The 72,089-nt window shown below is 36.2% G+C and overlaps 1 pseudogene; it reads right to left on the reverse strand.

Annotated features, from left to right (window-relative positions):
* Nucleotides 1-25,504: 25,504 nt before the first annotated feature.
* On the reverse strand, nt 25,505-54,829 carry LOC117199356 (cerebral cavernous malformations 2 protein-like; annotated as a pseudogene).
* Between the last annotated feature and the right edge of the window lie 17,260 nt (nt 54,830-72,089).

Below are 72,089 nucleotides of genomic sequence, written 5' to 3' on the forward strand. Positions count from 1 at the left end.
AATACTTAATAGGATATATTAGAAATGTATTGAGAGACAGAGTAAATAGATTATTCAAGAAAGAATAAAATTAATAAATGTCAGTAAACTTTATCATTTTATTTGTCCCACTAATGCATAGAAAAGCATGAGTTTTTTGATGCACATAAAAAAATTTGATATTAAAGATTCATGTGTAGTGGGAGATATCTAATTGTAAAGACAATTTATGGAATAGCTTCTTTCTAAGTTATTGTTGAACTATACAGAATTAATGTCTCAGATGCTGAACTTCTTGAGAGGTATATCTATATCATGAAATATTCCATGTGGGATCACTGTGAGCCATCCATGTTAGCAAAACTAAGAATTTTAGTTATAATGGACAGCATTCCTGGCCTACCTACAGTAGTCCCCCTTATCCATAGGTTTGCTTTCTGTGGTTTCAGTTACCTGTGGTCAATCAGGTCTGAAAATATTATATGGAAAATTCCAGAAATAAACAATTTATAAGTTTTAAATCACAGGCCATTCTGAGCAACATGATGAATCTCGCACCATCCCACTCTGTCCCTCCCAGGATGTGAAGCATCACTTTGCCCAGAGTATCCATGCTGTATATGCTACCCACCCCTTAGTCACTTAGTGGTTGTCTCAGTTATCAGAGCAACTTCGAGGTATCACAGTGCTTATATTCAAGTAACCCTTATTTTACTTAAAATGCCCCAAAGCAAATGAGTGGTGATGTTGGGAATTCAGATATCCTCTTACTGTGCTTAATTCATAAAGTAAACTGTATCATAGGTATGTATGTATAGGAAAAAACATAGTATATATAGGATTCGGTACTATCCTCAGTTTCAGGCATCCACTGTGGGTATTGGAATGTATTCCCTGCAGATAAAGGGGGGCTACTGTATTTTATATGAGTGCAGATTGCTCTCTGCAGCTAAATGTTTGACCTCATAGAGAGATAATTAGATGATAAATAGGTAGGTAAATAATTAGAAGATGTTTGTAAGAGAGCAAATCATAAAAAGGAAATGAAATAATAACAATGCAATAGTTATAATACTAAAATTACTTTTGCATGCTTTTTGTGTTCAGATATGTATGTATCTGATTTATATCCACTATAGCTAAGACGCTATATAAAAAGCATGGAATTTGGATAGATGGTAATTTACTCCCTCTTTATCTTCTTAACACTTTTTTTTTTTTTTTTTTGGCCACACAGTGGGGCAATGCAGGATCTTAGTAGCAGGATCTTAGTTTTCTAACCAGGGATTGAACCCATGCCTCCTGCATTGGGAGTGCAGTCTTTTTTTTTTTTTTTTTTGGCTGCATTGGGTCCTTGTTGCTGCTTGTGGGCTTTCTCTAGCTGTGGCGAGTGGGTGTTACTCTTCGTTGCGGTGCACGGGTCTCTCGTTGCAATGGCTTCTCTTGTTGTGGAACACGGACTCTAGGCGCACGGGCTTCAGTAGTTGCAGCATGCAGGCTCAGTAGTTGCAGCATGCAGGCCCTAGAGCACACGGGCTTCAATAGGTGTGGCATGCAGGCTCAGTAGTTGTGGCTTGTGGGATCTAGAGCACAGGCTCAGTAGTTGTGGCGCACGGGTTTAGTTGTTCCGCAGTATGTGGGATCTTCCTGGACCAGGGATGGAACCTGTGTCCCCGGCATTGGCAGGCAGATTCTCAACCACTGTGCCACCAGGGAAGTCCCAAGAGTGCAGTCTTAACCACTGGACCACCAGGGAAGCCCCTCCTTAACATCTTTAATATCATTAATGTACACTGTAATCAACCTATCCCATGCCGGAGGTAGTCTTTCTTTGAGCAACTAATAGCCTCATGATTTTGCTCCTGAAGGTTCTCCTTTTGCTCCCATCCAATCATTTAGGAACACTATGATAGACAAAGCATAAAAAAAGTTTAAGAATACCTACTAATACAAAATTCTAAAATGAACCAATACCTAAATAGTGCTACTCATATTCCCAACCACCTCTTCCTAAATTAATGTGGAGTGAAATGTGTTGAAAGTCTCTACATATATTCCATGTAATTATAAATTTACTTATATGTTAAGAAAAATCTAGATTTTTTTAAAGCAGGAAAATGAGAAGGATCACACAATGTATTATAGAATCTGTCTAATTGCAATTAAATGAAGAATCAATAAGAAATAAAACCATGTTCTTAGTTTACTATTAATGCATTTTTTTCTATAGTGAATTCTTCTAATGGAATTATAAAGGTTTTTTTTTCCCCATGTTGTTTCAAATTAATAGGTCATTAACTCAGGGCCTTATAAAAGAAAATTCACCTGACTTTACCACATAGCTTATTAAAAGATAGGCAACTTAAAAAAAAATTAGCATGGAGTATATTCTGGGTAAAGTTAAGTGTATGGATTGAAAAATCTCAGCCGATGCTGTGGAAATGCACTGTGCTGCCATAATACGTTAGACATTATTACTTCTCATTTGATGTAGCCACACAAAAGGCATAAAGAAGACAAGTTCTCCTGGAGGCCTACGATCTTAGGAAGTAAGTTTAGCAAGTAAAGTAGTTGAAAAAGGAATTACTTCACATGAAACTTCTATTCCCATTCTCCCTTTATCTTAACCATCTGTTAAAACAGCAATTTGAATGTAGCTCTGCTTTAGAGGAATGACCAGTTAGCTAGAGACCTTGATACTATAGGTATTGGAAGTTTTGTATTTAGTGAAAAGGGTACCCTTGGGCTGCAGAAAAGCACTGGTGAGCTATTCTTCCGAAGGCAAGATTTTATGGTATTAAATTATTTTCTGTAACATTGAATGACTCAGAAATACACAATTGATCACTGTGGATATAACATTTCAGTTCCAGTGGAGACATTTGCTCCACATATGAAAACTGAATACAATTGCATACATTACACCTAGAGAAAAGAATATTGAAAATTGTTAGTGAGACCAGGAGTCAGTAAGAAATGAAAAACAAAGCAAAACAAAAAATTTCAAGGAGAAAGTAACACTTGAAGAAGAGAAACCGGGACAGAAATTACCATAGTGTGTTTGTGGAAAAGTGAACAGACTGACCTGAGTGTGATGAAAGGATAATTTTGAGAAGTGGGAAATAAATTTGGAATGCCAAACAGAGTAATAGTTTGGGGGATCTTAGAACCAGGACAATGAGATTATGGGCAACTCCTGTCACCCCTCTCATTGTCAGGAGAAAGGATAAGTAATATATTTAAGGTAGCAATTCTTAAAGTCAGTCTCATATTAAAATAAACAGGTATTCCTTGAGGGTAAGATTCCTTGGTTTAATACCATTGGATATTCTTTTAGGTGAACTTGATTGGAGTTAGATGAATCATATTTTAGCACAATTTTAACTGATAAGACAGGAAAATATTCTGTGGCTAAAACAGAACAGTAGAAGTTGTGCTCAAATAGAGATACAGATCAATCCACTCAGAAACACACAGAAGCATGTATACACACACAAAGGGACTTAGATATACAGGATGCTTTATATTAAAAGGGCTAACCAATTGCCAAATTGTATAATAAAAAATAGCTTTATATTATTTTCTTTCAGTATATATAATTGGTATAATGATATAAACTGAATTGAATCAATAAGTGAAAGTATAATATATATAAAAATATATTATTGAAATAGATTATTATTTGCACAGCCTGTTCCTATAATGAGTCTGCGTACTATATTAGTAAGACTTTTCTGAGACAAGTAATCCTAATTGCACAGCTCATTTACTACCTTTGTGTATTTATTTTTGTCATTACTTAATATGGGAATTGCACTAGATAATATTGTCTCATTCCAGTATCAATATATTCAGGTATATAAATTTACCTGATTAAATATCATCTTGCATTATTTCCTTGTTTTGTATTTGTGAATTTTGCCTTCCGGATCGATTGTTTAGGTTTTTAGTATTCATGAACTATAACTTCTGGTCACTTTTCTTTGCCTAGAATATAGATGTGCTTGAGTTTCACACTTTTCTCCCGAAGGTTAATTATAGGCATCAATATTCTATCATCAATTAATTCAAAACTACCTACTGAGTCTCTCCTAGTTGCCTGACACTGTATCAAGTTCTGGAGCTCTGAAGAAATTGGCAAAGCCTATACTCTTGTGGAACATATTTTGTAGAAGGAGAAACAGACAAAAAACAGATGTGTACATGTTTTTACATGAGTCTGATATAAAGCTAATTTAGAAACCTGCAAATTGTGATATATAGTTTACAGGGAACAACAGAAGAATCTGATAAAAATTAAGGTGGTGGAGGAGCATCAAGATGGCGGAAGAGTAAGACGGGAAGATCACCTTCCTCCCCACAAATACATCTACATGTGGAACAACTCCTACAGAACACCTACCGAACGCTGGCAGAAGGCCTCAGACCTCCCAAAAGGCAAGAAACTCCCCAGGTACCTGGGTAGGGTAAAAGAAAAAAGAATAAACAGAGACAAAAAATAGGGACGGGCCCTGCACCAGTGGGAGGGAGCCGTGAAGGAGGGAAATTTTCCACACACTAGGAAGCCCCTTCGCGGACGGAGACCGTGGGTGGCCGAGGGCGAAGTTTCGGCGCCGCGGAGGCTTCGGCGCCGCGGAAGCTTCGGCGCCGCGGAAGCTTCGGAGCCGCGGAGGAGAGCACAGCAACAGGGGTGTGGAAGGCAAAGCGGAGGGATTCCCGCACAGAGGGTTAGTGCCGGCCGGCACTCACCAGACCGAGAGGCTTGTCTGCTCACCCACCGGGGCGGGCGGGGTCTGGGAGCTGAGGCTCCGGCTTCGGTAGGAGCGCAGCAAGAGGATTGGGGTTGGCGGCATGAACACAGCCTGCAGGGGGTTACTGCGCCACAGCTAGCCGGGAGGGAGTCCGGGAAAAAGTCTGGAGCTGCCGAAGAGGTAAGACACTTTTTCTTGCCTCTTTGTTTCCTGGTGCGGTAGGAAAAGGGATTAAGAGCGCCGCTTTAACGAGCTCCAGAGACAGGCGCGAGCCGCGGCTAAAAGCACGGGCCCCAGAGATGGGCAATGAGACGCTAAGGCTGCTGCTGCTGCCACCAAGAAGCCTGTGTGCGAGCACAGGTCACTATCCACACCCCCCGTCCCGGGAGCCTGTGCAGCCCGCCACTGCTAGGGACAACTTCCCCGGGAGAACACACGGCGCGCCTCAGGCTGGTGCAATGTCATGCAGGCCTCTGCCGCCACAGGCTTGCCCCGCATCCGTACCCCTCCCTCCCCTCGGCCTGAGTGAGCCAGAGCCCCCGACTCAGCTGCTCCTTTAACCCCATCCTGTCTGAGGGAAGAACAGACGCCCTCAGGCGACCTACGTGCAGAGGCGGGTCCAAATCCAAAGCTGAACCTCAGGAGCTGTGGGAACAATGAAGAGAAAGGGAAATCCCTCCCTTGCAGCCTCAGGAGCAGCGGATTAAAGCTCCACAATCAACTTGATGTACCCTGCACCTGTGGAATACCTGAATAGGCAACGAATCATCCCAAATTGAGGAGGTGGACTTTGGGAGCAACGATATATATATTTTTTACCCTTTTTCTCTTTTTGTGAATGTGTATGTGTGTGCTTCTGTGTGTGATTTTGTCTGTATAGCTTTGCTTTTACCATTTGTCCTAGGGTTCTGTCTGTCCATTTTTTTTTTAAATTCCTTAAAAAACTTTTTTTTTCTTAATAATTATTTTTTATTTTAATAACTTTATTTTATTTTATTTAACTTTTATTTTATTTTATTTTATCTTCTTCTTTCTTTCTTTCTTTTTCCTCTCCCTTTTATTCTGAGCTGTGTGGAGGACAGGATCTTGGTGCTCCAGCCAGGCATCAGGGCTGTGCCACTGAGGTGGGAGAGCCAAGTTCAGGACACTGGTCCACAAGAGACTTCCCAGCTCCACGTAATATCAAACGCTGAAAATCTCCCAGATATCTCCATCTCAACGCCAAGACCCAGCTCCACTCAACGACCAGCAAGCTACAGTGCTGGACACCCTACGCCAAACAACTAGCAAGACAGGAACACAACCCCAAACATTAGCAGAGAGGCTGCCTAAAATCATAATAAGGCCACAGACACCCCAAAACACACCACCAGATGTGGACCTGCCCACCAGAAAGACAAGATCCAGCCTCATCCACCAGAACACAGGCACTAGTTCCCTCCACCACGAAGCCTACACAACCCACTGAACCAACCTTGCCCGCTGGAGACAGACACCAAAAACAATGGAAACTACGAACCTGCAGTCTGTGAAAAGGAGACGCCAAACACAGTAAGTTAAGCAAAATGAGAAGACAGAGAAACAACAGCAGATGAAGGAGCAAGGTAAAAACCCACCAGACCTAACAAATGAAGAGGAAATAGGCAGTCTACCTAAAAAAGAATTCAGAATAATGATAGTAAAGATGATCCAAAATCTTGGAAATAGTATGGAAGAAATACAAGAAACATTTAGCAAGGATCTAGAAGAACTGAAGAGCAAACAACAGAGATGAACAACACCATAAATGAAATTAAAAATTCTCTACAAGGGATCAATACAAGAATAACTGAGACAGAAGAATGGATAAGAGACCTGGAAGATAAAATAGTGGAAATAACAATTGCAGAGCAGAATAAAGAAAAAACAATGAAAAGAATTGAGGACAGTCTGAGAGACCTCTGGGACAACATTAAACACACCAACATTCGAATAATAGGGGTCCCAGAAGAAGAAGAGAAAAAGAAAGGGACTGAGAAAATATTTGAAGAGATTATAGGTGAAAACTTCCCTAATATGGGAAAGAAATAGTTAATCAAGTCCAGGAAGCACAGAGTCCCATACAGGATAAATCCAAGGAGAAGCATGCCAAGACACGTATTAATCAAACTATCAAAAATTAAATACAAAGAAAAAATATTACAAGCAGCAAGGGAAAAACAACAAGTAACACATAAGGGAATCCCTATAAGGTTAAGAGCTGATCTTTCAGCAGAAACTCTGCAAGCCAGAAGGGAGTGGCAGGACATATTTAAAGTGATGAAAGAGAAAAACCTACAACCAAGATTACTCTGCCCAGCAAGGATCTCATTCAGATTTGATGGAGAAATTAAAAGCTTTATAGACAAGCAAAAGCTAAGAGAATTCAGCACCACCAAACCAGCTTTACAACAAATGCTAAAGGAACTTCTCTAGGCAGGAAACACAAGAGAAGGAAAAGACCTACAATAATAAACCCAAAACAATTAAGAAAATGGGAATAGGAACATACATATCGATAATTACCTAAAGTGTAAATGGATTAAGTGCTCCAACCAAAAGACATAGACTGGCTGAATGGATACAAAAACAAGACCTGTATATATGCTGTCTACAAGAGACCCACTTCAGACCTAGGGACACTTACAGACTGAAAGTGAGGGCATGGAAAAAAGATATTCCATGCAAATTGAAATGAAAAGAAAGCTGGAGTAGCAAAGACAAATAGACTTTAAAACAAAGACTATTACAAGAGACAAAGAGGGACACTACATAATGATCAAGGGATCGATCCAAGAAGAAGATATAACAATTGTAAATATATATGCACCCAACATCGGAACACCTGAATACATAAGGCAAATTCTAACAGCCATAAAAGGGGAAATCAACAGTAACACAATCATAGTAGGGGACTTTAACACTCCACTTTCACCAATGGACAAATCATCCAAAATGAAAATAAATAAGGGAAAACAAGCTTTAAATGATACATTAAACAAGATGGACTTCATTGATATTTATAGGGCATTCCATCCAAAAACAACAGAATACAAATTCTTCTCAAGTGCTCATGGAACACTCTCCAGGATAGATCATATCTTAGGTCACAAATCAATCCTTCGTAAATTTCAGAAATTGAAATCATATCAAGTATCTTTTCCGACCACAACGCTATGAGCCTGGATATCAACTACAGGAAAAAATCTGTAAGAAATACAAACACATGGAGGCTAAACAACATACCACTTAATAACCAAGAGATCACTGAAGAAATCAAAAAGGAAATCAAAAAATACCTAGAAATAAATGACAATGAAAAAACAATAACCCAAAACCTATGGGATGCAGCAAAAGCAGTTCTAAGAGGGAAGTTTATAGCTGTACAAGCCTTCCTTAAGAAACAAGAAACATCTCAAATAACCAACCTAACCTTACACCTAAAGCAATTAGAGGAAGAAGAACAAAAAGTCCCCAAAGTTAGCAGAAGGAAAGAAATCATAAAGATCAGATCAGAAATAAATGAAAAAGAAATGAAGGAAACGTTAGCAAAGATCAGTAAAACTAAAAGCTGGTTCTTTGAGAAGATAAACAAAATTGATAAATCATTAGCCAGATTTATCAAGAAAAGGAGAAGACTCAAATCAAGAGAATTATAAATGAAAAAGGAGAAGTAACAACTGACACTACAGAAGTACAAAGGATCATGAGAGATTATTACAAGCAACTCTATGCCAATAAAATGGACAATCTGGAAGAAATGGACAAATTCTTAGAAATGCACAACGTTCCGAGACTGAACCAGGAAGAAATAGAAAATATGAACAGACCAATCACAAGCACTGAAATTGAAACTGTAATTAAAAATCTTCCAACAAACAAAAGCCCAGGACCAAATGGCTTCACAGGCGAATTCTATCAAACATTTAGAGAAGAGCTAACACCTATCCTTTTCAAACTCTTCCAAAATATAGCAGAGGGAGGAACACTCCCAAACTCATTCTACGAGGCCACCATCACCCTGATACCAAAACCAGACAAGGATGTCACAATGAAAGAAAACTACAGGCCAATATCACTGATGAACATAGATGCAAAAATCCTCAAAAATATACTAGCAAACAGAATCCAACAGCACATTAAAAGGATCATACACTATGATGAAGTAGGGTTTATCCCTGGAATGCAAGGATTCTTCAATATATGCAAATCAATCAATGTGATACACCATATTAACAAATAGAAGGAGAAAAACCATATGATCATCTCAATAGATGCAGAGAAAGCTTTTGACAAAATTCAACACCAATTTATGATAAAATCCTTCCAGAAAGTAGGCATAGAGGGAACTTTCCTCAACATAATAAAAGCCATATATGACAAACCCACAGCCAACATGGTCCTCAATGGTGAAAAACTGAAAGCATTTCCACTAAGATCAGGAACAAGACAAGGTTACCCACTCACACCACTCTTATTCAACATAGTTTTGGAAGTTTTAGCTGCATCAATCAGAGAAGAAAAAGAAATAAAAAGAATCCAAATCAGAAAAGAAGAAGTAAAGCTGTCACTGTTTGCAGATGACAGGATAATACACATAGAGATTCCTAAAGATGCTACCAGAAAACCACTAGAGCTGATCAATGAATTTGGGAAAGTAGCAGGATACAAAATGAATGCACAGAAATCTCCTGCATTCCTATACACTAATGATGAAAAATCTGAAAGTGAAATTAAGAAAACACTCCCATTTACAATTGCAAGAAAAAGAATAAAATACCTAGGAATAAACCTACCTAGGGAGACAAAAGACCTGTATGCAGAAAATTATAAGACACTGATGAAAGAAATTAAAGATGATACAAATAGATGGAGAGATATACCATGTTCTTGGATTAGAAAAATCAACATTGTGAAAATGACTCTACTACCCCAAGCAATCTACAGATTTAATGCAATCCCTATCAAACTACCACTGGCATTTTTCACAGAACTAGAACAAAAATTTCACATTTGTATGGAAACACAAGAGACCCCGAATAGCCAAAAGAATCTTGAGAAAGAAAAACGAAGCTGGAGGAATCAGGCTCCCTGACTTCAGACTACACTACAAAGCTACAGTAATAAGGACAGTATAGTACTGGCACAAAAAGAGAAATATAGATCAATGGAACAGGATAGAAACCCAGAGTAAAACCCACACACCTATGGTTACCTTATTTTTGATAAAGGAGGCAAGAATATACAATGGAGAAAAGACAGCCTCTTCAATAAGTGGTGCTGTGAAAACTGGACAGTGACATGTAAAAGAATGAAATTAGAACACTCCCTAACACCATACACAAAAATAAACTCAAAATGGATTAAAGACCTAAATGTAAGGCCACACACCATCAAACTCTTAGAGGAAAACATAGGCAGAACACTCTATGACATAAGTCACAGCAAGATCCTGTTTGATCCACCTCCTAGAGAAATGGAAATAAAAACAAAAATAAACAAATGGGACCTAATGAAACTTCAAAGCTTTTGCACAGCAAAGGAAACCATAAACAAGACGAAAAGACAACCCTCAGAATGCGAGAAAATATTTGCAAATGAAGCAACTGGCAAAGGATTAATCTCCAAATCATACAAGGAACTCATGCAGGTCAATATCAAAAAAACAAACAACCCAATCCAAAAATGGGCAGAAGACCTAAATAGACATTTCTCCAAAGAATATATTCAGATTGGCAACAAACACATGAAAGAATGCTCAACATCATTAATCATTAGAGAAATGCAAATCAAAACTACAATGAGATATCATCTCATACTGGTCAGAATGGCCATCATCAAAAAATCTAGAAACAATAAATGCTGGAGAGGGTGTGGAGAAAAGGGAACCCTCTTGCACTGTTGGTGGGAATGTAAATTGATAGAGCCACTATGGAGAACAGTATGGAGGTTCCTTAAAAAACTACAAATAGAACTACCATATGACCCAGCAATCCCACTACTGGCCATATACTCTGAGAAAACCATTATTTAAGAAAAGTCATGTACCAAAATGTTCATTTAGCTCTATTTACAATAGCCCGGAGATGGAAGCAACCTAAGTGTCCATCGACAGATGAATGGATAAAGAAGATGTGGCACATATATACAATGAAATATTACTCAGCCATAAAAAGGAACGAAACTGGGTTATTTGTAGTGAGGTGGATGGACCTAGAGACTGTCATACAGAGTGAAGTAAGTCATATAGAGAAAAACAAATACCATATGCTAACACATATATATGGAATCTAAAAAAAAAAAAAAGGTCAGAAGAACCTAGGGGCAATACTGGAATAAAGATGCAGAACTACTAGAGTATGGACTTGAGGATACGGGGAGGGGGAAGGGTAAGCTGGGACAAAGTGAGAGAGTAGCATGGACATATATATACTACCAAATGTAAAATAGATAGCTAGTGGGAAGCAGCCCCATAGCACAGGGAGATCAGCTCAGTGCTTTGTGACCATCTAGAGGGGTGAGATAGGGAGGGTGGGAGGGAGGGAGTTGCAAGAGGGAAGAGATATGGGGCCATATGTATATGTATAACTGATTCACTTTGTTATAAAGTGGAAACTGACACACCATTATAGAGCAATTATACTCTAATAAAGATGTTAAAAAAAATTAATTGTGTTGGTGTGTGAGGGAAGTCTACATACATAGGACAATTATGGAAGGTCTCTCTGAAGTGTGACAAGTAATAGGTGAGTAGCATCAATCATACTTGAAATGGAGAAAGAACATTGGTATTATAAGGAAACTGAGGAGTTACAGATTTGAGAGTCAAGGAGACTTGTATATGATGAGCTTGGAAAGAGTATGATGAAAGTGTCTCAGTGTCCTCCATAGCTTTCATTTCTGTATTTTTCCAAAGATATCTTCATTTTCCATTTTCAAATTCACCCCTCTTCAAACTCCCCATGAAGGTTGAAAAGGTTTACCCCACCTTGACCTCTGAGGTAGGCCAAGAGTATCTTCAACCAAACATTAAACTGAATTATGTTGTTCACAGTGATTGGGTCAGGAAGTTTATGACCCAGTTCTGGCCAATGAGAGAGAAAGCATCACACAGTATCATGGGAAAAGAGAAAGAGACTCCGTTTTCCTTGCATGATGTTTACTGTTTGTAGCAAATAATATAGTATCAGATGGAGAGGGAGTGGGAGGAAACCTATTTTGAAGAACCATACTACCTTTGAGGAAAAAAATAATTTTTAAAATAAATATAATATAGCTTGGTATATTTTAAAGCTCCCAATTAACACTGATTAACTTTAAATCTTCTTATTTATACTGACCATATGAGAATTAATAAGTAGCATAGTAGAATAATCATTCTGGTAAATATTCATATAGTTAGTCAATTGCTTAGTCTGTCTTTAATACTGAGTCTGATATTTTTCTGAGGATGATGTAATTTTTAACCTGGAATCATGTTTAAAATTTTCATAAAATATTTTTGTCCTAATATTTTTTCTTTTAAATTGTCTTGTCATTTAAAATTGTGTATATAATGTATTTCCAATACACAAAAAGCAGAGAAAATAATATGACACAAATGGAGGGCTGATTATAGGTCATATGCTGATTTTCAGCTGTGCTGAGGGTTGGTGCCCCTAACTCCAGCATCGTTCAAGGTCTAATGGTATTTTGGATATTAATCCCTTATCAGATAGATGGTTTGCAAATATTTCCTCCCATTTTTTAGACTGCCTTTTCATTATGTTTGTTTCCTTTGCTGTGCAGAAGGTTTTAGTTTGATGTAGTCTCACTTGTTATTTTTGCTTTGTAGACTGTGCTTTCAGTGTCATATCCAAAAACGTCACTGACAAGACCAATGTCATTTTTTTTTCTTCCTTTCTTGGAAGGGAGTTTTACAGTTTCAGGTCTTTATTACTGTAGCTTTGTAGTGTAGTCTGAAGTCAGGGAGCCTGATTCCTCCAGCTTCGTTTTTCTTTCTCAAGATTCTTTTGGCTATTCGGGGTCTCTTGTGTTTCCATACAAATGTGAAATTTTTGTTGAAATGAAATTTTGTGTTGAAGTTTTTAACTCACTTTGCATTTATTTTTGTGTATTGTGTAACAGTTCAATTTCATTCTTCTGCATGTAGCTGTCCAGTTTTCCCAACACGATTTATCGAAGAGATTTCCCTTTTCCGTTTGTATATTCTTGGCTTCTTCGTTATAAATTAATTGACCATACACATGTGGGTTTACTTCTGGGCTCTGCATTTTGCTCCGTTGGTCTATGAATCTATTTTTATGCCAGTGCCACATAGTTTTGATTGTTATACCTTTGCAGTATAGTTTGAAATCAAGAAGTATGATGCCTCCAGCTTTGTTCTTCCTCAAGAAAGGCTGTTCAACGTCTTTTGTGATTTTTTTTCTGTTTCTGTGAAAAATACCATCAGAATTTTGAAAGGGATTCCATTGACTCTGTAGATCACTTTGGTAGTATGGGCATTTTAACAACATTAATTCTTCCTATGAGCTCAGAATATCTTTTGATTTATTTCTTTTTATTTCAATTATTTTTAAAATAATAATTTCAATTATTTTTTAAAAGTGTCTTACGGGCTTCCCTGGTGGGGCAGTGGTTGGGAGTCCACCTGCCGATGCAGGGGACGCGGGTTCGTGCCCCGGTCCGGGAGGATCCCACATGACACGGAGCGGCTGGGCCCCTGGGCCATGGCCGCTGGGCCTGCGCGTCCGGAGCCTGTGCTCCGAAGTGGGAGGGGCCACAGCGGTGAGAGGCCTGCGTACCGCAAAAAAAAAAAAAAAGTGTCTTACAGTTTTCAGGGTACAGATCTTTCACCTCCTTAGTTAAATTTATTCCTAAGTATTTATTTTATCTTATTTTATTTTTGATGCTATTGTAAATGGGATTGTTTTCTTAATGTCTTTTTCAGACAGTTGTTGTTAGTGTATAGAAATGCAACTAATTTTTGTATGTTAATTTTGTATCCTATAACTTTAATAAATTTGTTTATTAGTTCTAATACCTTTTGGTGGAGTCTTTAGGATTTTCTCTACATAAGATTATGTCTTCTGAAATCAGAGACAATTTATATTCTTCCTTTACAATCTGGATGTCTTTCATTTATTTTTCATGCCTAATTGCTCTGTCTAGGACTCTAAGTACTATGTTGAATAGAAGTGGTAAGACTGGGTGCCCTTGTCTTGTTCCTAATCTTAGAGATAAAGCTTTCAGATTTTCATGTTTGAGTATGATATTAGTTGTGGGCTTGACATATATGGCCTTTATTATGAGTAGGTATACTCCTTCTATACCTCATTTGTTGAGAGTTTCTATCATGAAAAGATGTTGAATTTTGTCAAATATTTTTCTGTATCGAGATGATCATATAATTTTTATCCTTCATTCTGTTAATGTGGTATATCTCTTATGTGGTATATCACTTATATTGATTTGCATATGTTGAACCATGCTTGCACCCCAGGGATTAATCCCACTAGATTATTTTGTATGATCTTTTAAATGTACTATTGAATTTGGTTTGCTATATTTTGTTGAGAATTTTTCTAGGTATTTTTTTATTTCCTCTTTGATTTCTTCAGTGATCACTTCATTATTAAGTAGTGTATTGTTTAGCCTCCATGTGTTTGTGTTTTTTACAGAACTTTTCCTGTAATTGATATCTAGTCTCATGGCGTTGTGGTCAGAAAAGATACTTGATACAATTTCAATTTTCTTAAATTTACCAAGGCTTGATTTGTGACCCAAGATATGATCTATCCTTGAGAATGTTCCATGAGCACTTGAGAAAAATGTGTATTCTGTTGTTTTTGGATGGAATGTCCTATAAATATCAATTAAGTCCATCTTGTTTAATGTATCATTTAAAGCTTGTGTTTCCTTATTTATTTTCATTTTGGATGATCTGTCCATGGGTGAAAGTGGGGTGTTAAAGTCCCCTACTATGAATGTGTTACTGTCGATTTCCCCTTTTATGGCTGTTAGTATTTCCCTTATGTATTGAGGTGCTCCTATGTTGGGTGCATAAATATTTACATTTGTTATATCTTCTTCTTGGATCGATCCCTTGATCATTATGTAGTGTCCTTCTTTGTCTCTTCTAATAGTCATTATTTTAAAGTCTATTTTTTCTGATATGAGAATTGCTACTCCAGCTTTCTTTTGGTTTCCATTTGCATGAAATACCTTTTTCCATCCCCTTACTTTCAGTCTGTATGTGTCTCTAGGTCTGAAGTGGGTCTCTTGTAGACAGCAAATATATGCGTCTTGTTTTTGTATCCATTCAGCCAATCTGTGTCTTTTGGTGGGAGCATTTAGTTCATTTACATTTAAGGTAATTATTGATATGTATGTTCCCATTCCCATTTTCTTAATTGTTTTGGGTTCATTATTGTAGGTCTTTTCCTTCTTTTGCGTTTCTTGCCTAGAGAAGTTCCTTTAGCAGTTGTTGTAGAGCTGGTTTGGTGGTGCTGAACTCTCTCAGCTTTTGCTTGTCTGTAAAGGTTTTAATTTCTCCATCAAATCTGAATGAGATCCTTACTGGGTAGAGTAATCTTGGTTGCAGGTTTTTCTGCTTCAACACTTTCAATATGTCCTGCCACTCCCTTCTGGCTTGCAGAGTTTCTGCTGAAAGATCAGCTGTTAACCTTATGGGGATTCCCTTGTATGTTATTAGTTGTTTTTCCCTTGCTGCTTTTAATATTTTTTCTTTGTATTTAATTTTTGACAGTTCGATTAATATGTGTCTTGGCGTATTTCTCCTTGGATTTATCCTGTATGGGACTCTCTGTGCTTCCTGGACTTGATTAACTATTTCCTTTCCCATATTAGGGAAGTTTTCACCTATAATCTCTTCAAATATTTTCTCAGTCCCTTTCTTTTTCTCTTCTTCTTCTGGGACCCCTATAATTCAAATGTTGGTGCGTTTAGTGTTGTCCCAGAGGAATTTTTGAATATCAGTCCTTTAGATTATTTGCAATGACAATATAAAATAAACAGTTACAGAGGAAAGACTTCAATATTAAAGAAACAAGGTTCCCAACTCAAAACCATATAAAAATAGAAATTTATCTCACATGTGCATATATCTATGTATGTATGTGTGTGTGTATATATGTATATATGTGTGTGTGTGTGTGTTATTTATTTGTTTCAATCTGAAAGAAATGTGTCCAGAGCACTTGATATTATCTACTGAAAGTAATATCAGAAGAAGAAATAACAATTTTTTTTTTTTTAACATCTTTATTGGGGTATAATTGCTTTACAATGGTGTGTTAGTTTCTGCTTTATAACAAAGTGAATCAGTCATACATAAACATATGTTCCCATATGTCTTCCCTGTTGCGTCTCCCTCCCTCCCACCCTCCCCATCCCACCCCTCCAGGCTGTCACAAAGCACCGAGCCAATATCCCCTTGCCATGCGGCTGCTTCCCACTAGCTATCTACCTTACTGCGTTTGTTAGTGTGTATATGCCCATGACTCTCTCTCGCCCTGTCACAGCTCACCCTTCCCCCTCCCCATAACCTCAAGTCCGTTCTCTAAGAGGTCTGCGTCTTTATTCCTGCTTTACCCCTAGGTTCTTCATGACATTTTTTTCTTAAATTCCATATATATGTGTTAGCATACGGTATTTGTCTTTTTCTTTCTGACTTACTTCACTCTGTATGACAGACTCTAGGTCTATCCACCTCATTACAAATAGCTCAATTTCATTTCTTTTTATGGCTGAGTAATATTCCATTGTATATATGTGCCACATCTTCTTTATCCATTCATCCGATGACGGGCACTTAGGTTGTTTCCATCTCCGGGCTATTGTAAATAGAGCTTCAATGAACATTTTGGTACATGACTCTTTTTGAATTTTGGTTTTCTCAGGGTATATGCCCAGTAGTGGGATTGCTGGGTCATATGGTAGTTCTATTTGTAGTTTTTTAAGGAACCTCCATACTGTTCTCCATAGTGGCTGAACCAATTCACATTCCCACCAGCAGTGCAAGAGTGTTCCCTTTTCTCCACACCCTCTCCAGCATTTATTGTTTCTAGATTTTTTGATGATGGCCATTCTGACTGGTGTGAGATGATATCTCATTGTAGTTTTGATTTGCATTTCTCTAATGATTAATGATGTTGAGCATTCTTTCAGGTGTTTGTTGGCAGTCTGTATATCTTCTTTGGAGAAATGTCTATTTAGGTCTTCTGCCCATTTTTGGATTGGGTTGTTTGTTTTCTTGTTATTGAGCTGCATGAGCTGCTTGTAAATTTTGGAGATTAATCCTTTGTCGGTTGCTTCATTTGCAAATATTTTCTCCCATTCTGAGGGTTGTCTTTTGGTCTTGTTTATGGTTTCCTTTGCTGTGCAAAAGCTTTGAAGTTTCATTAGGTCCCATTTGTTTATTTTTCTTTTTATTTCCATTACTCTAGGAGGTGGGTCAGAAAGGATCTTGCTTTGATTTATGTCATAGAGTGTTCTGCCTATGTTTTCCTCTAAGAGTTTGATAGTTTCTGGCCTTACATTTAGGTCTTTAATCCATTTTGAGCTTATTTTTGTGTATGGTGTTAGGGAGTGATCTAATCTCATACTTTTACATGTACCTGTCCAGTTTTCCCAGCACCACTTATTGAAGAGGCTGTCCTTTCTCCATTGTACATTACTGCCACCTTTATCAAAGATAAGGTGTCCATATGTGCATGGGTTTATCTCTGGGCTTTCTATCCTGTTCCATTGATCTATCTTTCTGTTTTTGTGCCAGTATCATACCGTCTTGATGACTGTAGCTTTGTAGTATAGTCTGAAGTCAGGGAGCCTGATTCCTCCAGTTCCTTCTTTCGTTCTCAAGATTGCTTTGGCTATTCGGGGTCTTTTGTGTTTCCATACAAATTGTGAAATTTTTTGTTCTAGTTCTGTGAAAAATGCCAGTGGTAGTTTGATAGGGATTGCATTGAATCTATAGATTGCTTTGGGTAGTAGAGTCATTTTCACAATGTTGATTCTTCCAATCCAAGAACATGGTATATCTCTCCATCTATTTATATCATCTTTAATTTCTTTCATCAGTGTCTTATAATTTTCTGCATACAGGTCTTTTGTCTCCTTAGGTAGGTTTATTCCTAGATATTTTATTCTTTTTGTTGCAATGGTAAATGGGAGTGTTTTCTTGATTTCACTTTCAGATTTTTCATCATTAGTATATAGGAATGCCAGAGATTTCTGTGCATTAATTTTGTATCCTGCCACTTTACCAAATTCATTGATTAGCTCTAGTAGTTTTCTGGTAGCATCTTTAGGGTTCTCTATGTATAGGATCATGTCATCTGCAAACAGTGACAGCTTTACTTCTTCTTTTCCGATTTGGATTCCTTTTATTTCCTTTTCTTCTCTGATTGCTGTGGCTAAAACTTCCAAAACAATGTTGAATAATAGTGGTGAGAGTGGGCAACCTTGTCTTGTTCCTGATCTTAGTGGAAATGCTTTCAGTTTTTCACCATTGAGGATGATGTTTGCTGTGGGCTTGTCATATATGGCCTTTATTATGTTGAGGAAAGTTCCCTCTATGCCTACTTTCTGCAGGGTTTTTATCATAAATGGGTGTTGAATTTTGTCAAAAGCTTTCTCTGCATCTATTGAGATGATCATATGGTTTTTCTCCTTCAATTTATTAATATGGTTTATCACGTTGATAGATTTGCGTATATTGAAGAATCCTTGCATTCCTGGAATAAACCCCACTTGATCATGGTGTATGATCCTTTTAATGTGCTGTTGGATTCTGTTTGCTAGTATTTTGTTGAGGATTTTTGCATCTATGTTCATCAGTGATATTGGCCTGTAGTTTTCTTTCTTTGTGACATCCTTGTCTGGTTTTGGTATCAAGGTGATGGTGGCCTCGTAGAAGGAGTTAGGGAGTGGTCCTCCCTCTGCTATATTTTGCAAGAGTTTGAGAAGGATAGGTGTTAGCTCTTCTCTAAATGTTTGATAGAATTCGCCTGTGAAGCCATCTGGTCCTGGGCTTTTCTTTGTTGGAAGATTTTTAATCACAGTTTCAATTTCAGTGCTTGTGATTGGTCTGTTCATATTTTCTATTTCTTCCTGATTCAGTCTTGGCAGGTTGTGCATTTCTAAGAATTTGTCCCTTTCTTCCAGATTGTCCATTTTATTGGCATAGAGTTGCTTGTAGTAATCTCTCATGATCTCTTTTATCTCTGCAGTGTCAGTTGTTACCTCTCCTTTTGCATTTCTAATTCTATTGATTTGAGTCTTCTCCCTTTTTTTCTTGATGAGTCTGGCTAGTGGTTTATCTATTTTGTTTATCTTCTCAAAGAACCAGCTTTTAGTTTTATTGATCTTTGCTATTGTTTCCTTCATTTCTGTTTCATTTATTTCTGATCTGATTTTTATGATTTCTTTCCTTCTGCTAGCTTTGGGGTTTTTTTGTTCTTCTTTCTCTAATTGCTTGAGGTGCAAGGTTAGGTTGTTTATTCGAGATGTTTCCTGCTTCTTAAGGTGGGCTTGTATTGCTATAAACTTCCCCCTTAGAACTGCTTTTGCTGCATCCCACAGGTTTTGGGTCGTTGTGTCTCCATTGTCATTTGTTTCTAGGTATTTTTTGATTTCCTCTTTGATTTCTTCAGTGATCTCTTCATTATTAAGTAGTGTATTGTTTAGCCTCCATGTGTTTGTATTTTTTACAGATCTTTTCCTGTAATTGATGTCTAGTCTCATGGCGTTGTGGTCAGAAAAGATACTTGATACAATTTCAATTTTCTTAAATTTACCAAGGCTTGATTTGTGACCTAAGATATGATCTATCCTGGAGAATGTTCCATGAGCACTTGAGAAAAATGTGTATTCTGTTGTTTTTGGATGGAGTGTCCTATAAATATCAATTAAGTCCATCTTGTTTAATGTATCATTTAAAGCTTGTGTTTCCTTATTTATTTTCATTTTGGATGATCTGTCCATGGGTGAAAGTGGGGTGTTTAAGTCCCCTACTATGAATGTGTTACTGTCGATTTCCCCTTTTATGGCTGTTAGTATTTGCCTTATGTATTGAGGTGCTCCTATGTTGGGTGCATAAATATTTACGATTGTTATATCTTCTTCTTGGATCGATCCCTTGATCATTATGTAGTGTCCTTCTTTGTCTCTTTTAATACTCCTTATTTTAAAGTCTATTTTGTCTGATATGAGAATTGCTACTCCAGCTTTCTTTTGGCTTCCATTTGCATGGAATATCTTTTTCCATCCCCTTACTTTCAGTCTGTATGTGTCTCTAGGTCTGAAGTGGGTCTCTTGTAGACAGCATATATAAGGGTCTTGTTTTTGTATCCATTCAGCTAATCTGTGTCTTTTGGTGGGAGCATTTAGTCCATTTACATTTAAGGTAATTATCGATATGTATGTTCCTATTCCCATTTTCTAAATTGTTTTGGGTTCGTTATTATAGGTCTTTTCCTTCTCTTGTGTTTCTTGCCTAGAGAAGATCCTTTAGCATTTGTTGTAAAGCTGGTTTGGTGGTGCTGAACTCTCTCAGCTTTTGCTTGTCTGTAAAGGTTTTAATTTCTCCATCAAATCTGAATGAGATCCTTGCTGGGTAGAGTAGTCTTGGCTGCATGTTTTTCTCCTTCATCACTTTCAGTATGTCCTGCCACTCCCTTCTGGCTTGTAGGGTTTCTGCTGAGAGATCAGCTGTTAACCTTATGGGGATTCCCTTATGTGTTATTTGTTGTTTTTCCCTTGCTGCTTTTAATATGCTTTCTTTGTATTTAACTTTTGACAGTTTGATTAATATGTGTCTTGGTGTATTTCTCCTTGTATTTATCTTGTATGGGACTCTCTGTGCTTCCTGGACTTGATTAACTATTTCCTTTCCCATATTAGGGAAGTTTTCAACTATAATCTCTTCAAATATTTTCTCAGTCCCTTTCTTTTTCTCTTCTTCTTCTGGAACCCCTATAATTCGAATGTTGGTGCGTTTAATGTTGTCCCAGAGGTCTCTGAGACTGTCCTCAGTTCTTTTCATTCTTTTTTCTTTATTCTGCTCTGCAGTAGTTATTTCCACTATTTTATCTTCCAGGTCACTTATCCGTTCTTCTGCCTCAGTTATTCTGCTATTGATCCCATCTAGAGTACTTTTAATTTCATTTATTGTGTTGTTCATCGTTGCTTGTTTCATCTTTAGTTCTTCTAGGTCCTTGTTAACTGATTCTTGCATTTTGTCCAATCTATTGTCCATTCTATCTCCAAGATTTCGGATCAACCTTACTATCATTATTCTGAATTCTCTTTCAGGTAGACTGCCTATTTCCTCTTCATTTGTTAGGTCTGGTGCATTTTTATCTTGCTCCTTTATCTGCTGTGTGTTTTTCTGTCTTCTCATTTTGCTTATCTTACTGTGTTTGGGGTCTCCTTTTTGCAGGCTGCAGGTTTGTAGTTCCTCCTGTTTTTGATGTCTGTCTCCAGTGGCTAAGGTTGGTTCAGTGGGTTGTGTAGGCTTCCTGGTGGAGGGGGCTAGTGCCTGTGTTGTGGTGGATGAGGCTGGATCTTGTCTCTCTAGTGGGCAGGTTCACGTCTGGTGGTGTGTTTGGGGGTGCCTGTGGCCTTATTATGATTTTAGGCAGCCTCTCTGCTAATGGGTGGGGTTGTGTTCCTGCTTTGCTAGTTGTTTGGCATAGGTTTTCCAGCACTGTGGCTTGCTGGTCGTTGAGTGAAGCTGGGTGCTGGTGTTAAAATGGAGGTCTCTGGGAGATTTTCGCCGTTTGATATTATGTGGAGCTGGGAGGTCTCTTGTTGATCAGTGTCCTGAAGTTGGCTGTCCTACCTCAGAGGCAGAGACCTGCCTCCTGGCTGGAGCACCAAAAGCTTTTCATCCACAGGCTCAGGATAAAAGGGAGAAAAAGTAGAGGGAATTAGTAGAAGTATGAGGAAAGAAAGAAGGAAAGGAGGGTAGGAAGGAAGGAAGAAAGAAAGAAAGAAGCAAAGAAGGAAAGAAGGCAAGAAGGAAAGAAAGGAGGGAGGGAGGGAGGGAGGAAGGAAGGAAGGAGGGAAAGAAGGAAAAAAGACAGAAAGAAGATACAGTAAAAATAAAATAAAGTATAATAAAGTTATTGAATTAAAAACTTCTTATTTAGGAAAAAAAAAAAAAAGGGACGGAAAGAACCTTAGGACAAATGTTGGAAGCAAAGCTATACCGACAAAATCTTACACAGAAGCATACACATACACCCTCACTAAAAGAGGTAAATGGGGAAAAATCCTAAATCTTGCTGTCAGAGACCACCTCCTCAATTTGGGATGATTCGTTGTCTAAAGGAGGGAAGGAAGGACGGAAAGAAAGAAAGAAAGAACGAAGGTAAAGTATAATAAGGTTATTAAAATTAATTATTAAGAAAAAAATTTTAAAAAAAAACATGGACGGATAGAACCCTAGGACAAATGGTGGAAGCAAGACTATACAGACAAGATCTCACACAGAAGCATACACATACACATTCACAAAAAGAGGAAAGGGGAAAAAATCATAGATCTTGCTCCTAAAGTCCACTTCCTTAATTTGGGATGATTGGTTGTCTATTCAGGTATTCCACAGATGCAGGGTACATCAAGTTGATTGTGGAGCTTTAATCCGCTGCTTCTGAGGCTGCTGGGAGAGATTTCCCTTTCTCTTCTTTGTTCTCACAGCTCCCAGGGCTAAGCTTTGGATTTGGCCCTGCCACTGCGTGTAGATCGCTGGAGGGCGTCTGTTTTTTGCTCAGACAGGATGGGGTTAAAAGAGCCGCTGATTGGGGCTCTGGCGCACTAAGGCCGGCGGGGACGGAGGGGCACAGAGTGCGGGGCGGGCCTGCGGTGGCAAAGGCCGGCGTGACTTTGCACCAGCCTGAGGCGCGCTGTGCGCTCTCCCGGGGAAGTTGTCCCTGGATCCCGGGAACCCGGCAGTGGCGGGCTGCACAGGCTCCGCGGAAGAGGGGTGTGGAGAGTGACCTGTGCTCGCACACAGGCCCCTCGGTGGCGGCAGCAGCAGCCTTAACGTCTCCCGCCCGCCTCTGGGGTCCGCGCTTTTAGCCGCGGCTTGCGCCCGTCTCTGGATTCCGCGCTTTCATCCGCGGCTCGCGCCCGTCTCTGGATTCCGCGCTTTCAGCCGCGGCTCGCGCCCGTCTCTGGATTCCGCGCTTTCAGCCGCGGCTCGCGCCCGTCTCTGGATTCCGCGCTTTCAGCCGCGGCTCGCGCCCGTCTCTGGATTCCGCGCTTTCAGCCGCGGCTCGCGCCCGTCTCTGGGGTCCGCGCTTTCAGCCGCGGCTCGCGCCCGTCTCTGGGGTTCGCGCTTTTAGCCGCGGCTCGCGCCCGTCTCTGGAGTTCCTTTAAGCAGCGTTCTTAAACCCCTCTCCTCACGCCCCAGGAAACAAAGAGGGAAGGAAAAGTCTCCTGCCTCTTCTGCAGGTGCAGGCTTTTCCCCGGACTCCCTCCCGGCTAGCTGTGGTGCACTAACCCCTTCAGGCTATGTTCAAGCCGCCAACCCCAGTCCTCTCCCTGCGCTCCGGCCTCAGCTCGCAGCCCCGCCCGCCCCGGCAGGTGAGCAGACAAGCCTCTCGGGCTGGTGAGTGCCGGTCGGCACCGATCCTCTGTGCGGGAATCTCCCCGCTTTGCCCTCCGCACCCGTTGCTGTGCACTCCTCCGCAGCCTCGAAGCTCCCCCCTCCGCCTCCCGCAGTCTCCGCCCGCGAAGGGGCTTCCTAGAGTGTGGAAACTTTTCCTCCTTCACAGCTCCCTCCCACTGGTGCAGGTGCCGTCCCTATTCTTTTGTCTCTGTGTTTTCTTTTGCCCTACCCAGGTACGTGGGGAGTTTCTTGCCTTTTGGGAGGTCTGAGGTCTTCTGCCAGCCTTCAGTAGGTGTTCTGTAGGAGTTGTTCCACGTGTAGATGTATTTCTGGTGTATCTGTGGGGAGGAAGGTGATCTCCGCGTCTTACTCTTCCGCCATCTTCCGCCTTCTCCAACAATTGTTTATAAACTAAAAAACCTAGCAGTTTTACTCAGCTTTCTTTCTCTTTCAAACTTATAAATCTGGGGATCTGCTGGTACAAGTGAAGAGTACAGATAAAAACAAGAATGCCCTGTGTAAGAGAGGTTAATGAGTCACATAATTTTCTAGCAGTCTTGAGTAAAGGCATAGGAGTATGGAGCCTCGTTATGAATTTCATTTATCTATCATTTCTCCCAAGCCATGACCTTCCTTGCCTTCAGGGAAATTTGGAAAATTTGGAGAATGGCCTTTTGTGGAGAGGGACACACACAGTGCCCATTTGGAATAACAGTTTTGCCTCTCTTAAAGCCATTTGGCTTGATTTTAGAGAAAAAGAATCCTTAGTAGATTTTAATGAAAGTATCAATAAAGGGCCCATCATCTTCTGATGATAAATTATCACAAATTTTCTGATGTAGAAAGGAATCTCGGCAAAGAAGAGTAGATACACTTTATGTCTACTCCACTCTGTGGAATCTCTTCTGGTGTTAATCATAGATTGAGCCAATAATAAAATGTTTAGTTACATAGTGCAATGAACTATTTCTTGATGTAAAAGTCTGATTTAGAACTTTCTTTTGTTCGTGTATTAATTTATGCAAAGTCAGGACTAGTACAATAATTTTTATGAGCCTAGGAAGCTTTCACTATAACATCACCCCTCTACCTCTACCCAAAACCCTGCTCTTTAGGAATCTCATTGACTTTTTGTCAGTTAACTTGGAAATAAAGAATTTTTACTGCCAATATCTAAATTTTCAGGCAATGAACAAGTCAACAGAATATATATTTCTCCAAAATTGTGACATTACCTATGAGACTATCAGAAAATTTTCTTACATGAACCCTCCTCACACATAACTGGTATCCAAAGAATTCTTCTTGAACAAATAAAGTAATTAGAAATATGTAGCACTGTATCTTTACAAAATATTTTATGGAGGATGTGAGTAATAAAGAAGGATTTCTAAAACGAGGCAGCAGGAGAAAGAATATTTCAGTCAATGTAGCAGGAAATGAAAATATCTGCAAAGTTTAGTTTAATATGATCATAAATGAGTTATTTTATACTGCTTTATATATTGTTTCTCAATATAAAAGTGCTCCTTAACAGCAGAGGGACATCTGTGCCTGGAGTTTGTCGCCCAGCCCCCAGCCCAGCCCAGGGATAGGAAGTGTGGATGCACAGAGGTCACAGGAACCTCTTCCTGGGAAGGATGGGCCAAGACTAAGGGGGTGGGTGGGGATGGCAAAGCGCCCAGGCCTTGCTCCTATCGTGATGATGCATGCGGTCACTGTCCATCACCCTGATGGTCTCCAGGAAGTCCTCCAAGTACTAGCTGTCCTCTTGAGGGATGAGGGGCCTCGGCCCCAGCAGCAGGAACTTGTGGTTGTCTGCATTGAGCTGCCGCTTGTGGATGGCGAACTCTGGACTGAGGCCCTTTGCGGTACTGGGGCCCCAGGGCGGCCAACTGCTGGGTCTCCTGGGAGGAAAGCCGGGTGTACTGCGTCAGTGCAGAGGCCGTCAGCAGCTAGGGGTCCAGCGCTCTGAGCGCTCTCGTTGGTGGTCAGGGCACTTGGCGATGTCCATACGCAGGAGGCCAGGCAGGGTGCCACCTGTGCGTGCACTTACCTAGGAAGGTGCCTGCTTCAGCCTCGTGGGATCCTCTAATGTTCACTTTTGTGGGAGAATCAGTCATTTTTGTGATGGGACAGAAGTGGTGGTAGGTATTGAGACACCTTCCAATATTGCTCTGCCCTGAAGGTCCATGGTGGACTCCACATAAAGTATGTGGAAGACTTGGCAGAACAGGAGCCAGGATCACCAGGCAGCTGGCCTCCACAGGCCCCACTCCGCTCTCGGACACGAAGCCTTTCCTGAGGCCTCTGGAACTTTCCACAGACAGACTCGGGCTGAAGAAATGCCGGGGTCCTGGGCTCTTCAGTCCCACCAGGTGCAAGGCATCATACTGGAGGTGGGAGACAGAGACAGTGTCATGGATGGGACCTGAGATGGTGTTCTCCTTGTCCCTCCAGGCCAGCTGGACATTGTAGGTGGACAGGCTGGTCACAGCATCGTGCTTGGAGAGCTGGTGGGCTCTTTGCACCATCAGTGAAGTTCAGGATTTCCTTACTACTTGAGGCAGTCAGGTGTCCTGGTACATACTGTACGTTAACTGACCTCAGCGCTTCACTTCCTTCTCTGGGTACTGGCTCAGCAGTACGTGGGGCTTGGCGTGCTTGGCAGGGACAGCACCACTGTGTCCAGGTCTTTCTATCACATTCAGCTAGGCTTTCTTTTCTCCACTTTTTCACCTTTTAGGAATACTCATTTAAATGGCAACACAATTCCAGGTTTCTTGATTTTCTTGCCCCCTCTTCCATGTCCCCGCAAGCAGCCACAGGTCAAAATTGAGTGAGACGAGCATAAATTCTATTCATCAAATTAATACATTAACCATGTCTCAATTCAGTGTTTTATCTTAGTCATAGAGAGGAGGATTTGGGGCTTTATTATAAGGAGTGCCGTTTTTACAGATCTTATATACAAAAGGCAGTTGATAGCAGTTTGTATGTTTGGTAGTTTATAAAGTTAAAAACTCCACAGTTCAGGAGTTCTGTACCATTTTGTCTTTAATTTTATTTTAAGTATACAGATTTAATCTATTCATGGGCATAATAAAACTAACACACTGAGGCACACAAAAGATTTTTGGTAACAAATTTAAAAGACATTCTTAGATATCAATATTTACTATGATAGATTTTAAATTTTTTCCAGATGTTAAGGAATAATATGTAGAAAAGTTAAAAAAAACTGATGAATTAATATGTTGCTACTAAACCTGAACTACCAAGTGTCTAAAATCCATTGACAGAAATAGTATTATGTTATACATTTTTATTTTACTTAACAGAATAATATGCATAATTTCCTTTTCCATTGAAGTCCCCCAACAATCAAGTCTAGAAAACTGAGAAAGGATGAGGCACTATTTAAATAAAATAACTCAGATAATTCAAAATTATATCAACATATTATAGTTCCTACTTAAGTTTTTTCCAACATTAATAGAAATAATTTTATCTCATGAAAAAAATTAATTATATTTCCAATTTTTTTCTCTGCTATGTAATTTAGATTCAAATTTTTAATGAAAATTATAAAACTTAAAGATTTTTTCATCTTTAAATAAGACATTACCCAATATTGACAATGAGGTTTAAAATAAAATGGTAAAAATTTTAAATTAAAACTATAATAAATGATTAACAAGCAGTACATATTTAGTGTTTGAATAGTTCTAAGAGTAGTTCATTATTACACATTTGTGAGTCATTTCAAATCCTCCAGATTCCAAAACATTTTTGTGGTTTTATTGACATCATTCACCAGGAATTTATAATATAATTTACTGTTTTTGTGTATTTCTGTAGTTTTTTCATTATACTCTGATTTTATAATATCAATGAAATTTTCCATCATGTTATATATATCTATGTCTATGCAGTATTTTATTTAAATGAACAAAATAATTATCATTTTAATGTTGAAGAACTACTTCAATTACTTTAAATAATTTTATAGAAATATGTAATTTCAAAACATTTTTCCAAGTCTACATTTTTGCTTTAGTAACCTCACTATAATTTAAATAATAAATATGTACTTTGATACTATATACATTTATGTAATAAAACTTTTCCTGACAAAATTTTTTTACTCTTTGAATATGTTAATAAAAAGTAAAAATATATCTGAACAGATGCTTATAAAAATAATTCTTAAGGCAGTCTATGAATAAAATATAAATTCAGAGTAGTTTCAATCATACTGTTATACTTTACTTTCAAAATTGGAATGTGGTATATTCATTAATTTGTCTTAGTGATGTAGAGAAGAACATAAAAATACTTTTCAGAGCATGTTTACATATACCATACTGGAAATCAGGGATCATAAACAATATGGAAATTCTCATGGCATTCTGTTTTTGCATTTAAACTCTCCACATGTGTTATTACCTTACAAACAGTCCTATTTCATCTAAATGTTTCACCCTATTTGTTTACTAACCATTTTAAATTGGTTATGGTTAATTTCTTTATTTTCATTTTACCTACTAAAAAAGCAAATAAATACGTACAAGAGTTCAAAGGTAATACATGATTTTGGAAACATTTTCCAAAGAAACCTCTTCTAAGGATCAAACCACTGAATGCTCAACATTGAACATAATGCAGATGGCTAAGCATAATGCAGCTTTTCAAATTTGGAATTCTTCAGTAGGACATGTAAAAGGTGTGTGTATGAGGAAGGGACCAAAAGTAATGAAAAGGCAAAATTTGATAACTGTCCAGAGAATTCAAATTCCTGTAGTCAGTTATTATTACTTTAATTTATTCCTGATATAAGCCTTGGGCCACATCTAGGACTATCAAGATCTCACATGCATGCTTAAGATTGGTTTAAAACCAATTTGCAATCCTGCTGGCATCTGTTAAAATGTTTCTGCCTAGTAGCCCTAAGGTCGGGGGAGTCATACTGGAGTATGTGTAGGATAGAGCTGATTTTCAGCTGGTCTGGGAAAATTCTATCCTTATCTCTGGGGATACTGGAGGTTGGCTTTGACCAAGATAAGCTCTGTGGGATTTATCATGTGTAGTTTAAAGTCTAAAGAGCTCCTAGACACTCCTAGGGCTTGGTTTACTGATGGTTTTTACCTGGTGTAGCCTATGAGATATGGCAATGTTTAACTACATTGCCAGACATGTGTAATCCCCCTTCCTTACTTCTGCCTTGAGTGCTCATGAGACCCAGATTCCTTGCACAGATCTTGATGCCTCAACTGATGTTGAAGCCTGGCCCATGTGCATTAAGGATTCTGGGGAGATTGTACCTGAATATATTTCAGACCTCCAAAACTTGCCTGTACTCTCTTTCTATTGCTGTGTCTTATTGATACTTTCACTTTAAATAAAGAGCATTATGTGAGTATGCTTTGGGAAGCCTCGTGAGTCCTTTGAAATATCGAAACTTGGGAAATCTGTGTAGTATTTAATTCAACTTTTCTTGCTCAGGACTAGGGTGAGGAAAGGCAAGAGCCTAGGACCCAAAATTTAAGGAGGCACTCACTTTCAAGAATCTGAGAATACCTCCTTTAATTCTGTACCTCATTTCTTATCCTCGTCCAGGACCTTCTATCTTTATAGTCTCAAGTATCTTTCCAATTAAATACTTAGGATAACTCAGATTTAGACTTCTAGCAACGTGTCTTTATTGTCTTTCCTGCCTTTGTGTTATTACCAAGGTAATCTTTATGAATTTTCAACCACTTCTTCATTTAAATCTGTTGATATCATATCTATTGATCCTCTCAACACCACTGCCATTAAAACAATTTTAAACACTGTTGAAATAAATAATGCTAAAATTTTAATGAGAAAAAAATTGTTTAGAACCTGCCTCGATGATTTTGTTAATTCTAGAATCCTTTATTTAATGGCTGAATAGTACCTAGATTCAGTACCTAGATTCAGAAATCCTGCCATTTGCAACAACATAGATGAACAACATAGGGCATTGTGGTTTTCGTTTCTGATCCAGAAGTTTGATGCTAATGATGGCAATATCTTGCAAAGTCAAAGCCTTCGGAACACTTGGGCAAACTATTCAGTGTAGAATTCTACATATTAGAGAGTAGTTTAAAGCCTTGAACTACAAATAATCCTCTTCAAGGTAAGAGCATTAGCATTAGGTCTATAGCACTTGTTAAAATATGCACGTAATATTTAGTTGATGATTACTGCATATTAAAATAGAAAATATAATAAACTGTAAGAGTTTATAAAAAATGTCACATATGCAGAGTATTACAGACACTTTCAAGTGAAATATTCTTTGTAACCTCTGTTGATATCCTTCTTGAGTTAGTCTCTACAAGGATTTATAAACCTAAGAGATTCATTTTAATTGTGATGGCATTTTCCCACCATGAGCTAGTCCATTAAAATCACATTGAATGAGATTGCAGGTAAAGTGTTCAGCTGTTGGTTAATTCTCAAGCCAAGATAAAATCATTTAACTCCACGTGTCCTGCTATGATTTAAAGTAACTATCTCAAACACTAGTCAGTGAAATGTGAAACTGTTAAGTGCTTTCCTTGGAGGCTTGATATCTAGCATAGTAATATATTTTCAATTTAGAAGAACATTCAGAATAAAATTCTAGGAAAGTATTTCCATTTTTTATTTTTAGTAATCTATTTAATTAATTCTTAAAATAATTTAATATTACAGTTACTTCAACCTTTTTTCCCCTAGTAAGAAAGCAAGGATTTTTAAAATTATATCTTTATTTCCTAAATACTAATTTCCTATATAGCCCATCATTTGTCAATGACAAAGTATTTCACATTGATAGAGATTCATTTAAATATATCATGCTTGATACCAATATTCATGATACATAGAATGGTTTTCTGATATCGAGATTAGATTCTTATCCATGAAGAGTTTTATATCCCCAAAGCACTCATAACACAGATATAAAGTCTAATTGCTAATTAATTGTATATTAATTTTATAAACATGTTGTTATACATTCAATCTTCATTTTTATTATAATGTTTACAGTGCACTGTTACATAAAACACAGAATAAGTATGGAACAATGACATGGGTTTTGGAAGCACTAGCTCATTTTCAAACTTCAATGTATATTTTCTTGGTAAACTTTGTCAAAAATTTTTCCTCCCTGAGCATCAGTTTCTTTATCTAAAATGAGAATACTCCTACCATACAGGAATATTTTAAGATTAGGCTTCCTATTTTGCAAACCATAAGATATTACAGCAACATAAGTGAAACTCATGGAATAAATTACATATTAAAGTAAACAAAAGGAAAAATTATCCTAATAGACAAAATTTATTGAATCCAGTTATATGTGGCTGATGAGCTACATTAATGTTTCAATCTTGATTCATAAACTAAATAAAATGTATATATGAATTTCCATCCTCCACCATGATTTTAGAGATCTGGAAGAAGTGTTGCTAGCACTCTTTCATAAAAAAAGAATAGAACAAACAATTTCATCAACAGATGAATATATATAGAGATCTAGATACTATTCAGCCATTAAATAAAGGAAATCCTGCCATTTGCAACAACATAGATGAACCTTGAGGATATTATGCTGAATGGAATAAGTCAGAGAAAGACAAACACTGCATAATCTCACTTATATATGGAATCTGAAAAAACAAATTCATAAAAACAGAGATCAAGATGGTGGCTGCCAGAGGTATGGCTTAGGGCAGGATAATGTATGAAAGTGGTCAAAAGGTACAATGTCCAGGTATAAGATAAATAAGTTTGGGGGATGTAGTGTACAACATGATGACTGTAGGTAACAATACTGTACTGTATCTTTGAAAATTGCTAAGAGACTAGACTTTAAAAGTTCTCATCACAGGAATGAACAATTTTAAGTATGTGAAGTGATTGATGGTAACTAAACTTATTGTGGTAATCATTTCACTACATACGCATATATCAAACCATCTTGTTGTACACCTTAAACTTATGCAATGTTATAAGTCGACTGTACTTCAGTAAAATAGGATAAAGAAAATTCCAAATACTGATGAAAGAAAAAAAAATTCCTAGTTAAATGGAGGAAAAAAACCCTTATTTATGGACTTAAAGATTCAATATCACTAATATACTAGTCTTCCCCATTTGATGTATAGAGCCAATGGAATTCCAGTCAAATTCCCACTATATTTTTGGACCTTGAATAGCCTTAACAACTTTTCAAAAAGAAAAATAGGACTTCCCTGGTGGCCCAGTGGTTAAGAATCCACCTGCCAACGCTGGGGACACGGGTTTGAGCCCTGGTCCGAGAAGATCCCACATGCCACAGAGCAACTAAGCCCACATGCCACAACTACTGAGCTTGCACTCTAAAGCCTGTGAGCCACAACTACTGAGCCTGCCTGCTGTGACTACCGAAGCCCTTGTGCCTAGAGCCCGTGCTCTGCAACAAGAGAAGCCACTGCAATGAGAAGCCCGCACACCGCAACAAAGAATAGGCCCTGCTCGCCACAACTAGAGAAAGCCCGTGCACACCAACAAAGACCCAATGCAGCCAAAACTGAATAAGTAAATTTATAAAAAGAAAAAGGAAAGAAAAATAAATATGAAAGACTCAGAGTACCCACTTTCAAATCTTATTATAAAGTTATGGTAATAAAGACTATACACAGGAAGAACTAAGGGATTTTTTTTCCTTTCTTTTTTTTCACAGTGAGAAGCTGGTGGGGATCCTGAAGGTAAAACTCATGGAATTTTGGTGGCCTGCCTAACACTGGGATCCCCAGAGGTCATAACTTTCAAGATACTCCACACTGAGCTGCCAGCAGTTCTTCAATTACAGTTTAAGTCTGCCTACTTGTACTGGTGCCAGCAGTGGCTTCTGCTCCAAGTAAGTTGTGATTTTCTGTGATCCTCCATATCTTAGTCTATTCAGGTTTGTGGGCAGCAACTTGCCCTTTGACCTCAATTCTCTGAGTTGTTTTTCAGCTTGTTTAGCATTTTTTATCATGAGGATGGAAGTGCTAACATCCACACTATTTACATGTCAGAGCAGAAATATAGGCATTTATTTTTTAGAAACAAAATAGTCAAAGAGACTTAAAATTTTCAAATGTTATTCTATGGAAAATATTTTTCAGTGTACCACAAAAGCTAATAATTGAATGAACGCTTCTAACTGATTTGGTGTTATATGTATTAATCACATGTATACCTAAGAAAGCTACACAATGTGGAAAGTGCTGCTTTAGTTTGTTGACTATCTAGAAAATTGAATCTAATTTGGGGATTCATTAAAAAATTTTTTTAAATTATCTATTCTATGCAAGTTCAAAGGGACTATTGCCATTGCACCAGATTTTTCTTATACATATATACATAATCCCGAATTTTAGAATCATCTTCAAATGCTTTACATTTTATCTCTGCCCAGACATCTTTTATTTACCCTCAAGGGATTTTATTTTAGTTTTTAATGTGCAAAGATGGTGTTAAAATGAAATTCTTAGTTAGGAATGAAGTAGAATGTTCCATTCTTCATTGGTAACATATTTCCACCTACCCCAATTTAAAGAAAATCATAATCACATCAGGAGAATAGAAAACAGTTCTGAGATCTTCACAGATACTGAGGGAATTGGCAGTTTTCTGCTAAAGCAGGGCCACCCATACTATTCTGGATATCAGAACTATCAATAGCCATAGCAAGACTGATTGTAGTCTTTGAGCCATAGAATATATTTGGAGAGCTGGCCATTATGAGCTTTAGAGAAAAAGCCATATAGTCAATAATGGTTACATTTAAAATTTTATACACACACACACGCGCGCGCACACACACACACACACACACACACATATAGGTTTAGGAAAATTGAAACAGAGTATTTTGCCTTCTTAAAATAATATTTCTATTATCAGCTTCTCTTATTAGTATTGATAGAATCTCTTATTAGTATCTATACCAATAATAATTATGTAATTGTCACATAGAACTTGTTTTACCTACTGTAGCTTCTTGATATTCCAAATTAGACTATGTAATTCCAAACCTTTCTAAAATTCAGAAATGATCAAACCCATTCCCAAGACGCCAAACTAAAATCCAAAATTCTTGGCCGGTCATTCAAGTCTTAATAATCAGATTTCTGGTAACCTTAAGTTTTATTATATAGTGAAACTACAATTCACATACACCATGTACACCCATTCTGAAATATAGGTTCTTCCTTATACCTAACTCAAATTTATTAGACTTTTTTTGTAATAATAAAATTGTGCTGTTTTCTTTATACAGATCTTAAACAATGTTCTTTACTGTTATTTCTAGGTATTTTATAGTTGGTGTTGCTGTTGAAATGGGGAATCATTTTCCATTAAATTTTCTGTTTAATGCATAAAGATATTTGCATATATTTATCTAATCTCTGGACACTTTAATAACATTATTTTGGAAGGTTAGGTTGATTTCCTTTTGTTTCATAGGTCAAAAATTATATCTCTATCCCTCTGTAGATAGAGTTTCAGTTTCAAGTCAAGGGAATTTAATCTAATCCAATCTAATAAAAAATTTCAAGAAAAGGAGTTCAACTCTATCAGTTTTCTAGGTAGACTATGCTCCCTATAGCAATTATAGCTATCGAAGAATTTTTTAGAGAGACATTTTCACTTGATGGGTTTCTAAGCCTATTAGTCCAAAATGACATGTATAGAGTAAATAATTTATTTAGAAATCATCTCAGGAGCACAGTGAGGGACTAGGGGAGCGATATAGTCATTCAAGGTTATGATAGTAATTAAGTTAACACATTGGAAAAATAGGGTTTTATCTCCCCCTTGGAGAGACTTATAAAATTCACCTCAGAATTATCCCACCTAAAGTCAAAAAAGTTGTGGTATTTACCCATCACCTCCTTCCTTCATTATTTGAGGGCTTCTCCTGGGATTGTCAGCTCTCAGGCACTTATAGACCATAAATTTTCACTGTCAGATATGCTTTTAGTTGGATACATACCAGTACTTGGAATAGGAAACCATCAGTAATTATGTTTTGCTACATTTCACTTCTTGCAAAATTCAGATCCACTTTCTTTACTTACTGATTCACTGATACTTGTAGCCAGTTGCAGTTTAAAAAAGAGGATAATTGAAGAAACCGTTGAGAAGTTAGTTTCCTGTATGCAGTTCATCCTGTGGCCATAGTTTATATATATCATTTCTCTCTTCTACCTCTCATTCTAGATTTCCTACAACCTCAGTCAGTACTTCTGCTAATAAGTAGTTTGCCCAGTAAGATGACCCTGACTTCTTTCTCCAAGGTAACTGTGCTGTTGCCAGTTCCTGGTGCTTATAATTTTCTCTTTATGGTTATATCCATAAATGGAAGCATGCACAAGCACACCAGTAAATCTCCAGAGATGCAGCCTTATTCTTCCTTCTCCTGATTTAATAGCAACAGCTCTATTTCATCATGAAAATCAGAGTCAATTACCTCTATCAAAGTAGGAATAACTTGTCTGCCTTCAGATTTTTGGTGCAAACTGTCCAAAGTAACCAGGTTGAACCCTTACTGTATTCCCAAGTAGAAAAGCCTGTCTCCAACAAATCAAAGCCCCAAGAAATTAAAACCTAGGAACTAAGTCAAAAATAAAATTTTAACACAGTCTAAAATAGTGGGGATAAGTTCCCCAATGTGTCACTGAGAGGAGCTGTTACAATTTCCATTCCTAGGTTCCAGACCAATAATGTTGAAAAAGTATATTTAGTTCACACCAATATATTGAACTAACTTAGCCATTAAATGGACCTAGAATTTTTCCTTCTTTGATATCTGGTCTTAGGGAACTACCTGTAAAGTGTGAGGGATAAATATCAATGCAACAGAGATGACATGTGAGTTTAGGACACCTATTTATGTAATATACTTTGTCCTTTCTAATTGCCTGAGCTATACCTCAAACACTCTCTTTCCATTGTATGATGAATTGGTATTAAGTCTACTCAAACTTATTATTTGGTATTTCAGAAAATAGGCATTTCATTGTGGGCATCTTTATGTCCTCTAGTCACCGAAAGACTCAAGGCTAATGTCAAGGGCTTATGAGTCTATGATAGATCCAAGAACTGAATTGAAGAATAATTCTCCGTTGCACAAATCATGACACTGCTTGAGAATCCCAGAAGTCTGTGCTATAAATATCCACATGGTACCCTGATTCTGTAGATGTTTTTCTAGCATCATGGCATCTACAAAGCCATATGGTTTAAGTGACAGTACTACTTAGTACCATAATTTGGAATGGATACAGTTTCCTCTCTTGCTATTGGCCTACTCAAAGCCCCAAAATTGATTCAGTTTTTGTCAGTATGGATGACATACATGATGTTCTGTACATTGACTACAGGATCTAGCCTTCTTCATACTTTACTGTGACAGAGAAGGAACATTAATATAGCTCTAAGGCTAGTAAATGTGTGCTGCTGTCTGTCCTAAAGGATTGTAAATGGCTTCTGATTCCCATTCTGGGTTGGGGTTGATAACAACACACCAATAGCCATTTGCCAAGGTTCAGGGTTGTGTGATATGTTTCAGTAAGATACTACATTCGTTAGAGCAGCTATGATTGTGGCTATCACATGGTTAAAGTTAGAATAGACCACTGTCATCTGCTTTGATCTATTTGCTTTTTCAGGGGACAAAGTATTGAATTAAGTGGGGATATGTCAGGGACTATCGTCCTTGCATCCTTTAGGTTTGTGAAGTTTTCACTGTACTGTGCCATTTCACTGAGTGTTGCTGTTGGTACTCTATTTTGACAGGGGTAAGAGGTATCGTGGATTTCTACTGAGCCTTTTCTACAATAATGGCTCTGAAATCTGTAAGTCAAGAAAACAAAGTGAGATTCTGAGAGCACTTAACTATATTCATCTTGATCATGCATTCAGAGACCATAGAAATAGCCTAGGTCAACAGACCTACTGGAAAAATTATGAGATGGAGTTGGACTGGAATTTGAATTATCACTCTAAACGGGGTGAAGTGATGAGGAGGGCTCATGACTTTTGGATTTCCTGGTATCAGTTCAGTGTCGGCTTAAAATCTGCATCCAATAGCCCTGTGAAGATCTGAGTATTCAATTTTCCTAGTATTTAGTTACTATAAGAAACAGCTGTCAGCTCCTTTGGAGAAAAATTATTGACCAGTATGGTATATGCTTCCTGTGGGATTATAGGGCCTTTCTTCAAGGTGACCAAGCCTCCCATTAAACCAATGAGCTCTAGGTCTCAGAAGTTGTTTACATCTGAAAACTGGCACAGCCAGAGATCTTTCTGGTATTATATGTCAGGAAATATTTGTATGGGGTCCACATCTGTCTTGCATCCTGAAGCATCATGTTTTCTTCAAATTACCACAGATCCCTCTAGGTCAGGTTGCTGTGGATTATATTCTGTCCTTTTTATCCATCACATTCATTGTACGTACCTCTTACAGTTAAGTGTTGCCAGTTAGTCTGAGCTATTCTGAAGTGCTCTCATTCTCACTGATAACAGGGAGCTTAATTAAGAGCAGCATAAGATACATCAACCCTGGTCTACAGTGATTCTGAGGAAAAAGAGATAAAGACAAAGAGAGACACAGAGAGAGACCCAGAGAGAGAGAGAAGGAAGGGAGAGATTGAGATTTTAAGGAATTGTCCCACACATTTACAGAGGCTTGGAAAGTTCAAAATCTGCATGGTGGGTTGGTGAGTTGTAGACCCAGAGAAGAGCTGCAGTTCGAGTCCAAAGGCAGTCTTCCAGCAAAATTCCCTCTTTTTCCAGAAACGGCATCTTTTTCTATTAAGGCCTTTGACTGAGTGGACAAGGCCATCTTGATTTGAGTGTTCATTTCATCTAAAAATTACCTTCACAGAAACATCTAGAATAATGTTTGACCACATATCTGGGTGTCATAACATAGCCAAGTTAACACATGGAATGAGATGAACAATCACAGGTGATAAAAGCATGAATTCTGAAGCCATATTTTTTCTGGGTTCATAATCCATTTAGTTTTTGCACTATATGACTATAGACAACCTACTTCATTTTCCTGTAATTCAAATGCTGTCATATAGCTGTCACACTGTGATCTCACTACAAAGAGAGGGAGAAGTGTTTGTTATTATTGACAGTTAATTAATGGCCTTAGGAATGAAGTGGTTTGGAAATATTTAAAAACACAAGGAAAACAAGCATGAGGAAAATTGTTTTTAAAGGAAATCACAGAAAAGTCTTCACTATAATTCAAATATTTCTACAGATAATCTTTTATATGATTGTGAAGTCACACAGTGGTCCTATTTGCTGTACTATCACTGTTCATGATGTAATGTTGTTTATTCTAACTTCTGAAAACTGCAAACTGCGTAGTCATGATACCTGATAAGACATGATCGATATATGATAAGATATGATCTAATCTTGCTTTTGTGTATATGAAAGTCAGTAGTAGAGTTGATTTCTTTTCAAAACATATTCCAAGTTGTTTCATAAAAAATTATGATAATGATGAAGGAAAAAGATAATTCATAAAATGATTCTGAATTAGTGACTATTTAAATAAGATAGTTTTAAAAAGTCTATCAAAACTTTAGATCTTCTTTGGAAGATTCTCAACAACCTCAAAGTCTGAGATATCTATCATTTATGCAATCAAAGCTTATAAGAACTGAATATTATTTTCCTAATAATAAATTAGGGAAAAAAATATCAGTTGGACCCTATCAATTGAATTTCATTCACAATTGGTTGTGACTACATTCCCTATTTTTAATTGATCAAATTTCATTTTCATATTGAATGCTTTATTGACATTTAGAATAAATTTTAATTTTTTAACTGTTAGAGATATATATGAAATTATTTTAAATCTACCTTTCATTTATGGAAATCTAGCCTACTATGTGTTTGTAACCCTACAAACTTATGAGCTTGATTCAATGTGAACAAAAAAGCAGACAAAAACCAAAGCTGGCTACAATAGGTATTCATCTTTTTACTGTGGGTTCTACTAAAAACTGTTCATTAATCTATCTTTCCACAGTTTGGTTCTTGTCAACTTGGTGTATGATTGGTTTTATATGGAAAAAACTATACTACAATGATAACAGGATCAGCCTCTCTCTTTTTGCTCTTATGTTCACCATCTTTCTCACCATGGGTGAAAAACTTTCTTTCATACTATGTCATCCTGTGCCATCTTTCATACTTGGTGCAACTTATATTTCAGTTGGTTTATCTTCTCTTTCACTCTTAAAATTCAGACAAAAATTACAAAGAGGTCATATTAACAAGATGACAGACTGTTTTTTACACATGTCTATTCTTAAAGGCCTATTCTAAAATTCTCCCATGATTTGGTCACCACTTCTATTATAGTACCATTGTTGCAGTCTTCAAATTTAAACTGTGTCCCCTCTCTGAAACATAACTCTAATTTCTCCTATTGGAGAACACCATCACAGATTGCTCAAGATTGTTCACCCCATGTCTTAACCTGGACGTTTAAAACATCAAATGTGTACTGGCATGGATGCAGCATCTATTTGATAAATTCCATCCTCATAATGAATTTCATCCCATGCTATTTTTGTTAGGCTCCATCTCAGAACTGCTGGTGTCTCCTTTAGAGAGGTTGGATGGTCCATGTTATCAGGGAATGTGAGGAGGTCACTCACTCCCTGTTTATGAGTCTAATTGTAAACATATTCGTGTTGCATTCTCCAGGCTCTGCCTCCAAGCTATGTTGACATGATACAAAGCTGATAGAGCAATAGAGCTGGAAATAGTTTGCTAATTATCTACACTATGAAAAAATAATTTAATAATGTAAGTTTTATCTTAATTAAGATGCCATTTAAAATAACACTTCTGAACAATGGTATCAATCTTACTCTGTTAATAAATGGATAATATAATAAAAGATTTCTTGCTATAAGGAAATCAAATCATCAAGTACATCTTAAATCTGGATATATTTGTTTTTAATTTTTTCCTTGATTACCATTTTATTAAATGTAAATTTTCCCTTCAGTGTGATCATATTTTCTATTATATGACCTCATACAATTTGTACATAAAGACTTTTGTTTGTGAAGATTTTTCTACCTACCAGTGCTTACATATTGGACCAATACTGAAACTGAGAGCTAAGACAAATATTTCAGCTACTGGTAATGAATATTTAGATGTTTTATTTCTAAGACATTTAAAAAAATAATTAAACTTTATGTCTTTACTTGAAACATCTAAAAAAAGAAATATATAAGATGTTGTTAGAGTTTTATTTCATAGTTATTCTTATTAAGAAGACAAATATTATTTCCTTTAGAAAAAGATGGCCATATATTTTAAATTGTTACACTCTAACAATTTTAGTTTGAAGTTTACACATACTTGCACACACACATACACACATATATACTCATAAAAAGAATACAAAAATATGTGTGTGTGTATATATATATATATATATATACACATATATACATGAGCTAATCAATGACAACCCAAGTCAATAACAGCATAAGTCAATGGCAGCCAGTATATAAAGTAAGACTAATTATTTACTTCCAGAGCCACAAATCTGTTCATATTTAAGAAAATAAAGCATACTTTTCATGTTGTTAACCTTTAAATATTCACTATAATGAATTCATTTTATTACTCATATTTTCTTACTTTCATGAAAGTTTATCATAGTTGTTATTCACATAGAAACAAGGATGACTTCTAATGAGACTTATAAGTAATTCTGGAATGGTACAATGAGATTTCACTGCAGGTTGTATTAGGGTTGTAAATCTTTTTCTATTCTAAGAAAGATCATACCCAAAAAGGAGATTTCTCAGAAATGGCAGAAAAGCCTCCCATGACACATTAGATATCACATGATGTTCAGCAGAATCTCTTTGTCTTGATACCTAGTTTTAGAAAAGCCAAATGTGTCTAAAATGTTAAAAGAAAAACCTCTAAGAGGGTGCTTTAAAGAAACTTCAAGGCTTTTAAAGCTCTAACACTTAAAATGTTTATCACAAAAATTTGTCAGACACCCTATGATTTTTTCATTTTTCTGTACTCACAAAATTATAAGAAAGTATTGATGGACCAGATAAAGTTATGGATATAAATGTAGGTAGACATATTTAAAAGCCATAGTAAAATTAAAAAGAAAATAAGTGCAAACACAGCAAAGCTTACTTTTCAAATGAACATTTTCCAAACACAATAATATTCTCAGGTTCTGAAAACCAGTTCCAATCTAAAAGAAACCTTAATATCAGTCATAAATGTTATGAATTTGTCTTAATTCAGACCCAGAGTAAAGGAAGATTCCCTAAAACTTTCATGACAATCTCTTTTAATTTTTAATAAAATGCTTTCTAACCCTGGATTTTATGATAACAGACTCTCTTCCCTTTCTACCTACATATCTGACCATTTTTTCCCCAGTGTTCATCACTTTTGCCCAGCCCTTAAACACCTGGCCATTTCTTCTGCCATTTCTTCTTGGGTCTCCTAATCTGCTTTATCTCTCTAATTTCCTAGAGTGTTCACCTCCACTGCCAGATCTTCAATTGCTGTTTATAGAATGTGTAGATGAATAACTGTAAAGCCTAACTCCAAAGGAGATCCCAATTTCTGGTCTTCAGATCCAAATCCAGCGATTGTGTATCTCTACTAGGTAGTCTGACAGTTATCCAGATAGAATTCATTTTCTTTTCCAAACCACTTTCCCTTTCAAAATTTCAATATCTAGAAAACTGGCAAGTACCCTCATGTTCTATCACTCCCCTTTTCCAGTTGATTCTCAAGAAATAAAATAGTAACAATAATGGGTATGGTGAATTAAAAATGGCCAAAAAAAATTCCTTGGCATGCTTCCCATAAAGAGTCAGAGACAGTGATCCTTCCTCTTCCATATGGGTAGGTTTGGTATCTGCTTTGATCAACCTATATGGAAAAAGTGATAATATGCCCGTTTCCAGGCCCTGGAATTAAGGGCAGTGTCCACTTCTTATCTGTCAGAATAGTATCTCTGAGGGAATCCAACTTCCAGGGAAGAAGTCTAGCTACCATGTTATGAGGAAGCTAAGATAGCATGTGGAGAGGACTTACAGGGAGAGAGAGAGAAAGAGGGATGCCTTAAAAGTTCCTAGTTAGTTCAGTCATCACAGCCCTTGTGTCAGATATAAGCATAAACAACCAGATGATTTCAGCCATAGCTGCCATTTGTCTGTCACCAAGATCTTAAGTGTGAACTGCTCAGCTGAGCCCAGTCTAGCTCAAGAACCCTGAGAAATAATCATAAATTTTTGTTTTATGCCACTGTATTTTGAAATAATGTGTTCTCTAGCAAAAAGAACCTGAAATATGATTTTTAACACAGGTCATACCAGATATAATGTGATTTCTCCTCCACATTCCTTCAGTCACCAATTCTAGATTGTCCCTCAATAGATGTTTAATTCTTCAATCCATCTCTCCATTGTCAGTACCTCAGAATTAGAGTACTGTTATTCTAATTATGTAGAATAAGTTCTGGATTGTTCTCATTCGAAACCATTCTCTATCTTAGACCTGGAGTGACCTCTTAAAAATATGTACAAACTATGCTTAAAACATGCCAATGACTCTCGTTAAGAAGTTGAAAAAATTTTAAGTGACATAGAAAAGGCACTTTGTAACTGCCTCTATCTCTATTTTAGCTTCATCTTTCACTATTCTTTTCCTGTTTGTTTCAGTTTCTATTTCCCCAGAATTTTAATTTCATTTTTAATGTACTTTTCTCACATACTGTTTATTTTTTGAAATACAGTTTTCCTTTTTTTTGAGATTGGTGTTACTAAGAGACACTTCCTCTAATAGGACTTTAAAGTCTGCACAAGGCTGAGGTGCTAATATAGGTCGCAGAACATCTTGTGAATAGAGCTGTCAAAGACTTCACCATCTGCATTGGATGTGTGTTAATCTGTTTATCTTCCCTACTATACTGTGAGCTTCTTGATCTCCCTTAGGGTAAGGTCTGTGAGCTTCTTACTGTGACATGTTCAACATTCAGCAAGTACTTATCACACATTTTATATATGCTGCAAAAATAGGTGGGGAAGAAATAAGTAAATAAATGAATGGTGAGACTGAAAAATTCACAATGTAAACAGACATTAAAGTGTAATTTTATAAACAAAAACATTAAGAGAATTGAATTTTTTAAGAAAATCATTTGCATTAATTTTTCTAAAGTGCTTTCTAATATATATATTGTTCAGTATTAATACCTAACATGTACTGAGCGTTTACTACTGCTTAACCTGGGACCTGTGCTAATTAATTGAATCCTCACAACTCTATATAACAGGACTTTTCTGCCTCCATATTGTAGATGAGGAAACTGAAGTTCAGACAAGTTAAATAGGGTGCCTGAGGTCACATAGCTTCTCACTGGCAAATCTAGGAATTAACCTAGGTTATCTTTCTCAAGACGACACCCTCTAAACTTGACTACCTTTGTTTTAAATACAAAAATATATAGATTTATTTTACATAAGGTGAGAAATATCCATCATAAAGAATTTTATTCTTTTGGCTTTTAGGAGTATAGTTCTCTCAAGCCCTGCTCTTTATTATACAGAGGTTTGATTTTAAGGATATGAAAACACAAAATGTTCTATCCGTTATAATGAAGTGGTACTGTAACTCTGAATAACAGATATTCAGAGTTCTCTGCACATACCATCAATAATTTTTATTTTATTTGTAATAGGTGATAGGCTTCAGACATATACAGATATCTGGCATGATCTAAGTAGTAGTGAATAGTTTCCCTGGATTCCTAAGAGATACTTTGATTTTGAAATAATTGGGAAAATTTATGTGCAAACTACTGGATCAGGTTTGAAGTCAACTACCCTGTTCCTGCCTGTATTCATCCTGTGCTGCTAGTCCTTCTTAACTTATTTCAGTCAGTTTTTCTCAATTATGGGTCTAAATGAATAGAAAATGTTCAAGATCACCTTTTCCAAGCTTTTATCAAACCATGTGTAGACCAGCTCTGTGCAGCATGGCAGTCTATTTAGAGGCATGCTGTTTTCCTGGTCCTTGTTTTTGCATTATACCTGAGACACTTTGACAGGTTCTACAAGAGGTATCTGATACTCTTCCTGGGATCAACTAATTGAGATTTATAGTGTCATATCTCCACTGAAGGAAAAGTAAAAGAGATTCTGCTTAATGGCTACCTGATACCAAGTCCTAGAGTCATTTCTCCCACAACTCTACAACTTGAAATTTTACAAATAATTATATATTTTCTTAGGAGTTTCCACATGCATAATCACATTTGATTTTCATATAAATCTTGAAAAATTCTTAAAGTCATAGGAATTCAGGTTTATATTAGAAATCTGAGCCTGAAAGTAGGATGACTTATCCAATATCATATTACAGCCAAGAGTGGAACCCAGAACATCTGCCTGTTAATGTAGAATCCCAAAAGATAAAATAGAAGCTCAGACACATATCTGGTGCTCTGATTACCACAGTGACTCAAATCTTGGTATTCTTATAACCATCCATGGGTAGTACTGAGACTGAATGCACACCTGGCAGTTTTTTAAAGGTCATCAAGGAAATAACAGATATCCTCAAAAACAACAGTGAAAAAATACTAAATTTTCCATGTATTTGATAACTTTGCATTTTCTAGGCCAGTCTATTTTGAGTTAAAGACCTGTGTTTTATTTTGTTATTATTTATAATCCAGGAAGCTAGAACCCCTTGTTCACACACTTAAACAACAATCATGAAAAATGAAATTTCATTCTTAAGTTGACAGCGTCACATAAATACACAAGTGGAATAAACTCCTATTATAATAAACGTGGTTACTTAGATGTTAATATATACACTGTATTTTACTGATTACATTTCAAAGTCAATCAATGTCATCTGGTACAGAAAACTATTGAATCACTAAGTATATCACAGAATTAATAATTTCCTGTCAGATAGCTGAAGTTACTTTTGTAAAATTTGGGGGGAAAGTGCATTAGTCTGACATACAAATTTGACTCCTTTAAACAATGTGAAAACCGCTTGCACTCAGACATTAGCAATAATTTTCCCTCCGTAGGCGAGATTACCTATATGAAAGGCAAATTACCTATTGTCATTGGAATAAAATTTTTCTCTCCATGTAAAGTTATTTCACAAATCTGAAAATATGTGAATACTGTCATTTGCATTCAATGAGAATTTTACACATGACAAGAATCATTTAATGAGGAATAAAAACTCAGCAAATGGCTCATAATTTGCAAAATTTTTCCAAAATTAAAGATGATTTTTCACTGTACTCTTGTCAGTCCAGTAAGAAGATGTAAATTATTCATTATATGGAGATGACTCATTTTACTTAGAATTTCACAAAAACTGTTAAGTGATTGACAAAGGGGGAGGAATATACGTCATACAGAGCTAAGCGTTGTATAATACTATTGCCTGCATCAAAATACTTGCCACTTCTGCCTTATTAGACTGATATAATTAACTCCAAATTTAAAATGGTTAGATAAAATATATACTAATATAATTATCATTGGACTTATAGTAGTTTGAAATCAACTACTAAGCAATTTTAAATGGACTAATGATTTTAATCACTGTACAGCTTATTTGAAAAATGCTGTATCATATCACTCTGTATCAAAGATACCAGCAAAAGAATTATTTGTGTATCACTCAAATACCTGCCCAGAGAAATTATACCAGCTCTTTTAACAGAATAATATTAAATAAAAATTGTTTACCAAGTGTGGAAGCACCAAATAATAAAAACAGAAGACACTAACAAAATAACACAAATGTAGGGATTGTAGGATATGGCTACCAAAGCAAAGGGAAGAGTCTGGAGTGACTAACCCTGAGAAGCCTGCAGGAAGGCTCTGCAGAGCTTAAACTTAGGCTCAGGAAGGGGGTGGTGCTGCTATGCTGTTGCTGGCATCTCTGAAATCAAAGAGGGTCCCCATGGAGCTGAGTTCCAGATTTCTAAGAAGTGAACACTGGCCCACTGGTATTGAGATCTACAAGTAACAAAATAAGACTGGTTCTAAGGGTATAGAAAAATTGCAAAATGGATTCAGCTGCTGCTATGCGGTTATGGGAACAGACTGCCACCTCCAGGATGAAGAATCATTGCCAAGGTGATGCCTATACAAACAAAAAGCAAAACAGGAACAGGAAGAAAACTAGAAGGAGCAAATCCATTCTCCTTTCTCAAGTTTACCAATCTCCTTCTATTAGTGGAAATTAACCAAGAATAGCTGGCAAAACAGAAACTGATTTGGAGAGTCCCAATCCCAACATCATGAAGTTGCATATAGAAGGGTAGATTTGAAGCTGAGAGAGGCAATAGCTTATAATATATAAACACACAAATACGTACTTAGGAAAGTATATGTATATATTACTAAAACTATAGATAGATATATAATTATGTATATCTATTCGTATGTATATAAAACTCTTATAGATATGACACATAAATGTCAAGTTCAGGAAATTTATACCACCTAAAGAATATGCTTGGTCTATAAATAGTCTCTTGAGATATTAGGATGACAGCTGAAGACTCTCCAAAAGGAAAAATGATAATGATAAACAGTCTATCAATTTTAGAAAATACAGGAAAAAACCCTAAAATTTTATTCAAGAAATGTTACTTTTAAATATGCTTGCTTTAATCAATTAGATCCAAGCAGAAAACTCATGTCATATAGGGTTTTGCTAACATATTCAATGTCAAAACCTTTAAAAAATGGTTGAGCATCTTTTCATGTGCCCGTTGACCATCTACATGTTCTTCCTGGAGAAATGTCTATTTAGGTCTTCTGCCCAGTTTTGAATTAGATTTTTTGTTGTTGTTGTTATTGAGTTGTATGAGCTGTTGATATATTTTGGAAATTAAGCCCTTGTCAGTTGCATCACTTGCAAATATTTTCTCCCAGTCTGTATTTTAAAAATCACTCTTAAATAATTTTTAAAAAAGATAAAAAGTCAGTTAAGTAATACAAAATTAGAACACTATCCACCAAACCTGACCTAATTCACAAGTTAATACTGAATGAATGAGGAGAACATTTTTTCAAGGTGCACAGGAAACATTTACTGACTGTATTAACCCTATGCAGAAACATTAAAAAGTCTCAGTATATTTAAAGTATTTAAGTAATATAAATTATACCCTCGTACATACTGAAGGTAATTAGACATCAATAAAAATAAAAAATCTAAAGCATCAACCTACACTTGGTAGATGTTCTATATTTGTGGCTCCAAAAAGTAGTCACAAATATTTCAAACTAAATAATAATAAACCCCCAAATGTCAAAATTTGTATGATACAAAGTTAAGGCACATTTTAAAGAGCAAATAAAACATAGGTTAATAATTGAAGAGAAATAGTAAATACAAAATGTGAAATGAATGACATTTCAAAAATAGATAAAAATAAAGAAAATAAAACAGTTAAAATCCTAGCCATGCTAATCAAGAAAAAATAAACAAAATTAACTATATCACACATGACAAAGAGGGCATCCCTAAAGATATCCACAGGCAGCGACGTTATCTTATGTAAAAGTTCCCAAAGAAGGACTAGCTACATTCCTGCAGTTTATATAACCCACAGATACTACAATGGAAAAGCACAAACATTCACTTATTTTTCATATTAAAATAAAATGGAAAACTGGTCAATAACAGCAAGAGAATGATAAGTAAAATGTATTTTGAAAGACTTAAAGAATCAAAATAGAGAAATGCTTACTTAGTTTGGCTATGTTACTTTCCAGATGTATGCACAGACAGAAGTGAGAAAAATTCTACTCGGAAAGACAGAGTTTGTATAATTTATACCAGTGGGGCTGCATTAGACATATCTATTTTCACTCTAAGCACAAATCTTAAGGGTATAGAGTCCTGCTTTGCATAATAAGTGTAAACTGGTAGTAGCAAACCAAAAACTATAGAACTGAGAACTTCTGGATTCTACCCCAAGATGCAGAGCTAAATAGTGGGACACTTCCTCTCTTGCAACAGAAAAAGAGGTGGACTAACTTCAAAATCATAACTGGTAGCAGATCAAATAACTGGCCCAAAATCTAAGAAAATACAATGCTTGAAGAGAGAAAACAGATGCAAATTCACACTTACTGGAATAGCTGCTACTGAACACATTAGAGTTTAGCTAGAATTGCTGACAAAATATTAAAGGTCAAGTGCAGATTGGCAGGATAGTGTGAAATCCCTGGAAGGAGTGGTCAGTATATACAAGCTCTTTTTCCTGAATCTTTACAGAAACAACTCTGAGAGGTGTCTTTTGTGCTACAGACATAGGAGAGAGGAATGGCAGCCTTTCAAGAGGGGCAAGAAACTCAACTCAGATTCTGCTCCTTGTTATCTCTTCTATGGAACAAAAGCTACATTCTTGTGTATGGAGAGGAGGAGAGGGGTGCAGGCATATGTGTATATGCTCATATCCAATGTAATACTCACATCCAGTAGGTCAAACTATATGGATATAAAACAGATAAGTGTTTGCCAGGGGTTGGAGGAGGAAAGGGGCTGACTGCAAAGGAGCTTCATATGAGAAATTTAGAGTGATGGAAATTTACTCTTTGTTATCGGGGTGTGGGATACATGGCTCTATGCATTTGTCAAAACCCATTGAACTGTAACATCGCAAGGAGTGACTTGGTTGAATACTGTGATAGGGTGCAAGACACACTACCCCAAAATACGGCACCTTAGTACATTGAATATTTTAAGCTAAAAGAGTGTGAGAAAACCACAGAAGCAGGAATACCACTGTGACTCCCTCCCCCCCACCTCACCCTTCTTCCCTGAAATGGGTCATAAAAGCCTCATGTGAGAGATGCCCTTCCTATATCTGGAGAAAAGGAGCACCCTTATCTCGGAAGACAAAGGGATGCCAAGAAGAATCTTAACAAACAGGCCTTGATAAGTTTTTCCCAGGTCGCTACACTTAGCTTATACCCTTTTGTCCTATCACATTTTCCCATGACTTTCTACTCTTCATCAAACCTAGTATAAACATGCTTTTGATCTTCATTTTCTTATGAAAGCTTCTGTGCCATGTAAAACTGATATTAAATAAATTTAGGCTTTTCTCTTGCTAATCTGTTTTGTTTTGTTACAGAGCCCCACCCAAAAACCAAGAAGGGTAGAAGGAAAAGCTATTTTTCCCCTCCCCTACAATGTAGACAAATGAGGAAATAGAAAAATCACCATAAGAACACCATAGTAATAACTGTTGCAGGCAAGATTCATTGATGAATGACAAAATTAGTGGACAAACTTTAAAAAGAAACTAGCTATTTGCATACTCCAATATACCTTCCCCCCAACTTTTTAACTACTTTGATAGTTTCAAAAAAATATTATGAATTCTCAGTTACCTCTCTATCAAGGAGATGGGAGTTCAATTGCCTTCCTTTTCATTGTAAGCTGGGCTTAGTAACTAGATTCTAATGATAGATTATGAAAACGAAAAACTAGCTCTTTGGAGGAGACTTGAGTAGACATGACAACAAAATGCAGTTTGGGATCCAGAATTGGATCCTGGAATTGAAGAAGTACTTTAGTAAATAAAGTCTGTGACTTTACTGGTATTGATTATTCAAGGAATTAACATTAGGAGAAGATGAGTGAAAGTTATATGAGAACTTTCCATACCATTTCTTAAACAACTTTGAGATATAATTTGTAAATCATAAATTCACCCATGCACAATTCAATAACTTTTAGTGTATTTACAGAATTATGCAGCTATCATGAAAATCTAATTTTAGAACCTTGCATCACCCCCCCAAAAGAAACCCCATATCTGTTAGCTATCAGTCCTCATTTCTTTCCACCATCATCCCTTCCCAATCTAGACCACTAATATACTTTCTGTCTCCAAGTTTGCCTTTTGTAGACATTTCAAATAAATGGAATCATTCAATCTATCTTTTATGATTGGCTTCTTTCACTTAGCCTAATGTCTTCAAAATCCTTTCATGTTGTAGCATATATTAGCACTTCATTAATTTTTATTCCATTGCATGACTATTCTGTTGTGCAAATGGATAACAAAACCACAATTTTTAATCCCTTCATCAGCTGGAAATTTGTATCATTTCTACTTTTTGGCTATCATGAATAATGCTACTGTGAAGGTAGCATACAAGCTTGTGTGTGGATATATATTTTGGGTTCTCTTGGGATTATATCTAGGGCTAGGATTGCTAAATCCTATGGTAATTCTACATTTAACATTTTGATAACCTGCCAAACCGTTTGCGGGCAGCAGTCCTACAAGGAAGGAGCCTCTGCATTTAAATAGAAAGGGAGTGTTAGCTTTCAATAGGGAGGGCTGGGCAACTTCTGCAGGCTCAGGGATTGCAGTTATATCTAAGGATTCAGCATTTGGGGACACCTGTCAAATTAGGGTCCTATATTTCCCCAACACCGGCCCTGAATTTGGCGTAGCGAACCTGATTTAGTTGGGTTTTTAACCTTTTCTGGACCTCAGCCATTCATACTATTAAGTCCTTGGCCTGGCCTCAGCTTTACCTGTCCTCCAGCTGCAGGATAAGAGTCACTTTACACACTGCCAAAGGGACACTTTGGCTTTCACGCTAGCTTTAATTACCTATTAATCCCCTGCAGCTTTTCATTACTTTTTTCAAGGTATCAATGATACTTAGCAATAAATAGGTATCCTGTCCCATTGTCTTTATATTTACTATTTCCCTTATGCCTCTCAAATGTCTGATAAATGGCTACAGCTTAAGCATTCCCTTTCACTGTTAAACCATGCCAGTTCACTACTTGTGAGACTTTTAACAAGTGGATCACCACCTTGAGTCAGGGGTTCTCTGTGCCCCACTTATCATCTCATGATGGCAGAGAGGCTGGCAAGACATCCAGTTACAAATATTGTTGCATTCTTTCTTGCACCACTCCTGAGAATTACTGTCACTAGTTTGTTTCTGAGGAAGCAGAAACTGAGAAAGAGTTTATCATATGAAGTATTAATTAAGGATCAACACTGTGAGGATGAGGGCGGCAGCAGCACTAAGAGGAAGAGGTGAAACCGATTCACACCTGACAAATTTGACCATCCTCATGAGGAGGTTTGGAGTCAATGTAACCTGTCAGCATTTTCCAACATTGCGATTGACCTTGTGGATTCATTGTTGGATATGCGCCACATAGGAAAAGCATGGCCTTGGGTGAGGTCGTTCTCTGCCGCTGTGTCAAACCCTAATTCAGATTCCAAGAGGGGTGACAAGTCCTTCTTTAAAGAGTAATCTGGGTGGTGCACCACACCTATACCTGTATATATAATATGAGATAGAATTAAAAATAGGGTACTCATTTCTAACTTTCAGTCTAATATTCTGCTTCACCATGGTGTTCCAGGTAGAGAAATAGAGCAGTATTTTTGCCTACAATTGGGAATTAGTTAAAAGATGGTTATAATTTTTTTGTGTGACTTTTTTTCTTAAACCAATACTGCTCTCAGTGATACCTTTCCTGTGTAACTGTTTTTTGGTAAAAAGGGTTCCTATCGCTCAATTTGCAAGGTGCATAAGTGTGTTTTTCTTTTCCGATTGTGTGTGTTTCCTATTCCTAATGTTTAACTGTTTAATACAGATTGCCTATTATAGTGTCTATACAAATCATCCATGCTAAACTATATTATTTTATTTTATAAAGTAACCCAGGCAGAAGAAAAATTTTAAAGCAGACATATGTTTGTTTCTCTGTGATGTGTTGAAAATAAGATATGTTGATTCTGAATAATTTGAGAAATAACTTTAAAATATATTTTTTAAAATAGGAAGTCTGCTCCTTAGAAATAATAATTGGCTTTTCTGTTTATGTGCTTGTTTGTTTCCTTAGCTTCATTTCTATTTTTTCTTATGTGTCACACTGTATTTTGGATTTGAACAAGTTGACACAGCAATTTTACAGTTAACAAATAAGACATTTTACAGAGCATCTGGTTGCAGACAGTTAGATATTTAGAGTTAGAGACTGAGGAGTTAAGAAATAAAAGATTCTTATCAAGAATGCAGAATACAGTGTTGTAAAAAACAACACACAAGTCTGATTTTCTTGCAATTTCTAATTTTTATATCATGGAATACCAAAATGAAAGTAAAATATATGGGATGTATGCAAGTTTAGATAAAAACATATGAGTGAAATGTTTTTTACGTGGACACATTTATCATTGTAAACATCCTTAAACAAATACAATTCATACGATAATAATTCATTAGTTGTTGTTTTACAACCTCTATAGTGTCAATTTAATGCATGTGGTAAATTTTTCTTCAAGTTGAATAATATTCCTATGTATGTGTAGCAAATGCTTTTCTGTAGCAAATGATTTTTAGTCTTTCCACATCAAACACATAGTCATTTTGAAACTGCATGCATACAAATGAGAATTACATGCATGTAAATTTGCATTTGAAATGACTAAATTTTCTTTCCATTTCCGTTCTTTATTCTCAACAATAAACTGTTTCTCTTATCTTAAAAGAATATATTGATTCTAAGCTCAGGATTTTTTGACATTAAAGCCAAAGCAGATGTTTACATCCAAGTAATAGGACCAGAACATTTTTTGTTACAATGACCTACTTGGCATTTAAACTTAAAATCTTTTAGAATAAAGGGCTTAGATTTCCATAGGCCAAAATTTTATTTGCAGTTTTTCTTCTAGAGCAAAATGATGACAACTATCATATCTAAACCACAGGTATTTTATAAATTCAACATATTTTTAACAAAAAGATGTTTCCTTACAATATCATGAAAGGCAGAAGGCTCAAGAACTCATGAAAATTGCCAAGAGGTATATACCTAATGTTAGAAATTAATTAAAATTATGTTCTTATTTTCAGTTATAGAAATTCCCAATTAAATGCTTAATCTAGATTAAAAAGTAACTCACATGAAATTACTTAGTGTCCTATGATGTCCTAAGAGTTTTATTTTTTGTGATTTTTAAAAATAATGAGCATTATCACAAGGAGATGATCCGAAGTTACGGAATTCTTCAATATTTTGTCACTATTTTTGCTCTAAATATGTTGAAATTCAATATGACAAAACAAATATATAGCTGTGGATACAGATTCAGTTATAAAGTATTAATATAGTGATTGCTAGAGTTAGACTTTCAGAAACAGTAAAAAGACCTCTGAGGCAAAAGTAGAGTAGGAACACTGAGGGCATAAGAATTAGAATCGATCAAAACCAGAACATGAACCCCAAACACAGAGCTGTTAATTTAATTCAAGGGTCAAACTAAAGAGGTTCATAAAAGTAAAACATGAAAGAGTTTGCAGATACCTTCCTCAGGTCCCTAGCATGATCCCTGAATCTAATTTAATGTTTCATATTTTTTGAATGTGTTTTTCTAATTGTTCCAATATTATTTGTTGAAAAGATTATTTTTCCACTAAATTGTGTTTGCACCATTCTCAAAAATGAGCTGTCCATATAAGTGTGGGTTTACCTCTGGACTCAATATTCTGTTCCACTGATGTATGTGTTTATCTTAATTTCAATACTGCACTTCTTTTATTGCTATATAGCTTTATAAAAAGTTTTGAAATCAGGTAGTGTTAACCCAACTTGCCTTTCCTAATTTGTTTCATCTGTTCTAGATATTTTTTCATTTCTATGTGAATTTTCAATACCACAAGAACTTAAAATCTTACTAACAACCTCATGAGGGAGCTTGGAAGTAAAACCTTCCACAATCTTGTCTTGTAATGATTACAGTCGTAGCTGACATCTTGGTTGCAGTCTGTGAGAGACCCTAAAAATACTACCTACAAAAACTGTGAGATAGGAATTTCTAGTATCTGGTCTGGCATGTAAGAAGTCACCACTACATTCTAACAATAAGTAAAAAGCTAAACCGACTGAAAAATTAACAATTCTTCTTGGATCCCTTAACTAGGGTAAGACACAGGACAAATGCCTGCCCTGAAGACTGGAGAGTCAAACGAAGGAATACAGGGAGTCATAGCTTAACAGAGCAGACGCTCTTGAGGAAGAACCACCACAGGAACCTCAACAGTAATTGACGAGTTGCAGAGGTTCAGTGTGGACAAAACCAAGAGTTAAAATCTCCAGGTGGACTCAGTCTTAGGGAGATCTCCACAATACAGTGAGGTTTACCTTCAGGAATTTGACCAGATTCTCACAGTAAATATCAAAGAAAAATCTCCTGTGGCTTCTGGTTGGGGGAAGGAAAAAGGGACCATTTTGAAATACACCAGAGAACCCTGTTCTTAACAAGGCTTTCCCTTAGAGGAATCTAGTTAACCAGAGCCTAACTTGTTGGAGTATTATCAGAGGCTAACTGACCTGGAAAAAGGGAAATACCAAATTCCAGGCCACACTAGATATTTTGTTCCATCAAAGGGAGGAGAAAAACCTGAGACACTGTTGTGAAGTGCACAGTCTAGAAGCATAGACTCATCAAAAGACTGAGACCTAATCATAGGACTATAGAATGCTTCCTCTCCCCACAGACCTCACCACCACATTGCTAAAAGCTGATTTACAGCAGTTGCTTTTACCTAGTACATCACCTAGGTACTATCAAGAAAAAATTCACAAGACATACCAATGGCATAAACTATCTATCAAGAAACTATCTACCTATCAAGAAAAAAATCACAAGGCACACCAGTGGAATAAAACAACTTGAAGAGACAGAGCCAGTATCAGAACCAGACACAGGAGGAATGTTGGAATTATCAGACTGGGAATTTAAAACAACTATGATTAACATGCTAAGAGCTCTAATGGATAAAGTAGACAGCATGTAAAAATGGATGGGTAATGTAAGCAGAGAGTTGGAGATTTTAAGAAAGAAGCAAAAATAAATGTTACTGATTGAGAAGGTGGAAGCTCTCGGCGAAGCTGCAGTCCCGGGCTGCCTGGTCACGCCCTGCTTCCTCCCTCCCAATCCGCCCCTCTCTCCAGCACCGCCACCTCTCTCCCCGAGTGACTGAGAGCCTAGCACCCCACCCCCGCCACATGGCATGGAGCCAAGATCCCAGCAGAGCCCTAACTACCCATTTGGCATCTCTTACCTCCACAGTCGCTGAGCTGCCCCAGAGCCCGAGCAGAGGGCAGCATGACCCCCTAGGCTTGCCGCAGCCGTGCCCATAGCCACAACTTCACTGCACTCTGGTTGGATCCTGCTGGCCAACCCCAGTCCGCCCTCGGGTTCACCATGCCAGCTGTGTGGCTGACAGGGCCTTGGTGCTATGGCCATGTGTCAGGCCTGTGCCTATGAGGTGGGAGAGCCGAGTTCAGGACATTGGTCCAACAGAGACCTCCTGGCTCCACGTAATATCAAACAGCGAAAGCACTCCCAGAGATCTCCATCTCTACTCTAAGACCCAGCTCCACTCAACGACCAGCAAGTTACAGTGCTGGACACTCCATGCCAAACAACTAGCAACACAGGAACACAACCCCACCCATTAGCAGAGAGACTGCCTAAAATCATAATTGGTCACAGAGACCCCAAAACACACCACGGGATGTAGTCCTGCCCACCAGAAAGACAAGATCCAACCTCATCCACCAGAACATAGGCACTATTCCCCTCCACCAGAAAGCCTACACAACCCACTGAACCAACCTTAGCCACTGGGAGCACACACCAAAAACAACGGGAACTACGAACCTGCAGCCTGCAAAAAGGAGACCCCAAACACAGTAAGATAAGCAAAATGCAAAGACAGAAAAACACACAGCAGATGAAGGAGCAAAGTAAAAACACACCAGACCAAACAAATGAAGAAGAAATAGGCAGTTTACCTGAAAAAGAAATCAGAATAATGATAGTAAAGATATCCAAAATCTTGGAAATAGAATGGAGAAAATACAAGAAACATTTAACAGGGATAAGAAGAACTACAGAGCAAACAAACAATGATGAACAACACAATAAATGAAATTAACTATTCTCTAGAAGGAATCAATAGTAGAATAACTGAGGCAGAAGAACGGATAAGTGACCTGGAAGATAAAACAGTGGAAATAACTACTGCAGAGCAGAATAAAGAAAAAAGAATGAAAAGAATTGAGGACAGTCTCAGAGACCTCTGGGACAACATTAAACACACCAACCTTCGAATAATAGGGGTCCCAGAGGAAGAAGAGAAAAAGAAACGGACTGAGAAAATATTTGAAGAGATTATAGTTGAAAACTTCCCTAATATGGGAAAGGAAATAAGTCCAGGAAGTGCAGAGGGTCCCATACAGGGACACATTAAGACACATATTAATCAAACTATCAGAAATTAAATACAAAGAAAAAAATATTAAAAACAGCAAGGGAAAAACAACAAATAACATACAATGGAATTCCCATAAGGTTAACAACTGATCTTTCAGCAGAAATTCTGCAAGCGAGAAGGGAGTGGCAGGACATATTTAAAGCAATGAAGGGGAAAAAACTACAAACAAAATTACTCTACCCAGCAAGGATTTCATTCAGATTTTATGGAGAAATTACGACCTTTACAGACAAGCAAAAGCTAAGAGAATTCAGCACCACCAAACCGGCTTTACAACAAATGCTAAAGGAACTTCTCTAGGCATCAAACACAAGAGAAGGAAAAGACCTACAATAACAAAACCAAGACAATTAAGAAAATGGTAATAGGAACATACATATCAATAACTACTTTACATGTAAATGGATTAAATGCTCCAACCAAAAGACATAGACTGGCTGAATGGATACAAATACAAGACCTGTATATATGCTGTCTACAAGAGACCCACCTCAGACCTAGGGACACTTACAGACTGAAAGTGAGGGCATGGAAAAAGATATTCCATGCAAATGGAAATCAAAAGAAAGCTGGAGTAGCAATTCTCATATCAGATGAAATAGACTTTAAAACAAAGACTATTACAAGAGACAAAGAAGGCCACTACATAATGATCAAGGGATCAATCCAAGAAGAAGATAGAACAATTGTAAGTATTTATCCACCCAACATAAGAGCACCTCAATACATAAGGCAAATGCTAACAGCCATAAAAGGGGAAATGGACAGTAACACAATCATTGTAGGGGACTTTAACACTCCACTTTCACCAGTGGACAGATCATCCAAAATGAAGATAGATAAGGAAACACAAGCTTTAAATGATACATTAAACAAAATGGACTTCATTGATATTTATAGGACATTCCATCCAAAAACAACAGAATACACTTTCTTGTCAAGTGCCCATGGAACATTCTTCAGGATAGATCATATCTTGGGTCACAAATCAAGCCTTGGTAAATTTAAGAAAATTGAAATCATATCAAGTATCTTTTCCGACCGCAACGCTATGAGACTAGATATCAATTACAGGGAAAAATCTGTAAAAAATACAAATACATGGAGACTAAGCAATACATTACTAAATAACCAAGAGATCACTGAAGAAATCAAAAAGGAAGTCAAAAAATACCTAGAAACAAATGAATGAAAACACGATGACCCAACACCTATGGGATGCAGCAAAAGCAGTTCTAAGAGGAAAGTTTATAGCATTACAATCCTTCTTCAAGAAACATCACAAATAAACAACATAAACTTATATCTAAAGCAATTAGAGAAAGAAGAACAAAAAAACCCCAAGGTTAGCAGAGGGAAAGAAATCATAAAGATCAGTAATAAATGAAAAAGAGAAGAAGGAAGCAATATGAAAGATCAATAAAACTAAAAGCTGGTTCTTTAGAAGATAAACAAAATTAATAAACCATTAGCCAGACTCATCAAGAAAGAAAGGGAGAAGACTCAAATCAATAGAATTAGAAATGAAAAAAGAGAAGTAACAACTGACACTGCAGAAATACAAAGGATCATGAGAGATTATTACAAGCAACTCTATGCCAATAAAATGGACAACCTGGAAGAAATGGACAAATTCTTAGAAAAGCAGAACCTTCTGAGACTGAACCAGGAAGAAATAGAAAATATAAACAGACCAATCACAAGCACTGAAATTGAAACTGTGATTAAAAATCTTCCAACAAACAAAAGCCCAGGACCAGATGGCTTCACAGGTGAATTCTATCAAACATTTAGAGAAGAGCTAACACCTGTCCTTCTCAAACACTACTAAAATATAGCAGAGGAAGGAACACTCCCAAAGTCGTTCTAAGAGGCTACCATCACCATGCTACCAAAACCAGACAAATATGTCACAAAGAATAAAAAATACAGGGCAATATCACTGATGAACATAGATGCAAAAGTCCTCAACAAAACACTAGCAAACAGAATCTAATGGCACATTAAAAGGATCATACACCATGATCAAGTGGGGTGTAATCCAGCAACACAAGGATTCTTCAATATATGCAAATCAATCAATGTGAAAAACCATATTAACCAACTGAAGGAGAAAAATCATATGATCATCTCAATAGGTGCAGGAAAAGCTTTCAACAAAATTCAACACCAATTTATGATAAAAACCCTCCAGAAAGTAGCCATAGAGGGAAATTACATCAACATAATAAAGGCCATATATGACAAACCCAGAGCCAACATCATTCTCAATGGTGAAAACTGAAAACATTTCCTCTATGATCAGGAACAAGACAAGGTTGTCCACTCACACCAATATTATTCAACATAGTTTTGGAAGTTTTAGCTGCAGCAATCAAAGAAGAAAAAGGAATACAAATCGAAAAGAAGTAAAGCTGTCACTGTTGGCAGATGACATTGATACTATACATAGAGAATCCTAAAGATGGTACCAGAAAACTACCAAAGCTAATTAATGAATTTGGTAAACTAGCAGGATACAAAATTAATGCACAGAAATCCCTTTCATTCCTATACACTAATGATGAAAATCTGAAAGAGAAATTAAGGAAATACTCCCATTTACCATTGCAACAAAAAGAATAAATTACCTAGGAATAAACCTACCTAGGGAGACAAAAGACCTGTATGCAGAAAATTATGACACTGATGAAAGAAATTAAAGATGATACAAACAGATGGAGAGATATACCATGTTCTTGGATTGGAAGAATCAATATTGTGAAAATGACTGTACTACCCAAAGCAATCTACAGGTTCAATGCAATCCCTATCAAACTACCAATGGCATTTTTCACAGAACTATAACAAAAAATTTCACAATTTTTATGGAAACACAAACAACCCTGAATAGCCAGAGCAATCTTGAGAATGGAAAACGGACCTGAAGTAATCAGGCTTCCTGACCTCAGACTATACTACAAAGCTATGATAATCAAGACAGTGTGGTACTGGTACAAAAACAGAAATATAGATCAATGGAACAGAATAGAAAGTCCAGAGATAAACCCATGAACCTATGGTCACCTAATTTTTGATAAAGGAGGCAAGAATATACAATGGATAAAAGACAGCCTATTCAATAAGTGGTGCTGGGAAAACTGGACAGCTACATGTAAAAGAATGAAATTAGAACACTCCCTAACACCATTCTCAAAAATAAACTCAAAATGGATTAAAGACCTAAATGTAAGGCCAGACACTATAAAACTCTTAGAGGAAAACATAGGCAGAACACTCTGTGACATAAATCACAGCAAGATCCTTTTGACCCACCTCCTAGTGAAATGGAAATAAAAATAAAAATAAACAAATGGGACCTAATGAAACAAAAGCTTTTGCACAGCAAAGGAAACCATAAACAAGATAAAAAGACAACTCTCAGAATGGGAGAAAATATTTGAAAATGAAGCAACTGACAAAGGATTAATTTCCAAAATTTACAAGCAACTCATGCAGGTCAATATGAAAACAACAAACAACCTAATCCAAAAACGGGTGGAAGACCTAAATAGACATCTCTCCAAAGAAGTTATACAGATTGCCAACAGACACATGAAAGGATGCTCAACATCACTGATCGTTAGAGAAATGCAAGTCAAAACTACAATGAGGTATCACCTCACACCAGTCAGAATGACCATCATCCAAAAATCTACAAACAGTAAATTCTGGAGAGGGTGTGGAGAAAAGGGAACCCTCCTGCACTGTTGGTGGGAATGTAAATTGATACAGCCACTATGGAGAACAGTATGGAGGTTCCTTAAAAAACTAAAAATAGAGCTACCATACTACCCAGCAATCCCACTACTGGGCATACACCCTGAGAAAACCATAATTCAAAAAGAGTTATGTACCACAATGGTCATTGCAGCTCTATTTACAATAGCCAGGACATGGAAGCAACCTGAGTGTCCATCGACAGATGAATGGATAAAGAAGATGTGGCACATATATACAATGGAATATTACTCAGCCATAAAAAGAAAAACTATGTTATTTTTAGTGAGGTGGATGAACCTAGTGGCTGTCATATGGTGTGAAGTATGTCAGAAAGAGAAAAACAAATACTGTATGCTAACACATATATATGGAATCTAAAAAAAAAAAAAAAGTGGTTCTGAAGAACGTAGGCGCAGGACAGGAATAAAGACGCAGATGTAGAGAATGGACTTGAGGACACGGGGAGGGGGAAGGGTAAGCTGGGACACAGTGAGAGAGTGGCATAGACATATATACACTACCAAATGTAAAATAGAGAGCAGCCACATAGCACAGGGAGATCAGCTCGGTTCTTTGTGACCACCTAGAGTGGTGGGATATGGAGTTTGGGAAGGAGAAGCAAGAGGGAGGAGATATGGGAACATATGTATATGTATAGCTAAACTATGTATATAGTTTTTGTTATAAAGCAGTAACTATACACCATTGTAAAGCAATTATACTCCAATAAAGATGTTAAAAAAAAAAGAAAAGAAATGTTATCCAACAAAAACAGTGCAAAAGAATGAAGAATGCCTTTGATTAGCTTACCAATAGACTGGACAAAGTTGACGAAAGAATCTCTGAGGTAGAGTGTATATAAATAGAATCCTTGAAAACTAAAGGCAAAGAAATCAAAGACATTGCAAAACAGAACAGAATATCCAAGGACTATGGGACATCTACCAAAGGTGTAACTTATGCATAGTGGAGATACCAGAAGAAGGAGAGAAAAAAATCAGAAGAAATATTTGAAACAATAATGACTGAATATTTCTCCAAATTAATATCAGACACAAAAGCACAGATTCAGGAAGCTCAGAGAACACCAAGCAGAATAAATGCCAATAACGTGTCATTTTGATAGTACTTAAGATCAATAACAAACTCCTGGAAGAAGCCTGGAAACTGTCTCAAGGACATTAATGGTGTTGTAAAGGGCCCACATTGAATATTTCTTCTCTCTCAGGCATCATTCATTGTCTTCCATCACCTGATGGCTACTGTCTTGAAAACAATTATTTCATATATGTTATCTTTTATTGTGTGAAGTTATATTTTTAAATAGAAATACCTGCATACATAATAGTCAACAGTATGATCTCTTGGAGTTCACTGGTAAACGTGAACAAACTTTCGAACAGAAATTTTTTTTTCTTTTTAACTCAGAAGGTATTCTATTACCTAAATTAGTTAAAAATAGTCTTGCAAAGTTAAGTTCTTCTCAGAATAGTACAGACTTTTCTTTGTATTTACAATTACCCCCAAGATCTCTAAAACTTATTTCTACCAGTTAATATTGTTTTAAATAAATTTTAAATACTTATATGTACTTCCTATTTTCAAAGAAATGAAACCCCATTTTAATTACAATGAAATAGAAAAAAGTACAATTTTCTTTAATAAGCATACTAAATGATTTAGGTGGTTACAGTGATAAATACTAAAAGTTCATGATGAGAAACCCCACCCTCCCCATCGTGACCTTACCTTAAGGAGAGAGAAGTTTCAGTATGACAAAGAGAAAGATTCATTTTTGTTTTCCTCCTGAGATCATGAGAGAAAGAGAGAGAGAGAAACACTAGATAATGGAGAAGAAATGGGAAAAAAGCGGAACTGATTAACTGACGAGATGCACAGATTACATTCGAGGACAGTAAAATTGCTTTAAGTTTGCAAAAATGAAATAAATATGGTTCTTGCAGTGTCCATTACTGTTGGTTTTATTACTGTGATATAAACCCCTTTTCTATCTGCCTTCAGATTGTCCAGAATTTTAAGATACAAATGCTTGCTGAGAAGGATTGTTGTTATAGAAGCTAAATTGACCTTGATCATCACACTGATAGTGACATGAAGAAGTGTAGCAGCCACAAAGCCTAGAGTAGAGATAACCAGAAAGCATAAGAAATTTTAATAAAACGTTTTGAGACATTGAAATGCCTTGGTTTATGAAATTCAAGTCATAAAGCAATGTTAACTGGATCTCTATAGATGGAGAAACTGTAAGCAATTTATTTATGCAGGCAAAACTCCAATAGTTACAACACCCAAATGGAATTTGTACAGTTTGCATCTTTTGTAATGAAGAGATTCCACTTATTTACTAAACAAAAGCACTGAACCAGAGGAGTAGCAACAAGATAATAATCTATTGACTGTACTAGAAGAAAATAAACACAGAGATTTTGTTAAAATTATAGGTTAACTTATTCTATAAGTTTTCTTCCATTTTTATAATTTTAAATGTATCCACAGTCACCAATAGTGACTTACTTGAAAAATCACATATAACCAATGATCATATGGCAAAGAATGGGTTTTTCCATATATATAAATATGTCATTTTGAGGATATACATATAAATAAACTGTAAAGGCAGTGCTACCTTAGACATAATATACTATTGCATCTTCATACTTGCATGACTTACATAACACTTTCAAAATTGACAAGTATGTCATGCAGAGTCTAAATCCCCATGTTTTCATACAGTTCTAGTAAAATTGTTAAATTGTCATTGCCTTTTCAGTTCTAAAAAGCCTTTATGTTTTGAAATGTATAATACTAACTCAAAGAAATAGAAAAATTGAAAGCTGCTGAGAAGATGCATACAGAGATAAAAAGACATGTAAAATTTTGAGTAGAAAATGAGTAATAGAAATATTCTTTAAATATTTAATACTGAACATATCCTTAGAATTAGTGGAACCTTACCATTGAAGCCAGTAGTTTACATTTCTTTTGCATTTAATCCTCTATTTCATAGTTGTTCTTTGTTCACTTCAGGAATGTTTCAGAATTCTGATGGCCTATTACCAGCAAGATAAAAGAAATTGCAGAAAATATACACCAGTCGTACAGTTGTGACATGCACACCTGAGACAAAAAACCAATCAGACAAAAGCAAATGCTCCTGGTAGTTGGCATATGAGTGATTATTGAAAAATTTTGGTTCAAAGCATAGTGTATCACTTTTGTAGACAAAAATATGCATCTGAATTAATATTAATCCTCGAGTTAGAAATGTTAGGAATGTAGTTGAGCATTTTGACAGTCAAGCAGAATTTTCTAATGCAGAGCTTGAAAAACAGAATCTTCCACAAAAATTTATAAGGTTCTAAGACTAATAATCCAGCAAATGAAGCAGTGTAAATTTCAAAAACTTCAGGATTTTCTTTGATTGACTGCCAAAGTTTACAAGAAGCTCTTTATATATATATATAAAATGTAAAAACTTACTGTACTTTAGTAATCTTACAGAGTTCAACGACTTTCAAGCTTAATGAATTTAAAATGTTATTTGTTACTTCTCTGAAAATCCTACCTTATCCATGGTGTAAATCCAAAAGTACATGGGATTGTAAAGATTTCTGACACGGAGAGATTTCCTAAGCTTTTCTGAAACAGCCAAACAAACACTGAAATTCTGAAATAAACCCAGGGCATCATATGGCTCATTTATAATTCTCTTCTTGTAACAAACAGGACAAAAATCTTCCTTCAAGTATTTGATTTTATTCAGTACTTGTACCTCATAGAATTTCTTAGTTATATAGGATCATCTCTGTTGGTTGAGGGGGATGGTGCAGAAAACAGATCATCATGATCATCATTTTAAAAACAAACAGGTTCATTTTACTTACTTTACCATGCAATTGGAGTGTACTTTGTTTCTTTTTTAATGCACTCAATTCAACAGATATTTTATACTAATGTCCTACTTTGGATATTGTGGTACACAAAAATAAAATATGTTCTCAAACAACTGATAATACATTTAGGAGTATATAATGACTTTTTCAAATAAATACACTGCAAATTAAAATATGGTCCTTTAATACAGAGGAGTAAAATTGTTTTGGGCTTCTGTGACAACAGTGAATATTTCCAGTTCAGAAAAACAGGAAATACCTTAAACAACTATTATTTAGGTTGGTTCTTGAAAGATATATAGCATTTCACCATATAAATGATCTGCTCTTACTTTAGGCAGGTTGTGTTAAAGTCTCATGAAAATTCAAGGACTCAGGAGCACATATAATTCTTGATTCCCAAAGCTAACCTTGCTTCCAGACACAAGCTGCCTGGCTGAGATGTGTACAAACAGTGTTACTAATATTTGTTTGAAGAATATATCACTAACTTATATATAGTCTCCAAATATATGCTTATTATTATTTTAAGCAGATGAAGAAACTAAAAAGTAATCAATGCAACAGTATGAGATGACAGTGCAGCAGAGCAGAAACACACATGATGGAAATTATAATTTATCATATGGTTTTAACTGTAGTGAAGTAGTTAAAGACATGATATCTAGTAACATAATTGTCTGCAATCATGGTTCCATATTTGTAACATATTCTTGGTTTTATCATTGGCAAATTACTTCCTCCCTTTGTCCCCTCATTTATAATAGCAGCCATATTGGTGATCTATCCATTAAATAAATATTTGTTAAGCACTTAGTAGACACTATTCAAGGCATCAGTGGACAAAATAGACAAAAAATTTGCATATGTGGAACTTATATTCTAGTGTAAAGGAAACAATAAATAATAAATAAATAATATAGTACACATAAAATAATCTAAAAGGGTTTGGAAATACTCAAAGGATTTTTTTTTTTTTTTTGCTAGTATAGCCCAAGTAGGCTTTATTGAGAAGTTGAAATTTCATCTAAACCTCAAAAGATATGATGGACTGAGCACTGCTATATCAGGGAAAAGAAAATTCCAGGCAGAGGAAGAATGTCTGACATGCCTGGAGAAGAGCAAGGAGGGAAAGATAGAAGGAGGGGGTACAAAAAGAAAAGAAAGTCGGATGGGTATCGGACTCTTTGGGGCCTTGTTGGCCATTTTTAATATTTGACTTCTACTATAAGATAGAGAGTTACTGAAAGGTTTTGAACAAAGAGTGACACAGTTTGACTTATATTTAATAGTATAACCCAGAATCTAGAGTAGGAAGTAACTACGTAGCTGGTAGGTATGATAGTGGTTTAGACTGGTGTGGAAGCAACAATACTGCTAAATGGTGATCAGATTCTTGAGTTAGAATTGATAGGATTTCTGATGGATTGACTATAGAATTTGAGGGAGTAAGAGGAGAAGCATGAATTCAAGCATGGGGCCAGAGGAAATGGAAGGATGGATTTGTCATTGAGATATAGAATACCATTGGTGGAGAAGGTTTGGAAAAGAATTTCAGAATTTTTCTTGTCAGTTTGAATGTCATGTGGCAATATTAAGCAAGAAATGTGAAATTGGACGTATACATCTGGAATTCAGGGGAGAAGCTGTAATTTAGGAGGGAGATATACGTTTGGGAGTTGTCAGTAAAGAGCTATTATTTAAAACTATGAGATTGGGTGAGCTCATTAAATTAATAGGTAGAAGATAAAAGTTCTAGGATTGAGTCTGGAGGCACTCCAATGATTGGAGAGTTTGGAATATAGAAGAAAAAGAACCAAAGGGGTCTTTAAAAAGCAGTCAATTCAGCAAAAGAAAAAAACAAGAGAGCACGGAACCTTAGAAGCCAAGTGATGAAACTATAGCCAACCAAAGAATTTATATCCAAGTGGGAGTGATAAACTACAGCAAATGCTGCTGATAATCAAAATAAGATAAGGGCTGAGACGTGATCTTTGGATTTAGCAATGCATAGGTAATTAGTGACCTTGACTGGAGTGGTTTCAGTGGAGTGATGGTAACAAAATACTGACTAGAGTCAGTTTAAAAGAAAAAGGAAAGAGAGGAATTGAAGACATTAAATATGGAAAATTAGTTTCAGGAAATTTGCCGTGAAGTGCGATAAAGAAGTGAGGCAATAGCTAAAGAGTAAATGGGTCAAGTAAGGATTTTTTTTAATGGGATTGTTAACATAATATCTATACATTGACGGAAATACTTGAACAGAGAGGTGTTGAGGATCTGGGAGAAAAGGGGGAATGTTCTAGCCAGGTTCTTGAGCAAGAGAGGGTGGGGTATAATGCACAATAGGAGGAACTATTATAGATAGGTGCAAAATAGTTCATCCTTGATGACTGCACATGTGGTAGTGAAATAAGAAGCAGGTATTTTACAGGGGATTTTTTTTTTATAAGATCTCTCATTATTTCAGTTTTCTCATAGTAGCACAAAGCAATATCATCTGCTGAGAGTGAGGATAGAAAATGAGGTGTCAGGGGTTTAAAGAAAAAGATTATATAAAATACCCGTGTAGAGAAATGAAAAAGTGGATTAAGTGACTTCATGAATTTAAAATGAGAACAACCTCCATGGTACATTTATTTTTCTAGTCTTAATCAGCTGCATAGATACAGAATACACAGAAAGTGTATTTTAAGTAGAAGTGTCATTTTGACAAGCTAGTTTGTGGAAGTAAAAGGGGACCAGAAGAGGGAAAGACATACACAAATGTTTGATGATACAGTACAATTTTAGTCGGGCAAAATAGGAAGAAACACTATTAAAGGTATGTGAGAAAGTAGAAGCATAGTAGAATAAGTCAACTTTGTTATATATGGAGAGCATAATGTCTATTGTATAAATCAACCTTATTCCTTATACACATACACACACATTTATAAAATAATCAGTTTTGATTGTCATTTATGTTATCACTAGTATGTTCTGCAACTTTTACACAGGTTATTTGAATTTGAACCATTTCTAAGAAAGATTTTTTTCAATAACTTTCTCAAATAAACGTCACTTTCTTCATTTTAAAAATGAGAATAAAAAAGATTAAGAAATATGTCAAAGGCCATACTTGTATCTGTCTAGTAGAGTAGGGAGTAAAATGCAGATTGCTTTTACTCAGTGCCTATGTTATTTCTGTTTTACCAAATTGCCTGTCCATTGTAACTCAAGATTTTCAAGATATAGTATGTTGAAAAGAAAAAACAAAATACACTAAACTACTATATGGAATAACAATTCAAAACTATTTTTCTTATTATGTGAAAGCATAGAATTATTTTAACCAATAGATAATAATGTTTAGCATTTGAATATTATTTACTAGCTAAAGAAATAGTTTAAAAAGTGTCCGTTCCTATTCTAACAATTCAGTTAGATGAGTTATATTATCTCTATTGTAAAGATCCTAAAACTGTTAAGTGTAAAAACTTTTTACAAATGCACATAGCAGAAAGAAGCAGTCTTTGTGGTTTTAAATCTCTAGGTTGTTCCAGTATACCAAAATGCCTTTCAAGTAAATTGGCACATGCAAAAAATGCCATCAGATACATTTAATACCATAAAGATAATAACCTAAAAGAAAGTTTGAGTTTAATATCTTAGAAATTTGTGATTACACACCCATTAAAAGAAGTTTTGTGTAGTTTTAAGGAAAATAAATAAATGATATTAACTGTTTAGAATACTTCAAGTTAATTATTCTTGCCTCTTTCATAGAACAGTTCTGTAGGTCCACAAATTTATTTGCAATTCATCAAAATTACAAATACTGTTAGAAAGTGACATATGCATATGTTTTACATATGCTATGCAAAAAAAGTCCAATTATATTAATTTACAAAATGTATAAGAAAAATGTGTGTAAATCCTGGAAGCATTTAAGCAAAAAATTGTAGTAACATTAAAAATTGAACAGTATTTTTATGTGTGCAGGGGTTATTTCTTATATTTTATTAATATAAGTTAATTTCTTCACAAATCAGAAATCAAAGTTAAACCCGTTTGTTTCTTCTTCTATTTTATTTCAAATAGCACATGTCAAATTCATACTATATAAGAAAGTGCCCTATAAAATGCTACACAGATGGTAATTATTATTTATATGCCATATACTATTATAACAAAGCAGCATCCAATTTGTTGAGGAAAACACTGAGATCTAATGTTTTATTGGAAAAAATCTTTATTGCAGACCTATTTTTTTAAATTAAAACAAGAGTCTTGGGTTTTCTCACATTCATATTACTTCTAAGAATTTTATGAATCTTCGAACAATTTTTGCTTTTACTTAATATGTTTTACCTAAGAATCCCTGAAGTTGATTTAACTGTGTCATAAAGACAAAAAATACCCATTTATAGATAAGTTTTATATGAAGCCCAACTTTCCAAAAAAAATGCTTAGATCATTAAACATTTTAAGTTTACTTTTTGTGATTTTATCTCCAGTTTTAACTACAAGTGTAAATTGTTACTTCTAAAAAGCTGTCCGTTAAGAAAAGAAAAATAATTGCCTTATAACTAGTTGCCAATGTGCCTTTAACATGAGTTAGAAATTCACGCAATTCAAATTGTTTTAGGAAGAGAAAATGGAATTTATTGTTCCACATAGTCTAAATGAAAGCCGAGAATTGGCATGATAACTTTGCTTCTCTCATTACACAAATTTAGGATATGTTTCCTGATTTTCACTCTATCTATAACAACCACAGAATAAACGTAACAATCATAAATACTTCTGTTACTTCTGCCAATACTGCATCAATAATAACCATCCACATCTGTTAGTGCTACAGGAACTTCTTAAGCGGAGACCATTGTCCCACAGGACCATATTTTCTCTCATGATAAGGGCAACAACTGAAAAGATTTCTTCTTGAAGATCTTTTTGACAGTAAACAGAGAATAGGAGATTCTCAAGACATTTTTTTTTCAGTTCCTAAAATAAGATTCTTGAGAACTCTGTTAGATCACTCAAAATATCCATAATGTTGATAAAGACAATGTCAAAAATGACTGTGAAAAGTCTTAAAAAGTGCTTTATGGAAAGAGGAAAGTAACACTCTAAGAGAATGTATTTCATATAATATATGATTTTAAATATTACATGTAAAATATTAATATAATATTGTAAATACATATTAAGTACTATTTACATCCCTAAAATTATGCATTCAGTTTTTCTATTTTAAAACAATTCCTAATTTTAAAAATGAAGCATTTTCTTATATTGTGGCATACATAGTAATCCCAATATAAATACAGAAGTGATGAAAAACATGTATGAATGATGAAAATTATTATTATGGCCCCTTCCCAATAATGTACATATGGTATATGCTGTATGTTTTTTTGGAGTGTGTACTCATTATATAGGTTTAAACCTTTGTTCTTTTATTTATTTATTTTCTATCTACACTCACATGGTGAACTTATCCAGTCTTACGATTCTAGATATCATTCATATGCTGGTAACCCTCAAGGTTAGATCTCCAAATATTTCTCTCCAAATTCCAGCCTCATATATCCTATTTGCTTACAGTATATCTCCACTTGTATGTATAATATCTATGCCAAATTTAATGTATCTAAAACTGAAATCCTGTTGATTCTCCAAAACCATTTCCATTTGCAAACATTTCCATCTTAGTTGATGTAAGTACCATCATCCCAGGTATTTTGTTCAAAAATCTTGGACTCATCCTGAGTCATATTCTTTCTCTTGCTCTCTCCTTGAAATCAACTAAGCAGAAAAGCTTGTATCTACTACCTTCAAAATATTTCCTAAATCTGACTACTTCTCACCCTTTTTATCCCTTTGTTTCCCATAGCATGCATTACCTGCCAATATCGTGCATTACGCTTATTTATTGATGGCTTTTAATATTAAATCTCCATGCTAAACTATAACCTGTGATAGGGCAAGGATCTTTGTTAGATTTATTTAGTGATATATACAAAACACCTAAAACTTAAGTCAATGAATATCATCTCTTGAATGAATAGAGTTGTTATTTGTATTATGCTATCACTACTTAGCCAGTGTTGAACACAGGATTTGAAATATAGCAGTGAAGTATTTATGAAAAAATTAGTGAATGAACACAATGAATTGTGTGAGCATTCTAAATGGCACTCAACCAGAGTAAAATGCACTTAGCTACACAGACCACTTATGAAATATGTTTTCTGGCATCATAAAACAGTATCTTTTTTTCCTGACTCAATTAAAACTATCTGTATTCATATTCTAAATCATATGACCTTTTTCTCCTCTGTCTTCTTTCTGTTAGTGTTTAGCTTCTCTTCCACTCCATTTGTTTGAGCAAGTATTATCAATTACGAAATGATACAGACACTCAGACAGACATTATCTTGACAAGCCTCACATTCCCAAGCATAGTAACAGTCAGCTGCTTGTTCAGATTCCATTCTCTTACAGAACCACTTACGCTTATCTGCTGATTCTGACACAATAGAAAGAAAAATTTAATTAATATTGCTATGTCGATCAAACTGAGCTTCCCTTGCCCCGAGAAGAACTAAACAGTTACATATTACTCTTTCGCTTATATACACAGTTGTGAGCTAAGAAAACAGTCCGCTCTGAATCCTACTGCCATTTCAATATAATTTACAAGAGAAATAATTCTTTTTCATATCAATATAAAGTGTGCCATTTTTACTTAACTTTTCTGAAACATTTATTTTGATTCTAAAGAGCTTAATCGATAATTTCTTAATTGGGAATGAGTAGCATAGACCACCAGTCAAAATGATTTATGGGGCTCCCCTGGTGGTGCAGTGGTTGGGAGTCCACCTGCCGATGCAGGGGACACGGGTTTGTGCCCCGGTCCGGGAGGATCCCACATGCCGCAGAGCAGCTGGGCCCGTGGGCCATGGCCGCTGGGCCTGCGTGTCCGGAGCCTGTGCTCCGCAACGGGAGAGGCCGCGATGGTGAGAGGCCCGCGTACCGAAAAAAAAAAAAAAAAATTATGAGTTTTAATTTTTAAAAATCTGTTCATTAAAAAATATCCAATATCTATCTATCTATCTATCTATCTATCTATCTATCACCTATCTACTTACCTACTTATCTATTAATCTACATTTTCTTTCCTGAAATAGTACTTTGAAACTTCCTGAGAAAGCAATAAAATATTCTTCTTTTGGTTATTTTTTCTAATAATTTTTCAGTCAGAATTTAATACATGCTGATGAAAGTCCAGTAACTTTAGCACTTTAATGTTCTTAAAATAGTGATAAAGTAGCATAACATTTGGAATTTATGAAAGCCTGAATGATATTCTGGAAGACCAAATTTTAAAATTGAAGAAGGAAGAACACACCAAAAATATAGACTTAAATTTGTATCAGTCAACATAGAGGCATATGAAGTATTTACTGATTTTTTTACAAAGTTACATGGAAAGTCAAATTTCTATTATTACACTGATGGCTTTTGTCTATGAGTAAAATATGGAGGTCCAATGATTGACAATATACTTGTTAGAAACAGACCACATCACTTTGCCTGCTAGACCAGGTACTGTTGCAACACCTGGTTAGTGAAAGTTGAAGAAATATTTTGTAGTTTTGCATCTGTTAGAGCTGCTGGACTATAACAGATATGTATTAATTGGAAGTAGATGTGAAGCTTGCAGCAGCTTCTAAGATAGGAAGCAAACCATCAGCACCTGTCAAGACTAAGGACTGAAAAAAGATGAATCAAATGCTGTGATGTGTGACTTCAAACACAGTGTCACTTTTGTGTACTCATCATTTGTAAAAAGTGTGGGGAGGTGTGGGATTTTGTTAATATGTAAATATTTTCATTAGTGTCTTAAAGATATGAAAAAGAATCATTGCCTGTCAAGTTAAAAAGGAGTAAATTAGAAATTCAAAAGAACACATAAAACTTTGACAGTTCTAATCAAATACCATCATCATGATTTCACAGTGCAAGATGCACGGACGCATGAAAGATATAGGGATTGGCAGTTTTAGTATGAAAAACATTGCCCTTTTTTTCTGACGGATTAAATGTGATCAGACAATTTTAAATAGCAAAGCCCTCCAAACCTAAAATCATATTTTCATGCCCCTCAATGATAGAAATCAAATTTTATCAATAGGGTCACTTTTCAATATGCTGAAAAAAATAAGTTATTGTTTCTCTTCTTTTGTCAGTGCATGTTCTACAAATGTGTCTAACAATTTACTAATAACTAGGTAGAGGAGACTCCTATTTTTATAATTCATTTCATTGTTAAACAAGATGTTTACACTATTATGCTTTTCACAGGCAGATTTTTTTTATTAGTCATCCATTTTATACACATCAGTGTATACATGTCAATCCCAATCTCCCAATTCATCACCCACCCACCCACACACACCCCCGCCCGCTTTCCCCCCTTGGTGTCCACACGTTTGTTCTCTAGGTCTGTGTCTCAATTTCTGCTTGGCAAACCGGTTCATCTGAACCATTTTCTAGGTTC

This window comes from Orcinus orca, chromosome 12 (genome assembly GCF_937001465.1).
Source record: "Orcinus orca chromosome 12, mOrcOrc1.1, whole genome shotgun sequence".
Taxonomy (NCBI): Eukaryota; Metazoa; Chordata; class Mammalia; order Artiodactyla; family Delphinidae; genus Orcinus; species Orcinus orca.